This window comes from Lacerta agilis, chromosome 2, assembly GCF_009819535.1.
Source record: "Lacerta agilis isolate rLacAgi1 chromosome 2, rLacAgi1.pri, whole genome shotgun sequence".
Classification (NCBI taxonomy): domain Eukaryota; kingdom Metazoa; phylum Chordata; class Lepidosauria; order Squamata; family Lacertidae; genus Lacerta; species Lacerta agilis.
In genome coordinates, this window is record NC_046313.1 from 10,316,164 (window position 1) to 10,388,252 (window position 72,089).

The 72,089-nt window shown below is 45.8% G+C and overlaps 1 protein-coding gene across 1 annotated transcript; it reads left to right on the forward strand.

The window, feature by feature from the left end:
* The first annotated feature begins 20,723 nt into the window (after window positions 1-20,723).
* LOC117043024 (homeobox protein Hox-B1-like) lies at window positions 20,724-51,531 on the forward strand. The gene is made up of 2 exons (XM_033142647.1): window positions 20,724-21,342; window positions 51,179-51,531. The coding sequence occupies exons 1-2, from the start codon at window positions 20,724-20,726 to the stop codon at window positions 51,529-51,531; spliced, it is 972 nt and encodes a 323-aa protein (XP_032998538.1).
* The last annotated feature ends 20,558 nt before the right edge of the window (window positions 51,532-72,089 follow it).

Consider the following 72,089-nt stretch of genomic DNA (forward strand, 5'->3'; position numbering starts at 1 on the left):
AGTTATAAAATGTTAGAGTAAAATAGTACATTAGAAGTAATGTTGATGAAAGATGTATGTTTAATTGTGGTAATAAGTTAGGTAATATGAAGTAAGTTAGTTATTTGAAATGGTAATAAGAATAACACTGATTGAAATTAGTTACAAAGTTACTAAAGCAAAATTGAAACTGAACGCAGTAGAGAGAACGGGGGAAGTCCCCTATTTAAGATTTGAAATTAGAATTAAATAATAAGCTTATAATGTTCCTGTCTTTGTGCGTTAGGTATGTATAAGTTTTCTTTCTTTGTTTTTTATTTTCAGTTTGATATAGTATTTGTAGTGTTTCAATTGTATTTGTGTGATGTATTTTGTGTTTTTGTTGTTTAACGTGGAAAAGGAATAAATTTTTTTATAAAAAACAAAAACAAATCTCTCTCCCAGCTCAACCATCCGCTGAGCAACATCATTGGATACAACCGATTGTATAAAGCAGTGTCTCCATGTGGGGGATTGTAAAAGCAGCCAATTCCATTTGAACAATCCTTGCAGTCCTCTCCCATACCTAAATAGTGGGAGCAATGTGTAGAACTCCCATGTAATGGTGTCAGTTGCTTGCACCTGAAATTGTTGTTGTTGTTCAGTCGTTCAGTCGTGTCCGACTCTTCGTGACCCCATGGACCAGAGCACGCCAGGCACGCCTATCCTCCACTGCCTCTCGCAGTTTGGCCAAACTCATGCCAGTCGCTTCGAGAACACTGTCCAACCATCTCGTCCTCTGTCGTCCCCTTCTCCTTGTGCCCTCCATCTTTCCCAACATCAGGGTCTTTTCTAGGGAGTCTTCTCTTCTCATGAGGTGGCCAAAGTACTGGAGCCTCAACTTCAGGATCTGTCCTTCTAGTGAGCATTCAGGGCTGATTTCTTTGAGAATGGATAGGTTTGATCTTTTTGCAGTCCATGGGACTCTCAAGAGTCTCCTCCAGCACCATAATTCAAAAGCATCAATTCTTCGGCGATCAGCCTTCTTGATGGTCCAGCTCTCACTTCCGTTCATTACTACTGGGAAGACCATAGCACCTGAAATACTTCCCTGTAATTCCTAACATGCCCCATGTGCTCCAATAGGCATGACCACACGAGGGATGGCAGGTTAATATATGAACCAGGTATAGGTGACAGGAATCTGAAAGCGTAAAATGGCCCCACTGAAAACACTCCATTTCAGAAGGTTACTCTGTAAGCTAGACTGGACAATACTTGTCCCCAGATCCGGACAACAACAACATGATCTGAGCTTACCTATGCTGACTTTTATGCATTTAAGCCAGAGCGTTCAAACCTTTCTGATTCATCGGCATAGACCCTTACTGACATCATGATGTCAGGTGATTTGGTGCTTTGACGTCCCAAACCTGGGACGTCAAAGCACCTCACAGAAAGCAAGGCACTGCTAAAACAGACTGAGGGACCTTCAGTTTACCAGGGTTTGTAATGAATTTAACCCTTTAAAAAACATTGGGGGGGGGGGGGGTCCAAAGTGCCTCAGCCCCTAGGAGCTGGCTCCTATGCTCAGCAGTAGCTAGTTTCAGGAGTCACCTTCTGGCAGCTGCCATTTTATTTTCCCTGATTCAGAATGCTCTCTGGAATGATGCAAACCCCAGAGCATTTTGGGAGAATGACATGGCAGCCTCCAGTAGGTGGTTGCTAACAATTTTCCCACTGCCATTTCCACTGGCAGCAGCAAAATAAAGAAGGAAGGAAGGAAGGAAGGAAGGAGAAAGAAAGAAAGAAAGAAAGAAAGAAAGAAAGAAAAGAAAAGAAAAGAAAATGCATGTTATTTTCACAAACATATAATGAAATAAATTAAGTTTTTAAATAACAGAGACAAATGGAACAATGAAATAGCGGGAAATCTTGGATACCTCTACTGAATGAGCTTTCAGGCTCATTTGCAATATGCTCACTTTGATCCTGCTAGCGCGACACTTCTGATCAGAAAGATTCAACCCCGCTGTCTAGTGGGCAGGGGGGACCCTTTGCTGCTAGAAGCTATTTCCATTTTTCCTCGCTTTATTTGCTGTGTCTCCAATCTGCTAGTACACTCCGGTGACCATAAGACAGACAACTGGCCAGCCTGAGGCTCATAACACGGGAAGCAAAACAGCGAGGGCTGGAGAGAGAGAGAGAGAATGGTGGGGAGACACACGAGTCAATGTGGACCATTAAAAACGGTAACTCTATCTAATGCTTGCTTGGCTGTTAATGAGGACAGGAAGGGGTAAGAACATGTTTGTAGGAGCAGAGGAAGGATAAAAATAAAGCACTCAGAACGATGATGTCTCTCGCTCTAATCGCCCCATAAAATGGATTTAAGCAGCTTGTCAGAGACTTTCCAGTGTCTCTTTTTTATTGTTCCTGGCCATATAATTCTTTCCTTAAAGGGCCCATCACCAGATTAATTAAGCATTATGCAAAAAAGGAGGAATGGAGGGGGCAGAAGGGCTTGCTGAATGAATTCCTCCCTCGGGAAGGGTGTTGAGATACAAATTCCAAGGCAAGCAAGAAACACGAGGTTCAGAGGCAAGAGGCTGGCAGGGATTATCAACTAAATCTCAAGGAAGGATCGCACCCTACTGCCACAGGTTGCTCATGCCTCTGCCACCAGGTGGATAGGGCGGAGGAATGTGGGCACAGCTTCAGATAAAGGAGGCGGATCAGGAGGTAGAACTGGTCAGAGGACCCCCTGTCAAACACACAACACCACCATGACACCAGGTGACCATTTCCCCCACATACACGGGTCTTGAGGAGTGTTTTGCAAGTGACTGTTTGCCAGGTGTTGCCAAGCCCCTTGCTGTGTGCTTCACGATCTAATGCTTTGCAGGAGGCACAGCAGGACCTGGCAGTCATCTGAGCATGGCCGTTTCAGTCATCAGATGACAGAGTCCTCAGATGTGGGGGGGGGGTACTTAAGACAATGACAGTGGCAGAAGAGGACACCATTCCATCCCTGCAGGTGACAATATTTCACACCTCAAAGAACTACAGTGCAATTCATTCATTCATTCATTCATTCATTCATTCATTCATTCGTCTTATATGCTTTGCCATAAGATTTCAGGACTGTTCACTAGATAAAAATATAAGGTAAAAGCGCAAATAAACAGTTAAAACAAAATGAGCAATACAATAACCCCCACCTCCCACAAACACATTCAAAAGGCTACAGAATATTAATCGGCCAAGGACTTGGTTGAAGAGGAACGTTTTTGCCTAATGAAGGTGCCAGACGTACCTTCCTGGGGAGAGCATTCCACAAACGGGGAGCCACTGCAAAAAAGGCCAGCTTTCATGGAGTGCACCAGGTGGGGGAAGGCTGGTCTAAACGATGGCAATCCACATAGCCATAGGAGCACTGACTGCATAGCCACATGTACCTCCCTCTAGGGGCCAGTCCCTCTGCTACAGGGAACCAGGCAGAGGGCCTTCTTGATAGTGGCACCAAATCTATGGAACATGCTCCCATCAGATGTCAAGGAGATGAGTAATTATATAACCTTTAGAAGACATCTGATGGAAGCCCTGTATAGGGAATCTTTTTAATGTGTGACATTTTATTATATTCTCATATGTGTTGGAAGCTAATAATAATAATAATAATAATAATAATAATAATAATAATAATAATAATGCTGTCCTCTGGGTTCTTCGGCCATACCACTTCCCTTCCTCCCCATCCAGAGAGCTTACCTCACAGTGGACTAGCTCCATCTTGCTGTCAGCCCCTGGCTTCTACAATCCTGTCCTTATTTTGAAACAGTCATTTTACAGCAAAAGAGGATTTTGTTACATGTGCGGCCTCTTCCTCTCTCTCTCTCTCTCTCTCTCTCTCTCTCTCTCTCTCTCTCTCTCTCTCACACACACACACACACACACACACACACACACACACACATTCTTCCCACAGCTGAACAACTTCCCTCCAGCTCACAGGGCAATCCATCATCAGCTTGAGCTGACATGCAGAAAGTTTCTGCCCAAGGGGGATTTCCCCTCTCCGCTCAGAGTGAAAAGCATGTGAAAACAGCTGGCCCTCCTCAAACAGTCATCTCAAGGAGAGCAGGTTTATGCTTCCATGAATCCCGAAGACCGCAGATTGACAGCCCACACACCTGCCCATGCCTTTCATATTTGCATGTGCCAGAAAGAGAGAGAGGGGGAGAGAGGCTGCACTTTCTCTTCTGTAAACAAGGGCTTTATTATAGCACTGTAGCAAAGAAACCAACCGAATAGGCCACTTCCTAGGCAGAGTCCCATCAAGTGCCAAAGAATTTTGCAAATATTAACTTCAAAGCATGCATTTCCTTATGAGCCAATAATCTCCTTATGCTTACTGAAGACATGTCTATCCTGATCTCCTCCCTAGGAGCTCAGTGTATTTAGCTATTTGTTTGAAGCAGCAATTCTTTACACATTTGTTGTTGTTCAGTCGTTCAGTCGTGTCCGACTCTTCATGACCCCATGGACCAGAGCACGCCAGGCATGCCTATCCTTCACTGCCTCTCGCAGTTTGGCCAAACTCATGTTAGTAGCTTCGAGAACACTGTCCAACCATCTCATCCTCTGTCGTCCCCTTCTCCTTGTGCCCTCCATCTTTCCCAACATCAGGGCCTTTTCCAGGGAGTCTTCTCTTCTCATGAGGTGGCCAAAGTATTAGAGCCTCAGCTTCAGCATCTGTCCTTCCAGTGAGCACTCAGGGCTGATTTCCTTCAGAATGGAGAGGTTTGATCTTCTTGCAGTCCATGGGACTCTCAAGAGTCTCCTCCAGCATCATAATTCAAAAGCATTAATTCTTCGGTGATCAGCCTTCTTTATGGTCCAGCTCTCACTTCCATACATCACTACTGGGAAAACCATAGCTTTAACTATATGGACCTTTGTCGGCAAGGTGATGTCTTTGCTTTTTAAGATGCTGTCTAGGTTTGTCATTGCTTTTCTTTACACATTTACCAGGGACTAACTTGCACTCTAAAATGTCTCCACGGCACCCATCGGTTAACAATTTCACCCTCCCTGTGATCAGTGCTTTGCATTTATCTTGAAAGCAAGGTTATTGTTTCTAACGTTACAATTTTCTAAATTATAAATCAGCAGGTGCAAAGTTTATGCAAGCCTGTGACCTCTCAGGGTGCTGGAAGTAGGAGTGGCAGCAAAATGGGACCAAACTTAGAGGCTGCGTCGGACAAGGAGCCGCTCCTCGACTGTGAGGTGGTGGCCGAGGACGGGCCTCCGCCACCTCTTCCTCCGCTGCCACCTCCTCTCGCTTGGCTGTGGGAATCTCCTCAGCTGCTGCCCGTGACGGAAGCGGCTCCCAAGTGGCCTTCGCGTCACTGGTGCCCATCGCCCCACCACCACGACCACTCCCTGCGGCACAGGCGGCAGCATGGCAACCGCCTCCTGCTCCTCGGCCACTGGGCAGCAGTGAGAGAGCCGGTAGTGGGCTGTCATTTTCAGGCAGCGGAGGAGGAGGGGGCGCCCTGGATCCTCGCAAGCAAGCGCGGTTCTGGCGGTCTGGCCAGCCACGCCGCGTCCACCACATCGGCAGCATATTCTGTGGGCGACAGCTCCTGGGGCTATGAGGTGGTCTGCGCATTGGGCCCCGAGTTCTAAATTCTGGGAAAGGGAGGGGGGCGCCAGAGGGATTTTTGCACCACAGCGCCGGTTATGCTTAAGACGGCCCTGTTTCTCCCCTTTGCAATTCTGACACTCTCATATTTGGAATGCTGCTAGAAAAGAAGAAGAAGAAGAGTTTGGATTTGATATCCCGCTTTTCACTACCCAAAGGAGTCTCAAAGCGGCTAACATTCTCCTTTCCCTTCCTCCCCCACAACAAACACTCTGTGAGGTGAGTGGGGCTGAGAGACTTCAGAGAAGTGTGACTAGCCCAAGGTCACCCAGCAGCTGCATGTGGAGGAGTGGAGGCGCGAACCCGGTTCCCCAGATTCCGAGTCTACCACTCTTAACCACTACACCACACTGGCTCTCGAAAATGCGTGTGTAGCTGTGCACTGGCCATACAAGTGGCCAGAGCTCATGCGCAAGGCATCCAGAAGCTCTGCCAGAGGATGTGCATCACACATGCACTACAATCACCACTCGCCTTGGTGAGATCTGCCAAGTTTCTGCATTTATGAGAAGTTTTCCTTTGCACCACATCTCTCAGGGCTCTCCGAAAGAGACGAGAATTGCAGATAGGCAAAGCGTTTATGTCGTCTTAGAGTTAGAGCAACTTTAAATAGCATCTATCATTTTAATCTCCGCCGCCTCTTGCTTTAAAGCGGGAAGCTCAATTTGCTGCAGAACGGCGTTGAAAGGAAATGACAGAAAGCCTGAGCAATATTTATACTAATACTGCCTCCAGTTAGGCCAATTTCCCCCTTACAGAATCGTTTACAACTCACAAGATGGATAAAGCAGGGTGGGGCGGAGAAGAGAAGGCTCATTGCTGGTCTCTTATTGCATTTTCTGGCAGCATCTTTGAAGGCCTCTGTGCTCTGTCCACGCAATAAGAGCGCAGCATGTCAAACAAAGCACCATCTTCTTCCTTCTGAAGCACTGGGAGACTGAAAAACCCACCACATGCCTCTTTCTCCACTTGGCCAAATCTCAAATCAGATTGTTCTCATGCACATGCAGCAGGCAGATGTACCTTAATGGAAATTGAGGTTGGCTGGGGAAAGGGGGAAATGGTTCAGGTACAAAATAGGTTGTATGCAGTTTATAAATCACACCAGGAAATGATTTCTGTCGTTTTGAAGTCGCAAATGGAAGGGTTGCAGTCTTGAAAGACTTGTTGCTTGTCATCAGGTTTGCAAAAGAAAAAAGGTTGAGATAGCGTATAATTTAAAAAATATTTTTAGGTAGCTGCTTTGGTCTAGAAGAAAGAGAAAAAAATTCTCTGAAATTCACAGTCGGGCAGTACTGTTATTAGGACAAACTGAACCGAAGCAAAATAGCATGTAAGCTTCTGAGTTTGCCAGACTTTGAAATGTTACTCAAAGCAGGAGGTGGGTGCATGAAATGGGGGAAAGGTTATTTTAAAAAATAATAATAGGCTGGATCTTGAAGGCTCGAGACCTGCATTTAGACTTGGCCTGAATGTGGAAACAAAATAAAATAAAAAATTCCTTCCAGTAGCACCCCGACTCTGCGGTTGCAGCGCTCATCTCGCTCTATAGGCCAAGGGAGCTGGCGTTTGTCCACAGACAGCTTCCGGGTCATGTGGCCAGCATGACAAAGCCGCTTCTGGCGAACCAGAGCAGCGCACGGAAACACCGTTTACCTTCCCGCTGGAGCGGTCCCTATTTATCTACTTGCACTTTGACGTGCTTTCGAACTGCTAGGTGGGCAGGAGCTGGGACCGAGCAACGGGAGCTCACCCCGTGGCAGGGATTCGTACCGCCAACCTTCTGATCAGCAAGCCCTAGACTCTGTGGTTTAACCCACAGCGCCACCTGGGTCCCTTAGCACCTTTGTTGTTGTTCAGTCGTTCAGTCGTGTCCGACTCTTCGTGACCCCATGGACCAGAGCACGCCAGGCACGCCTATCCTTCACTGCCTCTCGCAGTTTGGCCAAACTCATGTTAGTAGCTTCGAGAACACTGTCCAACCATCTCATCCTCTGTCGTCCCCTTCTCCTTGTGCCCTCCATCTTTCCCAACATCAGGGTCTTTTCTAGGGATTCTTCTCTTCTCATGAGGTGGCCAAAGTACTGGAGCCTCAACTTCAGGATCTGTCCTTCTAGTGAGTACTCAGGGCTGATTTCTTTGAGAATGGATAGGTTTGATCTTCTTGCAGTCCACGGGACTCTCAAGAGTCTCCTCCAGCACCATAATTCAAAAGCATCAATTCTACGGCGATCAGCCTTCTTTATGGTCCAGCTCTCACTTCCGTACATTACTACTGGGAAAACCATAGCTTTAACTATACGGACTTTTGTCGGCATGGTGATGTCTTTGCTTTTTAAGATGCTGTCTAGGTTTGTCATTGCTTTTCTCCCAAGAAGCAGGCGTCTTCTGATTTCGTGACTGCTGTCACCATCTGCAGTGATCATGGAACCCAAGAAAGTGAAATCTCTCACTGCCTCCATTTCTTCCCCTTCTATTTGCCAGGAGGTGATGGGACCAGTGGCCATGATCTTAGTTTTTTTGATGTTGAGCTTCAGACCATATTTTGCGCTCTCTTCTTTCACCCTCATTAAAAGGTTCTTCAATTCTTCCTCACTTTCTGCCATCAAGGTAGTATCATCAGCATATCTGAGGTTGTTGATATTTTTTCCGGCAATCTTAATTCCGGTTGGGGATTCATCCAGTCCAGCCTTTCGCATGATGTATTCTGCATATAAGTTAAATAAGCAGGGAGACAATATACAGCCTTGAACAAACCAAGAACAAACTTAGCACCTTAGAGACCAACTAAGTTTGTTCTTGGTATGAGCTTTCGTGTGCATGCACACTTCTTCAGATATCTGAAGAAGTGTGCATGCACTATCTGAAGAAGTGTGCATGCACACGAAAGCTCATACCAAGAACAAACTTAGTTGGTCTCTAAGGTGCTACTGGAAGGGATTTTTTTAATATATATTTTGTTTTGACTATGGCAGACCAACACGGCTACCTACCTGTAACCTGAATGTGGAGACACAGATTGGAGGGCAGAGTGCTCCTGACCTGGCCAGTGGTAGAGTGGAAGAGTCACTGCTGCATCCAAAGCCCAGAGTGGCTGGGACAACCGAATCAGATGGGTGGTGTGCAAATAAAACAACAGTTCTTAAGCCCTGCCAGCTCCTGCCAGTCAGGGCAGAAGGTGGGGTAGCAGTTTTCTTAGGGGTTATTGCTGCACCCACTCCAGGTTGACACAGCATAGGGGACAGGATCAGACTCCTCTAAGCCCCTGTCCCACCCATGGAGATATTAGCCTCCCAGTTGCTTGGGCAGAAGCTGGGCTTCTACTGCAGCGGCACTCCCCTCACCAGCAATGCTTCCCTCCACAGGCAGAGGCCAGTGCAGAGGGACCCATGCTTCATCTTAACAACCTCCATGACAGCACCTGGATTGCAACCTGAGTCTCTGTTGAGTGCTTATGGGTATCACATTACAGCTAGAAATCTGGGGTGAAGAAGCAATGGCTGATCCCCATTCTTGTAAGCATTAAACTCGCCTGTTACCCAACTCTGTCTCATCATGACTTAAGAAAATTATGCAAATTCTCCTTTGTGTATTCTGAGGATGTTAATTCACCAGCTTTTCTCTGAATAACCAAATATTTTATTAATAATTATTTTGTGTGTGTGTGTATGTCGTAACATCTAAAGATGTTTAAGCCTATATATCTATCAAATGATGTGGGGTGGCCACAAGATTCACCTTATATATTGTATGTGTAGCATTAAAAGCAACTTGATCTGTTTGGGATCTACTCTGTGTCTTTTCAATTCATCTTGCTATTTGAGTCTCAATCAGGCATAGGCAAACTCGGCCCTCCAGTTGTTTTGAGACTACAATTCCCATCATCCATGACCACTGGTCCTGTTAGCTAGGGATGATGGGAGTTGTAGTCCCAAAACATCTGGAGGGCCGAGTTTACCTATGCCACCCTGAATCACATCTGTTAATCTGAAGCTCTGTTCACCCAACCCCATTTGATTATAATGGAGAATCTAAAAATAACTGTGCCTTTTCCCCCCCTTTTCACAGAAGTGAATGAAATTTGCAGGCTAAGAAACCTCTCCAACTGGATTAAGGCTGCCAGATTTCAGGCAGGGATTTTCATTCAAGGAACCTTCTAAAGTTTTTTTTTTTTCAAAAAGAAAAAAAGTACCGGAATCTAACTTTCAATTTTACTCTAGAATTGGGTGCAATTTGCAGTTTATTTGCCCATTCTAAGGGGATGAAACTGGCCAACTTTCAGAATGACAAGTGCAGTGGTTCTCTCACTTGGGCAGACCTTACCATTCAGGGATGGGTAAAATAGAAATCACTTAACTTGCCTTAGGGGTTTTTTTTTTTTTTAATGGGTGATCAGTCTATAAACTGGTGGTTTGATGGAGGTGGTCCTGAGTAACAGTAACAATAACATAGCTCTCAGTAAGCAATGCAAGTAGTAGCTTACTTCAAGGCCGATCCAGCTTAGTTGAATGTGGGCAGAGGAGCTTTTGAGGGGGGAGGAAGAAAATATGAATACATTAAATGTAGTGAAATTACAGGTACCCCAAAACTGAAGACAGAAAGGTTACATTTTGAACATGCAAACTGAAATTTGGAGGGTGGTGAAATGGAAATGAATAAAAGGCATCAAACAAGCACAAGCAAGTGTTGGTGGAAGTACTGGAAGAGAAGATGGAGGAAAATGAGAGAAACTAAATGGAACAAATAATAATAAACAGAGTAGGCATTGTCGGAAAACAAAAAATAAAAAGGAAAAAAAAAATCAACCACACAGAAAGCCCTACAAGTGAACTGAGTGGAATTACCTTACATGGAGCTCTCCTGGAAGTTTGTGAATACAACGAAGTTAACATAAACCAGAAAGAAAAGAGCGGGATGAAAACAATTCAAGTGTTGGTTTTCTATTGTTTGAAAGGAAACAGAGAATGATCGGGGGGGGGGGGTACCATTGGTCCAGAGCTCTTCCAAGGGCGCCCTGCTTTTTTGTGCACAAAAGAACGGCAGCTGCTCGAGAAGCAAACACTTCACCAAACACTCTCCCAAATTGCTGTGGTTGGAGTGCCCTCAGAAAATAATTCAATGTGATTAAAACCTAGACCTGTCAGTCAAAATGAAAGATTCTCCAACCTCTCTGCTCAGTTCTGTTCTGACTTAGGGCTTGTCTGCACACATTCTTGCCCCGCCACTTCCCCCTAAGGAAAACCTGCTCCACTTCAGCAATAAAGAGTGGATGTTCCTAAGGAAAGTGGCAGGGAAGCAGAAAACCACGAGGACCCGAGCTTTCTAGGAATCATAGAATCATAGAGTTGGAAGAGACCACAAGGGCCATCCAGTCCAACCCCCTGCCAAGCAGGAAACACCATCAAAGCATTCCTGACAGATGGCTGTCAAGCATCTGCTTAAAGACCTCCAAAGAAGGAGACTCCACCACACTCCTTGGTAGCAAATTCCACAGAAGTGTGGACAACCCTTCAAGCACAGAGCATTTCCCCAGTGGCCTTAGTTTTGCTTTTTGGAAAGAAAAAGAAACATTTAGCAGTCACCTTATTTTAAATGGCAAAATGCAATGTTTGGGGAGGCACCCCAGCCCACAGAATGATTCGGAGATTTAGAGAGCCGCTGATCTATCTCAAGACATCTTGTGAGCAGTGAAATCCAACTCAGGCATGTGAAAAACCTCACCCATATCCTTTTATCCACCTCATAATTCAGGTTGCACTCAGAGCCAAAGCAAACGATAAAATCTACGTCTAGATCTATAGATCTGAAATGGGTTGATGTGCAACTTGAGGTCTTCCACTGGTGCCTCTGGGCAAAGTGAGGTGGCAGGTGGCTCAGGTCTTTCCTACATGGTGCTTTGTAATGTGTTCAGAGGTATGGGGTCCACCAAGAAAGACCCTGGGCTCAGGCCCCCTAAGTCACCCCACTCTTAGCCATCGTCTTCTTGGTACATCAAGAAGAAGAAGAAGAAGAAGAGTTTGGATTTGATATCCCACTTTTCACTACCCGAAGGAGTCTCAAAGCAGCTAACATTCTCCTTCCCCTTCCTCCCCCACAACAAACACTCTGTGAGGTGAGTGGGGCTGAGAGACTTCAGAGAAGTGTGACTGGCCCAAGGTCACCCAGCAGCTGCATGTGGAGGAGTGGAGACACGAACCCGGTTCCCCAGACTACGAGTCTACCACTCTTAACCACTACACCACACTGGCTCTGAGTTAAAAAATACCGGTACTTCCAATTTCTCACCTCTTCCAAATTAGCTCAAATGGGTTCATTTTGTTTTGCTCCTGCTCAGGTTTCCAGGAGTCTCTAATTTGAAGGTTTATCCATTTCAGACCTTCTACCATAGCAAGGTAGGGGGCACTCTAGAAAACAACAACAGGGGAGTACCTCAGGGCTGCAGCTATGGCGGTGGGGGGCTAGCCGGGAATTTTGCCCCAGGTAAAGCCTCCAAAAGGGGTGCCATTAAGGCTCCTAGCCTGTGTGTGTACACAAGTGTGTGTGTGTGTGTGTGCACACGCGCGCGCACACACACACACACACACACACACACACACCAAACTGGGTCTTTGACCCAGGTGAAATGAAGCTTAGTTTCAGCCCTGGAGTACTTTTGCAGAATGGCTGAATGGATCGTTAGACAATGGTATTATACAGGTCTATATTCCTGTACTCACTTACCTGGGAGTAAGGCCTATTGAAGTCAATAGGACTTTTGAGTAGACATGTACATCATTGATTTGTTCTAACCTCAGCTTCACTTCTTAGAGTGTGTTTCTTAGGGTCCCAGACCACTGGCAAACAATGCAAATCTTGAAAATAAACCCATATTTATTAAAATCAGACATCTTTTATTTATAACTGGCTCTGTTGCAATTGTCCTTGCCAGCAGAAGATTAGTGGAAGATCAGTAGGTCCTGGGCTTTTTCCATAAGTGTGGCACTTTTCCTACAGAAATTGGTTCCGGTGGGGCTGTGGGCCAGGCCAGCCCAATGCAAGTTTTTGAGAAGGGAGAGGAAGACCTTTCTCATTTTCATCTGACCCATCATGGACTAAAAGCAGCATTTTTGCTGCAGTCCTGAACCCACTGAGCTGAAAGTATGCCCCATTTTAGCTCAATTGGACAAATTTCTAAGTAGATAGGTACAGTATAATGCTGCGCTGGATATCATGTTCTGGATAGATCGTGTTCAGCTAAAATTGTTTACCTGTACCTTTCTATCATTTGACTAGCTGATTGTTGGTTTTAGTTGTATATTTTACTGACATTTCATTATGGTTTTATTTTAATTCGATTATTTACATAAGCCCCTTTGGGAGTCTGCAAGAAGAAAAACTGGATAGAAGTAAATGGAATAAATACATAAATTTGCATAAAGTTTATTATTGCACACAGTGGAAATTGGGCTTTTTCTTGATGGGTTTTTTTGGGGGAGAAATGTTCCATGTTTCTAAAGCTGGAAAAATACTGTGCATACTAACTATTTATTTATTTATTTATTATTATTATTATTATTATTATTATTATTATTATTATTACCGCATTCTCAGGCCAATGGGCTCTCAACAGAGCAGTATATAATGGATAATAAAATACAATAAAGTTGATAATGATACACATACAATTCACCTTGAATAAAAGGGGGGTTAATATATAGAAATTTCAAAATAATGCAGCAAATGATTGTTTTAAGTTCTCTTTTTCCTACCCCACCCTTTACTATCTGTTGCATATTTCCACCCACAAGAAATACGGGAAGGTAACCCTTTCAGTCACTATAAAGCAAATCTCCCCTGTCCAAAAAAGGTCCAGTGAAAGCAAAATTTAAGCCATTGGGGAGGGGAAATCAATGTAGGCTTTGGCTACTTTTTAAGATTGCCTCTTCCTATTTTGATTGAAGGAGAAGTGATATAGTGGTTTCTGTTTCCAAATGAATCTTGACAATGCATGATCTTTGGGGCATCATGCTTGCAGTGGGTTAAGTCCAAAGAGTCCCTTCCTCTGACAGGAGGATTCCTCCATCTGAGAAGAAGAACATTTCGATCCAACCAGTTGTTTCCTTGTATAAAGGTCTCTGCCTTTGCTGACTGAGCCATAACGTGCACACAGCTTATATTGGACAGGGCAATGGATTGTTGGAGCCAAGCCTGGACAAAAAAAAAAAAAACACTTAAGTTTTAAGCTTCCCATACATCATTTACTACTCCTGTGGGCTGGCTGACAATATCCCCGATATTGAAAAACATCAATTTTCTGAAGCTGGTATGATCTGCTCCCACCCTCCTTTTAATAAACATTGAGTTAAATGTTTAAATGCATGGCAAAATATTGTGCAACCTTCCCAGTTGAACAGAGGCAGCTCCTCTTTCGATGCTATGTATGTACTTAATTATTTATATTCTAGAAAACCAAGATTGCTACCCAAAGTGGCATATTGTAATGGACTGGCTGGATGCGGAGGCATCAGTTGGGAACCCCCGAGGGGAAGAAGGCTCAGAGCCAAGGAATTGGTGGTGGGAAGACGATAAGTGGTCAGATGGAGAAGAGGGAGCAGACTGGGTGGAGGAGGTGTCGGAAGCAGAAGAGGCAACAGGGTTTAGTGAGCAGGGAGAGTCTATGGCAGAGAGCAGTCCAGAATCAGAGGCAGAAGCGGAGGCTGGAGAGGAGGGGGGCCAAAAGGGAGACATCAGGCAGGTTGCTGAAGAAGGGCAGAGTTGCTGAAGAAGAACCAGCTCCCCCCACCCACTGATCCCCCAGGACCAAAAGAGGTATGAAAAGGGCAAAGCAGAGACAGGCACATCCATGGAGTCTCAGATTGCTTGGGAAACTCCTGGGAAAGTTGGAGGCTTAGGCAACTGTGGGAAGGTGGGGGCCTTCAGTCACCACAACTGCATCATTGGTGGCAAGATCTACTAGGAAGAGTTGCTGTGCTCACTAGGCCTGGCCTCCTGAGCTGTTTGCTTCTTTGAATAAAAAGTTAATTTCACTGATGCCATGTGAGTTATTACTGACCTGTTTGAGGCACCCACCCCTGACACATATAGTGAAAACCCACACAGAAGTAGAATAGAATGAGGGGTGTTGGGTGTGGGTGTTTCAGACAGGGTGGGAGGCTCCTTAAGATATATATATAAATATAAAACAGCTGGTACCCTGCTAGGAATATATGTAAAATGTGGATCCCCATCGTGTACCATTCCCCTCCCTCCATTCCATGCCTGGCAAATAATAAGTCACATTCCAGTCTGTAAGGGACATGTTTTTATTTTTATTTTTTAGGCTCCAACTCTATTCCCACTTACCTGGAGAAAGAACCTTTTCCAGCTGAGGGCCACATACCTAGGGGCCGTATTCGAGTGGTGGGCGGAGCCAGAGGCAAAAGTAGGTGCAGCAAAATTTTACCTTTGTGCAGTAGACTAGTTTCTACATACACTCACATACCTACCCCTCCATCCAGACAAGCAAGAGACATCATCAGAATCCAAGAACACATTCCAGCCAGGCAAAAACACTTGAAGTGTGTGGCAATGTCGAAGGTATATGTCTGGTCTGGAGGAAGAGGGTATAGTTTGGGGAGAGGGCCAAGAACCATAGAATCATAGAACTGTTGAGCTGGAAGGGACCCTGAGGACCATCTAGTCCAACCCCTTGCAATGCAGGAATATGCATGGGGATTAAACCTGCAACCTTAGCATTAGGAGCACCATGCTCTAACCAACTGAGCTATCCATGCCAGGTGTAAAGACTGCAATGTATCTCACCTTTCCAGGTACTGTATAACCCTCACAGGGCAGGTTGCAGCAATAAATAAACAGAAAACACTGAACAGTATAAACATTGCAAACAAATCAGTGAAGCAACAAGCAAAACTTTTTTAAAAAAAAACAACAACAACAACCCTTCATTTGCATCAGTAGAGGGGGAAAGGATCCATGGTGAAGCCTGATAAGCTCTGGGTCTAAGAATAGATCTATGTCATATTGCCTCCTGTCTTTAGGCAGAAGAATGATGCCACAAGTTGCTTTCTGTGGCTTTAGCCCAACGCCATAATCCAGTGGCTGCATGTGTGCGAGAGCGCAGGTGTGTTGGCAAAAGACAAGCCCATCATCTCTGATTGTATTTGCAGAAGGCAAAAGACTGAAGCACGTGTTGACTTAATTTTTTTGTTGATATATTTGCCACCAGGTCTCTCTCTCTCTCTCTCTCTGACATCTATGGCAGGCAATCCAGGTCCCATCTGCATTCAGGTTTCAGCTGACAGGCAACGAGGAAGAAATGCTGCCGAATGAATTAGAGAGGCAGAATTCTGTAAGTATTAATCAAGCTCTCCTCCCTCCCTCCTCACCACCCCGCCCCGTAATACACAGTTTAGCTCTGCAAGAAATAAACAGATGGGAAACAGGATACCTCACTAACCCAGCTGAGGGGGAGGCAGAATTCAAACCTAATGGATTTCAACAGCAGAATATTCCCCCTCTCCAATAAAACCAATGCTAGGATGTGGGGTTTCAGAAAATGATCAGACTTCCTAGTTATAAGGAAACATCTAAAAGTGAGAGCAGACTTTAAGAGCTTGGTATGAACTCCTTATTCAAGGACATCCGAAAGGGCCATGTAGAGTCAGAGATAAAACTTTTCAAGGATTAAGATATCAAACGTTTACCGATCTGCTCATTCCCAGGGAATCCAATCTTACAGGCAGAGGCATGAAGGCTGAGATGCAACTCAGTGGCAGAGTAGTGATTAGAGCCCACATTTCATAAGCCAAATCTGCCACTAGTTGATACCTAAACATTTCTACAAATAAGAGGAAGACTATGCTGTATGATATGGGATGCAGGTGGCGCTGTGGTCTAAACCCAGAGCCTAGGGCTTGCTGATCAGAAGGTTGGCGGTTCAAATCCCTGTGACGGGGTGAGCTCCCGTTGTTCAGTCCCTGCTCCTGCCCACCTAGCAGTTCAAAAGCACGCCAAAGTGCAAGTAGATAAATAGGTACCACTCTGGCGGGAAGGTAAACGGTGTTTCCGTGCACTGCTCTGGTTCGCCAGAAGCAGCTTAGTCATGCTGGCTACATGACGCGGAAGGTGTACGCCGGCTCCCTCGGCCAGTAAAGCGAGATGAGCACCGCAACCCCAGAGTCGTCCGCAACTGGACTTAACAGTCAGGGGTCCCTTTACCTATGCTGTATGATAACAATTGAGAAGCTCACACTGGATTCTGGAGCAGGAAAGAGCATGCAACAGATGTGCTGGTGGCTTGCAGTGGTGTGGAGGCAGACCAATCCATGGGGGTTGGTCCACAAAGAAAGCTCATTCAGAGAATGGACTTTTCATGTGAAATACCCACTGTGGAAGCACAGAGCACATGTGTTTACATCACATGGTTTCTCATCACAACTGTGTGTGTGATCAACTTCCATGGAACCTCCTAGGTAAATCAGTGGTAAATCCTGTCTTTGATGGCGCATTCGCAGGTCATCAATTTAAGGTACAGGTAAGGAGCAATTAGCATCCTCACGTGAACTAGCCCACGGAAGCAATTTCCAGTGCTTTCCACATGGTGCTCAAATCTTTATAAAGTCAGGGTGCATCCTCACAAGCATGCGCATCATTGGATGACTGCAACTAGCCATGACAGGGATTCTGCATCACCTTCAATAAAAATCCCTTTTCACTGGAGGAAATTCATGTATGAAACAGTGATGTGTACATAATAGCCTGAGAGAAAATGTCATGAAAATGATGTATAGATGGTATTTAACACCGGTTAAGTTGGCAAAAATGCATCATGGACAATGTAACAAATACTAGAAGCGTAAGCAAGTAGAAGGGACATTTTTTCATATGTGGTGGACATGCCCGAAAGTAAAAGACTTCTGGGAGAAGATATATAATGAATTGAAAAAGGTGTTGAAAAACACATTTAGTAAAAAAAACCAGAAGCCTTTTTACTGGGTATCCTAAACTATGAAATCCCAAGAGAAGATAGAACAGTCTTTATGTATGCCACAACAACAGCAAGAATCTTACTAGCAAAAAAACTGGAAGACAGAAGAAATACCAACGATAGAAGAATGGCAGATGAAAATGATGGACTATATGGAGCTTGCTGAACTGACCGGGAAACTCCGAGACCAGAGGGACGATGCGGTGGAGAAAGATTGGAACAAATTTAAAGTATATTTAAAGAATTATGCTAAGATTAGTTAGTATTTAAAACAAGCAGGAAGAAACAGATAGGCAGCAGATATGGAAGTTAGACAAGATGTAGTTATAGATGAAGTAATGTTAAGGCGATTAAAAAAAGAGAAAGTGGATTTTTATATTAATATGAGAATATAAAAAGGTAAAGAAATTACTAAAGATGATTTACAAGGGAAGCAGACAGAGAGGGCGTGAGGAAGTCAATGTACAATGTTATAAAAGAGGGTTAGATAGATCTAAATAAGTGTTTTTATTGATCTTTTTTGTTTTGTATTTTGTTGTAATTTTTTTTGTTGTATGTGTTGTTTGTTTGTGCTTTGTTAAAAATCAATTTAAAAAAATGGGGGGGGGGGGAAACAGTGATATGTACATGGATGTGCCCTGTGAAACATTCATTTTTCTTCTTCAGTGGATGGAAGCTTCTTTAATGAATGGTGGTGCTTTATAGCAGGTTCTGAGATGGGGAAGTTAAACGTTTATGTATTCCTGAAACTCAAGTGTATTTCTGTGTGTAAGAATTCCTTTCAATTGTGAAGAACTTCCCTGTGGCAAAACTGCAAGTCTGGTTCACATGTACAGCACTAGATTACTTACTTGATGTCCTTGTAGCTGAATATGTGAACAGCAGTGTATTTTAGGGGATATAAAACCTCTGCACTGTTCCATCTGTGGTGGCTTTTAAACTTTTCACATATGTAGGGTGTCACTTGATATTGCAGTCATCACATGATCAAAGGTGCCACACACGCACTCACCACTACATAAGTTTCGCCAGACCTTCCAGCAATTCTCCTCCCCCCCCCCCCCGCTTCTCCCATAATCGTGCCAATAAAGAAAAGCTGTACATGAGTTGGTTTTAAGCAAGCGTGCTATCTGTTCATTTAATATTAACAAATTGAAATGAATTATTTTAATGCCAATTAACTTGTAACTGTCCCTTATTAATAGTGATTTAGATGAATACTTCTTGGAAGTAAGAATGGTAGGCTCTAGGAAACGTGCCTGGAATACAGAACACATGGACAGCCAGTTTTTATTTTTAAGGGACGATGAGATGTTATTACTGTTTTATATCCGCTCTATATGGTTCTGCAGCTCAAAGATTCCTATCTAACCAATAACATTATTACATTCAAAATATTGGGGGTGGGCCCTACCTGCTATTGCCCCCCCCATCATTCATCAGATGAATTTAACTGTACATTAGAAGTAGGCATTTAAATATACTTCTCCCGTCCCCTATCCTCTGTTGCATTTTCTATGCTCCATGGATTCCCTCTCAAAATACAGGCAGTCGCTTTAATTTCAATTAGAACTATCCTACCCAATCAACTTACAGGAGAATCTGCCAATGTAAAACAACAACAACAACAACAACAACAACACCCCTCCAAGAGACAGGTTACATTTGCGAATATTTTATTTTATTTTTTCGTAACCTTCATTTGCAATTGTAATAGATCCGGGTGGGTGTTGTTGTTGTTGTTTTCCTTTTTATGCTTTTGAATTATGGTGCTGGAGGAGACTCTTGAGAGTCCCATGGACTGCAAGAAGATCAAACCTATCCATTCTCAAAGAAATCAGCCCTGAGTGCTCACTAGAAGGACAGATCCTGAAGTTGAGGCTCCAGTACTTTGGCCACCTCATGAGAAGAGAAGACTCCCTGGAAAAGACCCTGATGTTGGGAAAGATGGAGGGCACAAGGAGAAGGGGACGACAGAGGATGAGATGGTTGGACAGTGTTCTCGAAACTACTAACATGAGTTTGGCCAAACTGCGAGAGGCAGTGAAGGATAGGCGTGCCTGGCGTGCTCTGGTCCATGGGGTCACGAAGAGTCGGACACGACTGAACGACTGAACAACAACAGGCCCTCCACATGCAAGCTTTATTTGCAGGAAAAGTCGTGGCCGTGTTTCGCAGTGTCTCCGTCTCCCTCTTCCCCACCCCACTTTTGAGAGATGTCACAAAGTTTGCGGTCCTCTCGCTTACTTCAGCTCCTCCTCGCACCCTACCCCCCCCACCTCCACCTCCACGCGCGCACATGCAGGCACAGCTACCCAACCCTGCGCATCTATTTTCATTGCAAAAAGTAATTGCAAACTTCATCAGCTAAATTAAGATGAAACGGTGTATTATGGCTGGGTACTTAATGGCACCGAGATTCACTTTCGGAAGGAGGGGGAGAGTGTGGGGACTTAGAGGGGAGGAGGAGGAGGAGGGGAGGAGATGCTCCTTTAGGAGACAACCCGCTCTGAAGGTGCAACAGACGGAATAAAAGTGGACTCACCTTTAGCTTCCAGCAGGATATTCCAGCAGGATGGGGATGGGGAGGAGATATGAGTGCGTCCATTTCTCGCAGCCCAGAGAGAGATCAGTTGCAGAAGCGCCACCACTCCTCTCTCTCTCTCTCTCTCTCTCTCTCTCTCTCTCTCTCTCTCTCTCTCTCTCTCTCTCATATCCCTCTTGTGTGTTTGCCCAGAGAGAGACTGAAAGTTACAAATTGCTGCCATTAGCTCATCAAACAGTGCCTCCCCCCACCCCTTTAGTGAACCTTGGCCATTGGCCAAGCGCCCGTCACGTGGCTCTCAATGTATCGAATTTCAGCTGGCTTTCTTGTCTCAGCCAACATTCTCTGCGCCCCCCCCACGCAAATCTCCGCGCGCAGGGCTTCTAGCCCCCCACCCCACCCCACCCCGCCTCCTTGGGAAGTGCGCGGTGAGGGTGGGGGTTAGGGTAGGGAAATGTCCAATTTGACATGGTGAAAGCAGGTCCAAAGGTGGGGGGACGCCGAGCAGGGAAGCCCATTGAGGCAGGATGACGGATCGCCCCTTCCTAGAGCTGGTGTGTGGGGCAGGGGGCAGTGGGCAGTTCACGGGGACACTCTCTGGAAGGCAGCGACTGCCGGAGAGGCAGCGCTGCTGCTGCTGCTGCTCTGGGGACAGAGGCGAGGAGATGGGGTGGGATTTCCCAGGGAGACCTTCTCCTCCCCACTCCCCAACCAGCCAGCCCCAGCACTCCTCTCGCATGCCTCGCCCATCCCATGATTACCTCTGGGCTGGGCCCAGCCCTCCCGTCGTAGGTAGATCCGGAGTGACTAGTTCTCCCCCTTCCAGCTGCAATCCGAACTCCCTCGGTGCCCCCTACCCACCTAGCTATGGGGACAGAGACTTCCCCGCTTCTCCTCCTTCTTCTTTTTCCTCCTCTGCCTCGGTGTACCCAACTTGTTTCCCAGAAGGACATCCCTTCGGGGCTCGGCTGATGGACCCCCAGTACTCAGGTAGCCAAGAGGAAACCCTCTTGGCTCAGCCCGTCACCTCGGGAGACTCTTGGAGAGCCCAAGATGAGGGAAGGGGTCCGCCTCTGGAGGTTGGCGGAGAGATGGAAACTTTTGAATGGATGAAAGTTCAGAGGAATCCGCCCCGAAGAAGAACAGGTGAGTTGTTGGCGAGCAGGCCCCGCTTGGATCTAATTGGATGAGTAGCTGGCGCGCGCGCAACATCACCGGATACTCCAGGTACCTCAAATTGGTAATAGAAAGTCATCTATCACGCGCGGAGATGTCTGTATCCATTGGGCGTCTGATTTCTAAGCAGCTCACGTTTGGCGATTGTAATAACTTATTCTCACGGCTAATGCGAAGGCGATTTAGCATTCTCGGAGCATAAGGATTTGAGGCAGAGCCAGAAAGAGGGAGAGAAAAAACAATCCTTAAATCAAAAATAAACAGCGTTTTGTTGTGATTTTTGTTATATGTTCGTTTTGGCTTTAAACGGGGGTCTTAGGTCTCTCTTTGAAAGGATAACGCGAGGGGTAATTTTCCTTCAAGTTACCTACTCAGAGAGAATGGGTGGCCTCAAGCAAGCATTTGGTTAGGAATCGACAGTCTGGCGATCATGGAAACGCTGGCAATTTATTTCAAAATATTTCAAAACTATTGTTTCAAAATAATATTTGTGTTTCGGGTTTTTTAAATGTCCAGTTTTTGTTCTGAATGTGATAGGTGTAAAATAAAACTAAAAAATACATCTACCAAAGTAGAGGCGGAAACTTTGTAACCACCTTTCAAACGTGCTTTTGCCATTATATAGGATTAAAATCTGATAGCAGCAAACCTACAGACTGAAGTATCGGCAGCGCACCATGGATACTAATGGGTTTCGACTGCAGCTAAAGTTACCGGGTAAACTTCCTGGTAAACTCCCCCCCCCCCAAAGGAGTTACTCCCAAATAAATATGTTTAAGATATCGGAAACCCAGCCAGATGGGCGGAGTACAAATAATAAATTGTTGTTTTTGTTTTATTATTATTATTATTATTATTATTATTATTATTATTATTATTATTATTATTACCCTCCTTCCGACAGACGAAATCCTGGGAGGAGGAACCATTCAGATATTACCAGAAACGATCAATTTCTCTCTCCTAACCCCCCCCCCTTTTTTTTTTACCCAGCTTGGCCCAGTTCAATCTGTCAGTGCTACACCATCCACGCCTGGCAAACTTTAACCACCCTAACACAAATACATTTAAAAATAGGTGATATTGTCCCTTGGCGAGGAGATGCGAGTTCTAGGTTCTTTTGACACGGCCGTTGCCAGCACATCTTAACACGCACGTGACCTCTTGATGCATGTGTGAATTTTGTGTATAGTGCTTGTTTGTTGCCAAATAGCAGGCTAGTCCTCGTGGATTTTGGGGGCGTGGGGAGAAATTTCTGAAAGTCTGCTGAACTTCCAAACAACAGGTTGGGATCCGAAGCAACATCTTTCACGGTCTATGTCGGATCCGCGCGCCCCTTTCTTTCTGTGGGATCACCAGGGCCTGAAAGTTTCTAAAGTCAAGCCGAGTTACAACGTGCTGAATGGAAATTTCTTTATTTAATATAGCTGTTGTTCCCAACGGGATTCTGGAGAGCTGAGCGTTGATGTTGCTGTTTTGTGACTTGGGCTTGTTTGTTTGTTCCTCGCCCAGTTTGTCCTTTCTGCGGTTATTTTTGTCTTTGGGGTGAGTGAGTAATAGAATTTGTACACACACTCAGACATTTCCTCTGGGAGGGAGAAGAGAAGAAAAGATGTCCCCAAAATGAAACAGAACCACCGTAGCCAGTCTCGTCCCTTCGGAGGCGGTAGGCTCGGGAGTAGGGCTCTCCCAGTCTCAAACCGGGATCAGTTGTTAAGCCCTTGAACGGGAAAAGGCTGCAAGATTAAGGAATCATTAACCAAACTGGACAATGTACGACATCCCCCACCCATCAAAGCGGGCGCCCGCCCGCATTCCGACCTGGGAGACCAAACTTCCTCCAACTCCAAAGCGGAGAGCAATTGGATACTTTGATAGGCGCGCGCGTCTTGGTCGTAGACCCCTTTCGCCATAAACGGCGCGCGTAAAGGGAGCCCCGGAAGCCACCCAGAAAGATTTTGGTGTGCGAACTTCTTAATGATGTATATCATGTATACAGTACACACAAACACAAAGAGAGGAGAGAGAGAGAGAGAATGGAAACATTTCTTTTCCGAACTACTATACTTTCTTTCGTTTCGCCTTGTGAAATTTATTCTGGAGGATTCCTTGTGCTCCTGAATATAATTTCGATCCGAAAAGATCCGACTCTTCCTCTTCTTTTTCTCCTCCCGCGGGGCAATAAGAATAATTGTTGCTTAGCGATTGGCGGTGGGGTTTACTTGTTTACTTCCTTGTATTATAGGGTGTTTTTTTTAATGTCTACATTAGGAATATTTATTTATTGTTTCCAAAACCATTACGAGGACATACAGACAAAAAAACACCACTTTCTATAGCTCTTGGGGGGGGGGGGGGTTGAGGCTAAAAAAAAGGAGAGAAGGAATACAAAGTAATTCATTGGAAGGCATCTGATTTGTGTCGAAATTTTCCAAAGCTGGTTTACACTGTGAAGTCCGAAGTTCCTCCAAGTTTTTGGGAAAGCGGGGGAGGTCGCCACGGTCCTTCGCCTTTCAGATCGGTCAGCCTTCGAGATGCGTTCTCTATTCGGGGCTTCCTATATCCCTGATAGTAGAGAGATCTCGGCGGGGGGGGGGGGGATGTTGTCTTAATCTTTTGTGGATCTTGGGGGAAAAGGGGTAAAAGGCGGATCTAGACGGATCCTCATGAATTCTATGATTTTTTCATTCAAATGAAAAAAAAAACACCATGATACTGTAGACACATCTCAGTCTATATGTAGCATCAAAAAAATCATGCACCCACTGTTTTGTGGGGCCACAATGGTGCAAAAACCTGTTTAAAAAACACGGATCCTCATGGATCCTCATGATTTCTGCATTGGGACACCCCAAACTCACCGTCAAATCACATATCATGTCCAGGGGCACAGCCTGCACCACAAAAATCTGGGATCCATGGCTTCCTCCTCGCGACAATATGGCGCAAAAACTTGGTTTTGAAGCACGGATCCTCACGGATCCGCACCCTTTTTGCATTGGGGCCACCCCTAACTAACCGTCAAATCACACATAATGTCCAGGGGCACAGCCTGCACCACAAAAAACACGGGTCCACCGCTTCCTGGCGACACCACGGGCCCAAAAACGGGGTCTGAAGCACGGATCCTCACGGATCCGCACCCTTTTTGCACTGCGCCACATCAAACTCACCGGCAAATCACGCATCATAGCCAGGGGCACAGCTTGCACCACAAAAAACACGGATCCAACGCTTCCTGGCGACACCACGGCCCAAAAACGGGGTTCTGCACCACAAAAACATAGATCCGAGGCATGGATCCACATGAATTCATATGATTTTTATATTGAAACAAAATAAAACCACCATGATACTCTACACCAAATACTAATCTATAGGCAGGACCAAAAAAATCACGTTTCCACTATTCCGTGAGGCCGCAATGGCGCAAAAACATGGTTCTGAAGCGCGGATCCTCACGGATCCACACCCTTTTTTGCACTGGGCCACATCAAACTCAACGGCAAATGACACAACATAGCCAGGGCACAGCCTGCACCACAAAAAACACGGGTCCAACCGCTTCCTGGCGACACCACGGCCCAAAAACGGGGTTCTGCACCACAAAAAATATAGATCCGAGGCATGGATCCACATGAATTCATATGATTTTTATATTGAAACAAAATAAAACCACCATGATACTCTACACCAAATACTAATCTATAGGCAGGACCAAAAAAATCACGTTTCCACTATTCCGTGAGGCTGCAATGGCGCCAAAAACATGGTTCTGAAGTGCGGATCCTCACGAATCCGCACCCTTTTGCACTGCGCCACATCAAACTCACCGGCAAATCACACATCATAGCCAGGGGCACAGCCTGCACCACAAAAACACGGGTCCACCGCTTCCTGGCCGCACCACGGCCCAAAACGGGGTTCTGAAGCGCGGATCCTCACGAATCCGCACCCTTTTGCACTGCGCCACATCAAACTCACCGGCAAATCACACATCAAAGCCAGGGCACAGCCTGCACCACAAAAAACACGGGTCCACCGCTTCCTGGCGACACCACGGCCCAAAAACGGGTTCAGAAGCGCGGATCCTCACGAATCCGCACCCTTTTGGCACTGCGCCACATCAAACTCACCGGCAAATCACACATCATAGCCAGAGGCACAGCCTGCACCACAAAAAACACGGGTCCACCGCTTTCTGGCGACACCACGGCCCAAAAACGGGGTTCTGAAGCGCGGATCCTCACGAATCCGCACCCCTTTTGCACTGCGCCACATCAAACTCACCGGCAAGTCACACAACATAGCCAGGGGCACAGCCTGCACCACAAAAAACACGGGTCCACCGCTTCCTGGCGACACCACGGCCAAAAAAACGGGGTTCTGAAGCGCGGATCCTCACGAATCCGCACCCTTTTGCACTGCGCCACATCAAACTCAACGGCAAGTCACACATCATAGCCAGGGGCACAGCCTGCACCACAAAAAACACGGGTCCACCGCTTCCTGGCCGCACCACGGCCCAAAAACGGGGTTCTGCACCACAAAAATATAGATCCGAGGCATGGATCCACATGAATTCATATGATTTTTATATTGAAACAAAATAAAACCACCATGATACTCTACACCAAATACTAATCTATAGGCAGGACCAAAAAAAATCACGTTTCCACTATTCCGTGAGGCTGCAATGGCGCAAAAACATGGTTCTGAAGTGCGGATCCTCACGAATCCGCACCCTTTTGCACTGCGCCACATCAAACTCACCAGCAAATCACACATCATAGCCAGGGGCACAGCCTGCACCACAAAAAACACGGGTCCACCGCTTCCTGGCCGCACCACGGCCCAAAAACGGGGTTCAGAAGCGCGGATCCTCACGAATCCGCACCCTTTTGGCACTGCGCCACATCAAACTCACCGGCAAATCACACATCAAAGCCAGGGGCACAGCCTGCACCACAAAAAACACGGGTCCACCGCTTCCTGGCGACACCACGGCCCAGAAACGGGGTTCAGAAGCGCGGATCCTCACGAATCCGCACCCTTTTGGCACTGCGCCACATCAAACTCACCGGCAAATCACACATCATAGCCAGAGGCACAGCCTGCACCACAAAAAACACAGGTCCACCGCTTCCTGGCGACACCACGGCCCAAAAACGGGGTTCTGAAGCGCGGATCCTCACGAATCCGCACCCTTTTGCACTGCGCCACATCAAACTCACCGGCAAGTCACACAACATAGCCAGGGGCACAGCCTGCACCACAAAAAACACGGGTCCACCGCTTCCTGGCGACACCACGGCCAAAAAACGGGGTTCTGAAGCGCGGATCCTCACGAATCCGCACCCTTTTGCACTGCGCCACATCAAACCCAACGGCATGTCACACATCATAGCCAGGGGCACAGCCTGCACCACAAAAAACACGGGTCCACCGCTTCCTGGCCGCACCACGGCCCAAAAACGGGGTTCTGAAGAGCGGATCCTCACGAATCCGCACCCTTTTGCACTGCGCCACATCAAACTCACCGGCAATCACACATCAAAGCCAGGGGCACAGCCTGCACCACAAAAAACACGGGTCCACCGCTTCCTGGCGACACCACGGCCAAAAAACGGGGTTCTGAAGCGCGGATCCTCACAAATCCGCACCCTTTTGCACTGCGCCACATCAAACTCAACGGCAAGTCACACATCATAGCCAGGGGCACAGCCTGCACCACAAAAAACACGGGTCCACCGCTTCCTGGCCGCACCACGGCCCAAAAACGGGGTTCAGAAGCGCGGATCCTCACGAATCCGCACCCTTTTGGCACTGCGCCACATCAACTCACCGGCAAATCACACATCAAAGCCAGGGGCACAGCCTGCACCACAAAAAACACGGGTCCACCGCTTCCTGGCGACACCACGGCCCAGAAACGGGGTTCAGAAGCGCGGATCCTCACGAATCCGCACCCTCTTGGCACTGCGCCACATCAAACTCACCGGCAAATCACACATCATAGCCAGAGGCACAGCCTGCACCACAAAAACACGGGTCCACCGCTTCCTGGCGACACCACGGCCCAAAAAACGGGGTTCTGAAGCGCGGATCCTCACGAATCCGCACCCCTTTTGCACTGCGCCACATCAAACTCACCGGCAAGTCACACAACATAGCCAGGGGCACAGCCTGCACCACAAAAAACACGGGTCCACCGCTTCCTGGCGACACCACGGCCAAAAACGGGGTTCTGAAGCGCGGATCCTCACGAATCCGCACCCTTTTGCACTGCGCCACATCAAACTCAACGGCAAGTCACACATCATAGCCAGGGGCACAGCCTGCACCACAAAAAACACGGGTCCACCGCTTCCTGGCCGCACCACGGCCCAAAAACGGGGTTCTGAAGAGCGGATCCTCACGAATCCGCACCCTTTTGGCACTGCACCACATCAAACTCACCGGAAAGTCACACATCATAGCCAGGGACACAGCCTGCACCACAAAAAACACGGGTCCACCGCTTCCTGGCGACACCACGGCCCAAAAACGGGGTTCTGAAGCGCGGATCCTCACGAATCCGCACCCTTTTGCACTGCGCCACATCAAACTCACCGGCAAGTCACACATCATAGCCAGGGGCACAGCCTGCACCACAAAAAACACGGGTCCACCGCTTCCTGGCCGCACCACGGCCCAAAAACGGGGTTCTGAAGCGCGGATCCTCACGAATCCGCACCCTTTTGCACTGCGCCACATCAGACTCACCGGCAAATCACACATCATAGCCAGAGGCACAGCCTGCACCACAAAAACACGGATCCACCGTTTCGTGGTGATACCACGGCCCCAAAACCTGGTTCTGAAGCACGGATCCTCATTGATCTGCACCCTTTTTGTTTTGGGCCACCCAGAAGTCACCGGAAAATCACACATCATAGCCCGGGGCACAACCTGCACCACAAATATCATGTTGCACCACATTAAACACAAAAATACCCTCTCCTGCACTGTTAATGTGACCACTGGAACGTTTTTATTAGAGCCAAGAGGAGAATGTACGACTATATATTGTACCAAGATATGGTTCGTCTTCAAGAACAGATCAAATTCATGCTGAAGTATTAAAGAAGAAGAGAAATATGAATCTGCTTGTTGTTGTTGTTGTTGTTGTTGTTGTTGTTCAGTCGTTCAGTCGTGTCCGACTCTTCGTGACCCCATGGACCAGGCCACGCCAGGCACGCCTATCCTTCACTGCCTCTCGCAGTTTGGCCCAACTCATGTTAGTCGCTTCGAGAACACTGTCCAACCATCTCGTCCTCTGTCGTCCCCTTCTCCTTGATCTTTCGCAACATCAGGGTCTCTTCCAGGGAGTCTTCTCTTCTCATGAGGTGGCCAAAGTACTGGAGCCTCAACTTCAGGATCTGTCCTTCCAGTGAGCACTCAGGGCTGATTTCTTTAAGAATGGATAGGTTTGATCTTCTTGCAGTCCATGGGACTCTCAAGAGTCTCCTCCAGCACCATAATTCAAAAGCATCAATTCTTCGGCGATCAGCCTTCTTGATGGTCCAGCTCTCACTTCCGTACATTACTACTGGGAAAACCATAGCTTTAGCTATACGGACCTTTGTCGGCAAGGTGATGTCTCTGCTTTTTAAGATGCTGTCTAGGTTTGTCATTGCTTTTCTTCCAAGAAGCAGGCGTCTTCTAATTTCGTGACTGCTGTCACCATCTGCAGTGATCATGGAACCCAAGAAAGTGAAATCTCTCACTGCCTCCATTTCTTCCCCTTCTATTTGCCAGGAGGTGATGGGACCAGTGGCCATGATCTTAGTTTTTTTGATGTTGAGCTTCAGACCATATTTTGCGCTCTCTTCTTTCACCCTCATTAAAAGGTTCTTTAATTCCTCCTCACTTTCTGCCATCAAGGTAGTATCATCAGCATATCTGAGGTTGTTGATATTTTTTCCGGCAATCTTCATTCCGGTTTGGGATTCATCCAGCCCAACCTTTCGCATGATGAATTCTGCATATAAGTTAAATAAGCAGGGAGACAATATACAGCCTTGTCGTACTCCTTTCCCAATTTTGAACCAATCAGTTATTCCATATCCAGTTCTAACTGTAGCTTCTTGTCCCACATAGAGATTTCTCAGGAGACAGATGAGGTGATCCGGCACTCCCATTTCTTTAAGCACTTGCCATAGTTTGCTGTGGTCGACACAGTCAAATGCTTTTGCGTAGTCAATGAAGCAGAAGTAAATGTTTTTCTGGAACTCTCTAGCTTTCTCCATAATCCAGCGCATGTTTGCAATTTGGTCTCTGGTTCCTCTGCCCCTTCAAAATCCATCTTGCACTTCTGGGAGTTCTCGGTCCACGTACTGCTTAAGCCTGCCTTGTAGAATTTTAAAATTTAAGCCTGCCTTGTAGAATTTTAAAATTGTAAAATTCTACAATGAATCTGCTTGCTTACTCTCAACTTATATCCAGATTCAAGAAAGACAGTTCAATCACTGAAAAGACAAAATTTGAGTCCATCATAATAGAGGTCTACCTTTTGGGTAAAATTTATAAACTATTGGACTTCCGGTGAGCGCCATTACCGATCGGCAGGGTTCCTTCCCAGTCTGGGGGGTGCCGACGTTGCCAGGCTTCTGGGGTACCGTTACTGCGATACGGCCCGTTTAAACTGCAGATTGAGAGTTCTGCAGACTTGGAGATTCGGCTGATGCCCTTTGCGCCTCCTTTGCCCCCCGGTAAGCTCTAATAAGAGCTGCCGAGAGCGGGTGAGGTGGTAGGCGCGGGCGCTTGAATCAACCGCTTGCCTGACATTGTGAAGCAGCGTTGCCGGCGGATTAAGAGCGCCTCATCCTTCCTTAAATTGGATTGAAAGTTTTGGACTCTGTAAGTAAGGAGCATTCATTATTTGAAAATTTTAGAAGATTTGGATCGGAGGGAGACGTAAAAAGGAAGTCCGTCTCCCCCTGCTTGCGATAGGACTGTTTGTAACGGGACTTAATGTACAGCCGAGAACTTTTTGAAGTTTATAAAAAGTTTAAAGTTTGGGAAAAGCAAGCCCCCTGAGGGGTAAAACCCAGTGGGGGGGCAAGAAAGTGGGACTTAAGAGTGGTTTTTGAAGGCGAAATTGAAAGAGGAAGCCCCACGCGCCCTCTGGAATACGGAAGCCGGGTCAGTCTGTGGGCAGCCATTGTGATGCAAGAACTGAGTATACTGTTGGATACATTGTTTCCGACTTGAATTTACTGCTGCTTTGAAACCTGTGGAAGCCCTGGGAGGACTTTGAAGGGTTAGAAGGAGCAGAAAGCCACTTTGAAACACTTTGGATTTGTACAAAAACTTTTGGTAACTCTTTTGACTTTGCCTGAAAGTGAAACAAAATAGAAAATTCTTTCCAGTAGCACCTTAGAGACCAACTGAGTTTGTTCTTGGTATGAGCTTTCGTGTGCATGCACACTTCTTCAGATACCAAGCTCATACCAAGAACAATCTCAGTCGGTCTCTAAGGTGCTACTGGAAAGAATTTTCTATTTTGTTTCGACTATGGCAGACCAGCACGGCTACCCACCTGTAACTGAAAGTGAAACAGTACGACTTCTGTGGTTATCTATTGGGATTACAGACTGAACAGCAAGGGTCCCTCTAGTGGCCATAAAAAATAGTGCTTTTGACAGTTTAAAGTGATTTTTGGAGTTCTCAGAGCCTAGGAAACCATCTGCAGCTGGGTGACCTTGAGAATGGATGATGATAAAACAACACCAGCACAGACAGTGAAAAGAAGGGATCAAAGAAAAGGCTCTGTGAAATCTTTTGAGGAGCAAATTTAGCACAGCTGGCAGTATTGACAGCAAGTGTGAATGCTAACACAGAACAATTGAAGCAAAATTCTCAGGAGGTGCGTCAGAATACACAGACACTTGACAGATTGGGTAAGGAGGTGGGTTCTATGAAAACAGAAATAAAGCAAACTAAGGAACAACTTACAGAAGTGCAAGTACAAGTCAATACTATCAAAAATGTCAAATTAAAGGCAGTGGATCAACAGCAGGAGGAATTGCAGATTCGGATGGCTATGCTGGAGTTGAAGGAGAGACAGACTAATTTGAGGATCAGATCGCTACCAGAACTGGAAAAAGAGGACTTTAAAACTTTTTAAATTGAAGAGCTGGCAGAATTTTGGGATCTGGATGAGGAGGAGCTGAATAAAACGGTGGTGAGAGCATTCAGATTTGGTGGGAAAAGTAAGAAAAGGAAAACTGTAAATGACTGTATGATCGAATTTAGAACCAAGGAAGATAGAGATAAAATATTGGAACTCCATTACGCAACGAATTTGGTGATTGGCAACCAGCAATTTATACTTTTTAAAGACATCCCTCAACTCCTCCTTGACCTGAGGAAGAGATATACTGACGTGACCACAGTTTTGAAGAAAAAGGAATCTTTTTCCGGTGGGAGTTTCCATAAGGCCTTTCCTTCAAGTATAAAGATTGAAAGATAAGAATAAGATCAGTGGAGGAGAAACAAAAGTTTCTGGATACATATTCAGAGGAATTTGACGCAGGAAAAGAACAAGAAGCACTTCTGGGAAGGTTGGGACTACCGTCATCAAGACCACCAGCTAGACCTGAACAGGACGACGACAAAGAGCTATTGGGAGCAACAGCACCGATACCTGACAAAGAGTAAAAATGGCGCTAAGGTTTTTGACGTGGAATGTAAGAGGTCTTAACTCAAAGGCCAAGAGGAACCAGGTAAATCATATATTGATTAAACAAAATTTGGATGTAATCTGTTTGCAAGAGACTCATGTTGTGAGAATCCACAGAAGAGTATTACAGAACAAAAAGCTGGGACAGGACTTTATTTCATCAGACAAAGTTAAAAAAAGAGTGGTGATATACGCAAAGGAAAAGTACAATCCAAAATTACTTTTCAAGGACAATGAGGGAAGATACGTGGCAATAGAAATAAACATGCAAGGAGAAAAATTCTTAATTCTGGGAATCTACGCACCGAATGATGCTAAAGTGGACTTTTTTAAAAGAATCCATGATACTCTATTGGACTATTTGGATTACAAAATTATCTGCATGGGAGATTTGAATGGTGTGGTCTCCACATTAATGGATTGGTCACAAAGAACCAAGTTTTCGAATGAAGGAAGACTACCAAAATCATTTTTTGAGATGACAGATAACTTGGACTTAATCGACCCATGGAGACTGCACAATCCTCTGGAAAGAGAGGCAACTTTCTTTTCAGAGGCGGTGTTGGCTTGGAGCAGACCCGATTATATATGGATTACAAAGGATTTGGCACCAAGAATCACTAAGGTACAGATAGACCCAAAATTCGGTTCAATTGGAATTAAAATTGACTTTGCAAGGTTCATTCAGATGGAGGATGAATGATTCGCTTCTAAGAAATGATAAAATTATTGAGAAGGCCCAAAGAACCCTAAAAGACTATTTTGAAATCAATTTAAATATGAATTGGAAAAGAGGGTGATTTGGGACGTGAGCAAAGCCGTAATGAGAGGTTTTTCTGATTCAGCAAAATGCGATCAGAAGGAAAGAACAAATGAAAAGAAAGAAAGAATCTTGGCAAAAATTAAAGAGAAAGAAGAAAAATTGAGGAGTAAACCAAAAGACCAGCAGATACAAAAAGAAATCAAAGCGCTAAAAGTTCAATTTTCAAATTTGATAAATTTGGAATAGAGTGGAAAATTAAATGGCTGAGACAGAGAACCTTTGAGTTGGCGATAAATGCGGAAAGTTATTGGCTTGGCAATTGAAGAAGCGTCAGAAACAGAACACTATTACAAGTCTAAATTATGAAGGAAAAAGCATCGAGGATCCTAAGGATATTAGGAAATGTTTTCAAAAATTCTATAAGCAATTATATAAGAAAGAAAAACAGGATAGTGATTTGATCCAACAGTTTTTGGAGAAAAATGGAATGCGTAAGATACCAGAGGAAAAGAAAACTATGCTCAATCACCCCATCACAAAGCAAGAGATAGAAGAAGCAATAAAGGATATGCAGTTGGATAAGGCTCCAGGACCGGATGGACTTACAGCAAAATACTATAAAGTTTTAAAAGATTGGATGATACAACCAATGATGGAGGTTTGCAATGAAATAATACAGGGGAAGAAGGCACCTGAGTCTTGGAAGGAAGCTTATATTACTCTGATACCAAAGCCGGACACAGAAAAAACACAAGTTAAAAATTACCGACCAATCTCCTTATTGAATGTAGACTACAAAATATTTGCAAGTATTTTGGCCAAGGGACTGAGAGGAGTGTTGAAGGAGTACATCCACAATGATCAAGCAGGCTTTTTGCCAGAAAGGCACCTCAATGGAAATATAAAGAATATAGTGGATGTGCTGGAAAGGTTAGAAAAGAGAAGCAATACAAGAGCTATTTTGATGTTTGTAGATGCGGAAAAGGCCTTTGACAACATATCTTGGAACTTTATGAAACAAAACTTTTATAAAATGGAGATGGGAGGTAATTTTTATGAACGGAATAAATGCAATATATCAAGAGCAGAAAGCAAAAATCATTGTTAACAGTGTGGTTTCAGAGGAAATAAGGATTGAGAAGGGAACAAGACAAGGGTGCCCCCTATCCCCATTACTTTTCTTTACGGTCCTGGAAGTCCTTTTAAATATGATCAGGCAGAATGAGAATATTAAAGGAATAAGAGTGGGAGAAAGAGAATACAAAGTTTGCCGATGATCTGGTCCTAACCCTACAGGATCCTGAAAATAGTGCAGTGTGTGCACTGGAAACAATTCAACAGTTCGGGCAGGTCGCAGGCTTCAAGTTAAACAAAACCAAGACTAAAGTTTTAACCAAAAATATGAGTAAACAAGAGATTATGAGATTGGAATCACAAACAGGGCTTAGCTTTGTGAAGAAAGTAAAATATCTGGGTGTTAATATGACTGCTAATAACATAAACCTTTATAAAGACAATTATGAGAAAGTCTGGAAAGAGATAAAGAGAGATTTAGAAATATGGACTAGATTGAAATTGTCATTATTAGGAAGGATTTCTGTGATAAAAATGAATATTCTGCCAAAAATGCTATTTTTGTTTCAGTCGTTGCCAATTATTGATAAGATGGAATGTTTTAAAAGATGGCAAAAAGATTTAACGAAATTTATCTGGCAGGGAAAGAAACCCAGGGTTAAATATAAGATTTTAATAGATGCAAAGAACAGAGGGGGATTTTCCCTGCCAGACTTAAGAACTTATTATGAAGCAGCTGCTTTTTGTTGGTTGAAAGAATGGTTTACATTAGATAATGCTGATGTATTAGATTTGGAAGGTCACGACAATGTTTTTGGTTGGCATGCATATTTATGGTATGATAAATGCAAAGTAAATAGTGGATTTAAGAAACATATAATTAGAAATTCTCTGTTTAAAATTTGGATGAAATATAAGGTTTTCTTAGAAAGCAAAACACCCAGATGGTTATCACCCTTAGAAGCTAAAGCACATAAAAGAGCAAATTTGGACCGACAATGGCCGAAATATAAAGACATTTTGATACAAGAAGGTCAGAATTTTATATTAAAAACTTATGAACAACTGAAAGAACAAGTCACAAATTGGTTACAATATCATCAGATCAATGAAACATTTAAAGCAGATAAGAAAGTTGGTTTTCAGATAGAAAAATCCAAGTTGGAGACGGAATTAATAGAGCCGAAAAGGAAAAATCTTTCCAGAATGTATAATCTGTTATTGGGGTGGCATACACAAGATGAGTTGGTAAAATCGGCAATGGTTGAATGGGCAAAAGACCTGGGGCACAACATCATGATGGAAGATTGGGAGAGGTTGTGGAGTCAAAATATCAAATTCACAGTGTGCAGTTTATTAAGAGAGAACTTTATGAAGATGATTTACAGGTGGTATCTGACACCTGTTAAATTGGCAAAAATTTACCGTGGTTTAAGTAACAAGTGTTGGAGATGTAAGCAATCAGAAGGAACTTTTTTTCATATGTGGTGGTTGTGCCCTAAGGTGAAAGACTTTTGGGAAAAGGTATATAATGAACTGAAAAAAATTCTTAAATATACCTTTAAGAAAAAACCAGAGGCCTTTTTATTAGGCATTTTAGGTAAAGACATTTTGAAATGCGATAGAAATTTATGCCACAACAGCAGCGAGAGTATTAATAGCCAAGAACTGGAAGTTGGAGGAATTGCCTACTATTGAACAATGGCAGATGAAGATGTTGGAGTACATGGAGCCTGTAGAAATGACCGGGAGAATCCGTAACCAGAGAGACGACGTGGTGGAGAAGGAATGGGGAAAATTTAAAATGTATCTAAAAAAGTATTGTAAGATTCAAAATTAGATTTTTGTTTGAAGGAAAAGGATAGGCTGTCAAATATATAATGTGAATTAACAATACGAATTTTAGGAGAGTATAGAGTATAGAAATAGATCTGGAAATTGTTTTGCATTTACTAGTATGTATAGAATATGTGATAAATTTAAATTGGGAAGTTACGTGAAATATTTTTTAAGGGACGCAAATAAGGGGAAACAGGAGGAAGTCCATGTAAAGATGTGAGGAAAGTGGAGCTTTTTTAATACGAAAGTTTGTTTTTTGTTTTTATTTTTTGATAGATGTTTTGTATTGTAGTTTTAGTTTGTTTGTGTATTTTTTTGTATCTATTTTGTTGTTGTTTGTGGCGACGTCACGGCGCATGCGCTATGGAGCACCGTCTGCTCTTTGGCCGCCACACGCTTTTCTTCTCCCTTCCTAAAAAACGAAAAAAGAAAGGGAAGCAGCCGCTTGTGCTGCTTTCCTTTCCTTTTTCTTCTTCTTCAGGATTTTCTTGGCGCTGGCCCATTGCTGAGTGCGACGCACAGCGCATGCGTGCCGCGCCATAGTGGCGCTGGTGGGCGGGTCCCAGGCAGGCCGCGGGGTGGAGCGGCCCCGCTCCGCGGCTTGCTTGCAAAAAAAGAAAACAATGCCCAACCTGAAAAATACGGAGCAGATGATTCAGCAGGGGAAACACAGCCCAGAATAAGTAAGGAGGTAGTACAGGAATACTTGGCTAGTTTAGATGTATTCAAGTCTCCAGGGCCAGATGAACTACATCCAAGAGTATTAATAGAACTGGCAGAGGTGATTTCAGAACCACTGGCAGTAATCTTTGAGAATTCCTGGAGAACAGGCGAAGTCCCAGCAGACTGGAGGAGGGCAAATGTTGTCCCGATTTTCAGAAAGGGGGAAAGAGAGGACCCAAAAAATGACTGCCCAGTCAGCCTGACATCAATACCAGGAAAGATTCTAGAGCAGATCATTAAGCAAATGGTCTGTGAGCACCTAGAAAGGAACGCTGTGAACACTAAAAGTCAGCATGGGTTTCTGAAAAATAAGTCATGTCAGACTCACCTGATCTCATTTTTTGACAGAATTACAAGCCTGGTAGATGAAGGGAACACTGAGGATGTAGCCTATCTTGATTTCAGCAAGGTCTTTGACAAGGTGCCCCATGATATTCTTGTAAAGAAGCTGGTAAAATGTGGGCTAGACAATGCTACCATTCAGTGGATTTGTAACTGGCTGGCTGACCGAACCCAAAGGGTGCTCATGAATGGCTCCTCTTCATCCTGGAGAGAAGTGACTAGTGGGGTGCCACAGGGTTCTGTCTTGGGCCCAGTCTATTCAACATCTTTATCAATGACTTGGATGATGGGCTTGAGGGCATCCTGATCAAGTTTGCAGATGACACCAAATTGGGAGGGGTGGCTAATACCCCAGAGGACAGGATCACACTTCAAAATGACCTTAACAGATTAGAGAACTGGGCCAAAGCAAACAAGATGAATTTCAACAGGGAAAAATGTAAAGTACTACACTCGGGGGGGGGGGATGATAGGTACAAATACAGGATGGGTGACACCTGGCTTGAGAGCAGTACATGTGAAAAGAATCTAGGAGTCTTGGTAGACCATAAACTTGACATGAGTCAACCGTGTGATGCAGAAGCCAAAAAAGCCAATGCAATTCTGGGCTGCATCAATAGGAGTATAGCATCTAGATCAAGGGAAGTAATAGTACCATTGTATTCTGCTCTGGTCAGACCTCACCTGGAGTACTGTGTCCAGTTCTGGGCACCACAGTTCAAGAAGGATACTGACAAGCTGGAACGTGTTCAGAGGAGGGCAACCAAAATGGTCAAAGGCTTGGAAACGATGCCTTATGAGGAACGGCTTAGGGAGCTGGCCTAGAGAAGAGAAGGTTAAGGGGTGATGTGATAGCCATGTTCAAATATATAAAAGGATGTCACATAGAGGAGGGAGAAAGGCTGTTTTCTGCTGCTCCAGAGAAGCAGACACGGGGCAATGGATTCAAAGTGCAAGAAAGAAGATTCCACCTAAACATTAGGAAGAACTTCCTGACAGTAAGAGCTGTTCGACAGTGGAATTCGCTGCCAAGGAGTGTGGTGGAGTCTCCTTCTTTGGAGGTCTTTAAGCAGAGGCTTGACAGCCATCTGTCAGGAATGCTTTGATGGTGTATCCTGCTTGGCAGGGGGTTGGACTGGATGGCCCTTGTCGTCTCTTCCAACCAGGGGCGTAGAGACGGGCGGCGGGGGGCGGTCTGCCCCAGATTCCAGGGGAGGGCAGGGGTGACACTTGGGCCAGCCCCGCCCCGCCGGTGGCCCAGAGAAAGCCGCAGAGTGAAGCCACTCTGCCCTGCGGCCCATCCGGGGTCCACCCGTCACTGCCGCTATGGGGCTGCCCTGCGAGATCGGCGGCTTGTGGGGCTCCCCCACCCGTGCTGCTACAGCACGGACGGGGGAGCTCCAGGAGCCAGCACTCGCTTAGCGGGTCGCCCCTGGAGCAGCAGCGCCGGCTGAGATGGACTGCGCATGCCCGGATTTTTAAAGCAGCATAGACAGGGAAGCCCCAGGAGCCAGCGTTCGCTCGGCGGGTCCTGACGCATGCATCATGATGTCATGACGTCATGGCGTCATGATGTCCCGCCCCCAGGGGGTGCCTCCACGGCAATGCCGCCCCTGGATGCTACGGCTCTGCTTCCAACTCTGATTCTATGATTCTATGAATGTCAGCTTGCTGAGTTATTTTGTACCATTGTGATTCAATGTTATATTTGTGCTCAACAAGGGAAACCCACACGACCTGAAGGTGCTGCTGTGCAATGCTAGGACAATGATTCATAAGACCACTGCCATCCCTGACTTGATTGTGGATGGAGGACTTCACCTGGCATGTGTAACAGAGATTTGGTTGGATGAAGCAGATGGGCCTGTCTTAGCATCTGGTTGTCCACCAGGTTTCTGTTATGCACAGCAACCCAGGTCATGTGGGTGGGGAGGGGGTGTTGCAGTGATTTTTAGGAAGTCACTAGCTTGCATCAGGTGTCCTACCTGAAATACCCAGTTCTCTGAGTGCATGTTCTGGAAGTTGGGCAATAGGGGCAGTACAGGATTCCTTTTGGTGTACCGACCTCCCCGCTGCACCAAGGATTCCCTGCCCGAGCTGCTTCAGGTCAGGTCGTGGCGGATGTTCTCCTGGAGACACCTAGTTTGGTGGTCCTAGGGGATTTTAACATCCATGCCGACACGACCTTACAAGGGGCTGCTCGGGACTTCGTGGAAAGCATGGCCTCCATGGAGCTGTCCCTGAATAAGTTTGGCCCAACTCATAGTCACGGACATGCCTTAGATCTGGTGCTCACCTCTATGGATGCTGGTGATCTGACATTAAGTAAAAGCAAAACAAAAGAAGTGCCATGGTCGGATCACTTCCTGGTGCAACTGGACTTCTCCGCAACCCTTCCCCTCTGCAGGGAGGTGGGACCGATTTGGATGGTCCGCCCCTGTCACTTAATGGGTCCAAATGGTTTCCAGAGAGTGGTAGGGGATGCTTTATCCCATGTTGAGGGCTTTTCATCTGATTTCCTGGTGGCTCGCTGGAATGCGGAGTTAACCAGGGCTATCGACTGTCTGGTTCTGAGGCGCCCTCTCCGATTGCATGGAGCCCAGACAGCCCCATGGTGTTCTCCAGAGCTGAGGGTGAGGAAACGGTCGCTGAGACAGCTAGAGCGCCGGTGGCAGAAAACTCATTCTGAATTGGACCGGACACTGGTTAGAGCTCAACGTCAAGCCTACCAAGTGGCGATAGCGACGGTGAAGAAGACTTTCATGCCTCCATTAAGTTTTAAATTTATTTTTCTGTCGAAACAGTGTGTTGGTAATAACAAGGTTGTGCGCTGCACATATCATCAAAAGTAAAATTTCGTTCTGGTTGCTGTTGCCAACTCCTTCTTTCCCAATAGTCCCAGGCCACAGATCGAAATCTCGCCCAACTCTTGCATTAAAATCACCCAGGAGGATAATTTTATCTTCCTTAGGTGTCTCTGATAGGATGGTATCCAGCTGAGAGTAAAAAATTTATTTCATGTCTTCATCAGCATCCAGTGTTGGTGCATGAGCGCTTATAATAGTAGCCTGTTGGTTTTTGGTGAGCTTTATTTGAAGGGTTGAGAGTCGCTCATTAATACCGGTAGGGACTTCTGACAGGAGCTTCACAAGGTCGTTTTTGATAACGAAGCCTATCCCATGTATTCAATGTTCTTGTTCAGATAGACCTTTCCAGAAGAATGTGTAGCCTCCTTTTTCTTCCTTCAGCTGTTTCTCGCCTGCTCTTCGAATCTCTTGAAGCGCTGCAATATTGATGTTAAAACGCTGCAGCTCTCTTGCAATGATGGCAGTTCTGTATTCAGGACGCTCGTTATCTGTATTATCTGACAAAGTCCGTATGTTCCATGTTCCAAAGTTGGATTGTCTTTTACGACCACTGGGTGGTGACCTCACTGGGTGCAGTAATCCAGACAGGGAAAAGGGGAAGCAGACTATGTTTAGGCCACCTTTCCTAGCCCCTCCCCCTTTTCGGGGTGAGCAGAGTGGATCCTAAAAGGGCTGCTCAGTCATGGATACAGCTGCAGAGCTGCTCAACTGCCTCGTTCCTTGAGTCAGAACAACTGAATCTGTATCTACCACCCATGTGCCAGTTCATGACTAGGGGCTTCCAGATTTCATGATCCTGCCCCCGTTACCATTTGCCAATCACCATGGGACTTTGGGGGTTTGGGTTGGGTTTTTGGAAGATGCCTGTGCGTGAATTTGTTTTAGGTGTGTAGATCAGTGCACAATGACCAACGCAGTGTCTTTGCAGTAGGGCTCTGTTCCAATGGCATGAGTAGTCATGACAAACTGGTAGATCTTATCTGCTGCAGCCTTCATCTGCCTTCACAGCCATTGTAACATACCGCTTGTTTACATCCGCCTATTCTGCCGTTGAGGACTTCTTGGATCATTCTTTGTCTAGCTCCTTCCCTTTGACCTTACCGCCTTGGGAGGCCCTGCTTCGCTCACAAGGGCCATAGGAATGTGCAAGCCCGCTCACCACTGTAAGGTGATAACCCAGCAAGTGAGATAACTGAGATACATTGCGCTGAGCCCTGGTCTCATTAGACAAAGCGTTCCACCAAAAAGGCTCTGGCTCTGGTTGGGACAGCTGGATATGTTTTGGGCCAGGGACCACCAGTAGGTTGCTGTTAGATAAGCATCACCCTCTTTGGGGGATGTATTGGAAGATAATTCCCACAGATAAGAAAGGTGACAGACTGTTTAGGCTTTAAAGGTTAGCACCAAAACCTTGAACCTGATTTGATACTCCACCTGGAGCCAATCCAGCTGATGAACCACCAACTGAATGTGGGCTCTCCACAAAGTCCGAGTAAGAACTCATGCACCTGCATTTTAGACCATTTGGAGTTTCTAGAGTAGTCTCAAGAGTAGCCCTGCGTATCTATCTATCTATCTGTCTCTCTGTCTATCATCTGTCTATCTATCTATCTATCTATCTATCTATCTATCACATTTATACTCCGCCCACCCCAGCTCAGGCGTAGAGCAAGTTAAAGTAGTCTAGACTGCAGGTGACTGCTTCATGGATCACCATGGCTAGGTTGGAAAGAGACAGGTACAGTACCAATTGCCTAACCTGTAAAGATTTTAAAATGCCAGTTTGGCTACATTTGTGACCAGTGCCTCCATAGAGACAAAAGCATCCAGGATCACACCCAGACTCCTGATGGCGGGTAAAGGTGACTATTGTGCATCATCAAGAGCTGGGAGCTGGCAAACCGAACCAAAATCATTCCGGCCAAGCCATTGGACCCCCATCTTTAATGGATTGAGATTCAGCCGACTCCATTTCCTGCATCCCAGCACACAGACCTAAATATTGGCCATTATATCCAGGGCAGCATCTGGCCAGGACCACGAAGCAGTAGATCCATGCTTTTTGTGGTCAGATCTGTGGTTATGTACAAGATATTTGAATTAAGGGTGAATTTGGGGTCCCAGAATGCAAAAACCATGAGGATTCGCGCTTGAAAACAACATTTTTGGTCCACGGTGTCGCCAGGATGTTGTGGATCCGTGTTTTCTGTGGTGCAGGCTGTGCCCCTGGATATGATATGTGATGTGACAATGAGTTAGGGGTGGCCCAATACAAAAAGGGTGCGGATCCATGAGGACCCGCGCTTCAGAACCCGTTTTTTGGGCCGTGGTGTCGCCAGGAAGCGGTGGACCCGTGTCTTTTGTGGTGCAGGCTGTGCTCCTGGCTATGATGTGTGATTTGCCGGTGAGTTTGATAGGCGCAGTGCAAAAAGGGTGCGGATTCATGAGGATCCACGCTTCAGAACCCCGTTTTTGGGCCGTGGTGTCGCCAGGAAGCGGTGGACCCGTGTCTTTTGTGGTGCAGGCTGTGCCCCTGGCTTTGATGTGTGATTTGCCGGTGAGTTTGATGTGGCGCAGTGCAAAAAGGGTGAGGATTCATGAGGATCCGCGCTTCAGAACCCTGTTTTTGGGCCGTGGTGTCGCCAGGAAGCGGTGGACCCGTGTCTTTTGTGGTGCAGGCTGTGCCCCTGGCTTTGATGTGTGATTTGCCGGTGAGTTTGATGTGGCGCAGTGCAAAAAGGGTGAGGATTCGTGAGGACCCGCGCTTCAGAACCCTGTTTTTGGGCCGTGGTGTCGCCAGGAAGCGGTGGACCCGTGTTTTTTGTGGTGCAGGCTGTGCCCCTGACTATGATGTGTGATTTGCCGGTGAGTTTGATGTGGTGCAGTGCAAAAAGGGTGAGGATTCGTGAGGATCCGCGCTTCAGAACCCCGTTTTTGGGCCGTGGTGTCGCCAGAAAGCGGTGGACCCGTGTTTTTTGTGGTGCAGGCTGTGTCCCTGGCTTTGACGTGTGATTTGCCGGTGAGTTTGATGTCGCACAGTGCAAAAAGGGTGAGGATTCGTAAGGATCCGCGCTTCTGAACCCCGTTTTTGGGCCGTGGTGTTGCCAGGAAGCGGTGGACCCGTGTTTTTTGTGGTGCAGGCTGTGCCCCTGGCTATGATGTGTGATTTGCCGGTGAGTTTGATGTGGCGCAGTGCAAAAAGGGTGAGGATTCGTGAGGATCCGATCTTCAGAACTCTGTTTTTGGGCCGTGGTGTCGCCAGAAAGCGGTGGACCCGTGTTTTTTGTGGTGCAGGCTGTGCCCCTGGCTTTGATGTGTGATTTGCCGGTGAGTTTGATGTGGCGCAGTGCAAAAAGGGTGCGGATCCATGAGGATCCGCGCTTCAGAACCCCGTTTTTGGGCCGTGGTGTCGCCAGGAAGCGGTGGATCCATGATGTTTCTGGTGCACGCTGTGCCCCTGGCTATGATGTGTGATTTGCCGCTGAGTTTGATGTGGCGCAGTGCAAAAAGGGTGCGGATCCGTGAGGATCCGTGCTTCAGAACCCCGTTTTTGGGCCGTGGTGTCGCCAGGAAGCGGTGGATCCATGATGTTTGTGGTGCAGGCTGTGCCCCTGGCTTTGATGTGTGATTTGCCGGTGAGTTTGATGTGGCGCAGTGCAAAAAGGGTGAGGATTCATGAGGATCCGCGCTTCAGAACCCTGTTTTTGGGCCGTGGTGTCGCCAGGAAGCGGTGGACCCGTGTCTTTTGTGGTGCAGGCTGTGCCCCTGGCTTTGATGTGTGATTTGCCGGTGAGTTTGATGTGGCGCAGTGCAAAAAGGGTGAGGATTCGTGAGGATCCGCGCTTCAGAACCCTGTTTTTGGGCCGTGGTGTCGCCAGGAAGCGGTGGACCCGTGTTTTTTGTGGTGCAGGCTGTGCCCCTGACTATGATGTGTGATTTGCCGGTGAGTTTGATGTGGTGCAGTGCAAAAAGGGTGAGGATTCGTGAGGATCCGCGCTTCAGAACCCCGTTTTTGGGCCGTGGTGTCGCCAGAAAGCGGTGGACCCGTGTTTTTTGTGGTGCAGGCTGTGTCCCTGGCTTTGACGTGTGATTTGCCGGTGAGTTTGATGTCGCACAGTGCAAAAAGGGTGAGGATTCGTAAGGATCCGCGCTTCTGAACCCCGTTTTTGGGCCGTGGTGTCGCCAGGAAGCGGTGGACCCGTGTTTTTTGTGGTGCAGGCTGTGCCCCTGGCTATGATGTGTGATTTGCCGGTGAGTTTGATGTGGCGCAGTGCAAAAAGGGTGAGGATTCGTGAGGATCCGCGCTTCAGAACCCTGTTTTTGGGCCGTGGTGTCGCCAGAAAGCGGTGGACCCGTGTTTTTTGTGGTGCAGGCTGTGCCCCTGGCTTTGATGTGTGATTTGCCGGTGAGTTTGATGTGGCGCAGTGCAAAAAGGGTGCGGATCCATGAGGATCCGCGCTTCAGAACCCCGTTTTTGGGCCGTGGTGTCGCCAGGAAGCGGTGGATCCATGATGTTTGTGGTGCACGCTGTGCCCCTGGCTATGATGTGTGATTTGCCGCTGAGTTTGATGTGGCGCAGTGCAAAAAGGGTGCGGATCCGTGAGGATCCGTGCTTCAGAACCCCGTTTTTGGGCCGTGGTGTCGCCAGGAAGCGGTGGATCCATGATGTTTGTGGTGCAGGCTGTGCCCCTGGCTAAGATGTGTGATTTGCCGGTGAGTTTGATGTGGCGCAGTGCAGAAAGGGTGAGGATCCGTGAGGATCCGCGCTTCAGAACCATGTTTTTGCGCCATTGCGGCCTCACGGAATAGTGGAAACGTGATTTTTTTGGTGCTGCCTATAGATTAATATTTGGTCTAGAGTATCATGGTGGTTTTGTTTTGTTTCAATATAAAAATCATATGAATTCATGTGGATCCATGCCTCGGATCTATGTTTTTTGTGGTGCAGAACCCCGTTTTTGGGCCGTGGTGTCGCCAGGAAGCGGTGGACCCGTGTTTTTTGTGGTGCAGGCTGTGCCCCTTGCTATGATGTATGATTTGCCGGTGAATTTGGTGTGGCCCAGTGCAAAAAGGGTGAGGATCCGTGAGGATCCACGCTTCAGAACCACGTTTTTGATCCACGGTGTTGCCAGGATGCCGTGGATCCGTGTTTTTTGTGGTGCAGCCTGTGCCCCTGGACATTATGTGTGATTTGACGGTGAGTTTGGGGTGGCCCAATGCAAAAAGGGTGCGGATCCGTGAGGATCCGTGCTTCAAAACCAAGTTTTTGCGCCATATTGTCGCGAGGAAGTCATGGATCCCAGATTTTTGTGGTGGAGGCTGTGCCCCTGGACATGATATGTGATTTGACGGTGAGTTTGGGGTGTCCCAATGCAGAAATCATGAGGATCCATGAGGATCCGTGTTTTTTAAACATGTTTTTGCACCATTGTGGCCCCACAAAACAGTGGATGCATGATTTTTTTGATGCTACATATAGACTGAGATGTGGTCTACAGTATCATGGTGGTTTTTTTTTCATTTGAATGAAAAAATCATATGAATTCATGAGGATCCGTCTAGATCCGCCTTTTACCCTGGACCGATCTTGGGGTGGGTGGGTAGGAGGAGAATCTCTGTTTCCAAGCAGAGGACGACTTCTCCACTTTCAAGGAACTGGTGGTCCCCCGTGTCTGTATAATACGCTTTTAATATCATTACACACACACACACACACACACACGCATGCATGCACACCAACAAACGCACACCTTTTGTTTGTTGTTGCCTTTAACAATATGAACACTTTCCCCATTGTTTATCATGGAAACGGGGGAAGGGAAACAAAGAGAATTGAAAAGGGTGGAGGGGGTATAATTTTTAATATAGGCTGAGACCTGATTAAAACTGGCATATCTTTATGGTGCCAGCGGGTTTATTTGTGTTTAATATGTCTCTTTTTTAAAAAAATAAATAAATTATGCATTCGCTTGGAAACCAGGTCACGCTAAGGAGATTCTTTTCTTCCTCTTATTTTTCTGTAGGTGGAAAAAACAAATAATAAAAATGGCAGGTTGTTGTTGTTGTTGTTTTTTAAGCTTATGTTTTGCAAGGATAGGAAAGTTTGAGAAATGTCTGCGATGGAAGTGGGGGGAATTAAATACAGGCGCTCGAGATACCAACATATTTGGAAGAAGCCGAATTCGCGTTCTGTATCTGCAATTTAGAAAGCTGTATAAGACAAAACGGGGCGGGGCGAGGCCAGGGAAAAGGACGTTTCGTTTCGTTTCAAAGCGAAGGCCATTTTCTTCTAAAAATAATCCAGATCTTTAAACATTGCCCTCTGCTCTGGCCCGCCACATCTATCAAAACTCTGTTCCCTTTCAAGTGAGTTCGTTCTTTCAAACCTTGGTTAACGGTTGTGTTGGCTCCTTCGGCCCTAGGCAGCTGAAGTTTAGCTCACATCCATTCCACACCTCCTCCCACAAGAGGAAAAGGCAAATACGGTTTTGTTGTTTTTGAAAAAAACAGTCCTCCAAGTTGAAGAGACGCTTCCTTGGCTTTAGAACCGGGGTGAGTTATGGTTATGGCACTGAGGGAGTTAATAGCTCCTGTTAGGGCAGCGATTCTGGTGTGTAGGAAGCGAGACAGGTAGCAAACACCGTTCAACTCTTGGGGGGTGGGAATGCCCACACACCATCCTGCCCAATTCCTTCGCTCAAGACCACCCTTCCAAACCTTCCAGATAGTATGGACTAAAAATCCCATTAAACTCAGCCACCGCTGCCAGTGGTCAGAGATTATGGGAAGTGTAGTTTGGCAACATCTTGGGGGCACCGAGTTGGGGAAGGCAGCCCTGGAACAGTCCTCCTCCCCTTCCTTCCTTCATTACATTTCTTTTTTAAAAAATATTTTTATTTTTATTTTCTTTACATTACATCCAACAAAAATTCCAAACTCCACAAATCCAAACAAATCCAAATCCAAACTCCACAAAAATTCCAAACTCCACAAATCAATACATTACAACCACATATCCCATTTAACCCCCCCTCCCATCTACCCCCTCAGCTTCCCCTCCCCCATGCGTGATCTTATACCTACAATTTTAAGTTTCTGTTACATTTCCAGTTGCGTTAACTTTCAGTAAGTTTTTAATAAATCTATCAATATTTGGATTATTTTCTTACCTTCCATTTCCCGTGTGCTTCTCACCTCTCATTCTACCACAATTTCAAATTCTGAGCAGTATTCCCCCATGTATTCTTTGAGTCCTTCCCATTCTTTAATTAAGTCTTGGTTTGAGCGGCCTCTAATCCTTCATTACATTTCTATAGCACCTTTCATTTGAGGATCACAGGGTGGTTTACAGCATAAAAGCACAAATAACAAATAAAACAATGCCCCCAACACACAGTTTAGAAGTCCACAGGTTGTTTAATTAGCCAAAGGCCTGGGAGAAGAGAAAAATTTTCGTCTGGTGCCTAAAAATGTATGTACGTAATGAAGGTGCCAGGCAATCCACCCTAGGGAGAGCACTCCCCAGATAAGGCCATTCTTGTGTTGCCACCCTCAGGAGCTTTTGAAGAGGCACATGAAGAAGGGGTCAGATGATGATCGCAGGGTCCAGGTCAATTGAGATGGGGAGAGCCAATCCTGGAGGTATTGAAGTGTTATGGTATTGAAGTATCCAAGTGTTCTTTGTCCATGGAGTTTTCTTGGCAGGGATACTGGAGTGGCTTGCCAGTTCCTTCTCCAGAAGTTGAGGCTCCAGTACTTTGGCCACCTCATGAGAAGAGAAGACTCCCTGGAAAAGACCCTGATGTTGGGAAAGATGGAGGGCATAAGGAGAAGGGGACGACAGAGGATGAGATGGTTGGACAGTGTTCTCGAAGCTACTAACATGAGTTTGGCCAAACTGTGAGAGGCAGTGAAGGATAGGCGTGCCTGGCGTGCTTTGGTTCATGGGGTCACGAAGAGTCGGACATGACTGAACGACTGAACAACAACAACAACAACAATCCATGTGTTCTAACACAAGATGGTTTTATTTATTTGTTTATTAAAGATATATATACCTGCCTTCCATCCAGAAAGATCCTGTTGTGTTCCTCTGAAGATGTGCTTTTCTTGCCACCGTGCATTGGTTGCTTCTCTTTTAGAGTGCATCATTTTGGCATCTTCAGTGGAGACTAGTCCATTAGAGCTCAGTCTACTCTCATCCAGCCCCCACCAGCATGCCTGCTTGCCTTCTTACTTACCTTCCTCCTCCTGGAATTCAGCAGGGAGGACAACTCTAAAATTAGTTGCGTTGTCATTGGCTACCCGTCATTGGCTCTGGTTCCACTACTGTTGGGCTCCCCACCTTCTATCCCACCAGTGTCCCAACAGGGACCAGTCAACCCCTTCTCTCCCCCCACAGCATTTAATTCTTTGAGACACTCTCCAGGAAGTTACAGGTGGGTAGCCGTGTTGGTCTGCCATAGTCAAAACAAAATAAAAAATTCTTTCCAGTAGCACCTTAGAGACCAACTAAGTTTGTTCTTGGTATGAGCTTTCGTGTGCACACGAAAGCTCATACCAAGAACAAACTTAGTTGGTCTCTAAGGTGCTACTGGAAAGAATTTTTTATTTTCTCCAGGAAGTATGAGACATAGGAAAAAACCGAGACAGTGTCAACAGGAAGAATGAGAGTGACTTCATGATGAAAGAAGGATGAATGGGGAAGCTTTGGTCCTTCATATGCTCTTGGTCTCCAGCTCCCATCTGCTCCCGCCAGCATGGCTGATGGCTATCAGGGGTGCCAACTTAAATAAAATATTGTGGGGGCCCAGGTAAGCCCTGCGCCACATAATCGATCACATGACACAGTGCGCACACACCCATTTGAATGGGAATGCCCATCAACTTTGAGCGACGCCAGCTCCCTCCAATATTTTATTGTGGTAGCCAGAGCCTCCACGGCCCCTACCGTGTTTCTCCTAAAATAAGACACCGTCTTATATTTTTTTTCGCCCAACAAAACACAGTATGGCTTATTTTCAGGGGATGTCTTATTTTAACCGCGTCGCATCGGTACGCTGCATAGCCACGCCTCTCCAGGCTGTTTTAATGGGAGGTGTTGTTGTTGTTCAGTCGTTCAGTCGTGTCCGACTCTTCGTGACCCCATGGACCAGAGCACGCCAGGCACGCCTATCCTTCACTGCCTCTCGCAGTTTGGCCAAACTCATGCTAGTAGCTTCAAGAACACTGTCCAACCATCTCATCCTCTGTCGTCCCCTTCTCCTTGTGCCCTCCATCTTTCCCAACATCAGGGTCTTTTCTAGGGATTCTTCTCTTCTCATGAGGTGGCCAAAGTACTGGAGCCTCAACTTCAGGATCTGTCCTTCTAGTGAGCACTCAGGGCTGATTTCTTTGAGAATGGATAGGTTTGATCTTCTTGCAGTCCATGGGACTCTCAAGAGTCTCCTCCAGCACCATAATTCAAAAGCATCAATTCTACGGCGATCAGCCTTCTTGATGGTCCAGCTCTCACTTCCGTACATTACTACTGGGAAAACCATAGCTTTAACTATACGGACCTTTGTCGGCAAGGTGATGTCTTTGCTTTTTAAGATGCTGTCTAGGTTTGTCATTGCTTTTCTCCCAAGAAGCAGGCGTCTTCTAATTTCGTGACTGCTGTCACCATCTGCAGTGATCATGGAACCCAAGAAAGTAAAATCTCTCACTGCCTCCATTTCTTCCCCTTCTATTTGCCAGGAGGTGATGGGACCAGTGGCCATGATCTTAGTTTTCTTGATGTTGAGCTTCAGACCATATTTTGCGCTCTCTTCTTTCACCCTCATTAAAAGGTTCTTTAATTCTTCCTCACTTTAATGGGAGGTACCACGTCACTATGGCTTATTTTCGGGGTATGGCTTATTTTTGGGGAACGGCTTATATTTCACAAATGCATAGAAATCCTGCTATGGCTTATTTTATGGCTATGTCTTATTTTAGGAGAAACAGGGTAGGAGTTGGCTCCAATGATGGCCAGGTATGATGGGAGTTTAAGTCTAGCAACCTCCAGAGAACCACAGCTTCCCCACCCCTGGTAGAAAACTTAACACATTACATTTTCCTAAGGTTTCTTAAGAGCATCCTGAAATGTGCAAAGTAATATATATGTAAATATGCTACCAATACATGTTGGCAAATGCCTCAGTGAACCGCAATCAGCTGTAGCTTCCAGGTGAATGCACAGTGGAAAACTTGGGTTTGCTGCTGTGGTTGTGTGTAAAATCAGACACAGAAAGAGGAGAGAGTAGTATCAGAATTGGGGGATGGGACTTGAATATCCAAGCTAGCATCCCTTCTTATCCCAGATTTCTAATCTTCTCCTAAGGCTTGTGTATACAGTACTAGAAGCCTAGACAACACTTGATTTCTAATTTCCTGAACAGATTCTAGTCATTTCCCTGAAATGTGTGGTGTTTGCAGTGATGTGACGTTTCAATCTGTGCAGCTTGATCTGCAGTGGCTCATTCGCTCATGCAAATTGTTGCTAGATGCATGAAGTGATGGGCATGTGTAGAATGGACTCCAACCGAGGTTTTAGGCCAGGGGAAAAGGCACAGCTGCTTGACCCAGTCCTGAATGAGCGGTGGCTGGCATTGGCTGTGGAAGCCTATGCTATGGATTGCCTGTTGGGAGAGGAGGGTAGGTATGAACCAAACCACAGAGCCTGTCTTGGAGGAAAAATGGCTGAGCACCATGTGCATAATGGGTTTTCCTGGTTAGCTTTGGAGATGCACCAGGAATTTGTTCAAGAGAGTACTGCTTCCGCAACCCCACCCTGCTACTCCTTTGAACACCTCCAGTTATGACCTCAAGGCACAGCCAGTCCAGGCCTGCCCATATAGCAAGTTGCCCCAACATTGAAAATGTTGCAAGCTTTCTGCACTGCAGATTCTTCAGATGCTCAGGGCAAAAGCTATTTTAAAACCGGATCTTATCATACAACCAGACTGCTTAGTATCTGGTCAAACTGGCTCCTAAATTTGTTTAATGTCATTTAATTTAGACATATAATTAAGTTACCTTTATCTGGTTTTTTTTTTAAGTTCTCTTGATCTTATCTATTCTTAATTATGATAGTTCTATGCACTCTTGTGTGTTTCTCTTTTTAATGATGCTGGGTTTATGCATATTTGTCTTTCATTTGACTGTGGGTTTTAGCTGTGTTTTCTTTCCCGTTTTATTTGCATGCTGCATGGAGAGCTTTTTTTCATAAAGTGGTTTAGAAATATTCTAAATAAAGGTGCGGGGGGAGGAATCAAGCCATAGTGGGTTTTTTTTGGAGTAGAAAATGGAGTGGGGCAAATAATAGCAGCAATAATAATAAACAAAATGATCATAAGCTATTGAAACGAAGTGGTCTACTCTGAGTAAAACTTAGTTGAATACCTCTCAGGAACAGTACCCTGAGTGATGATTCCTTCTTTTCATCCTTAGTGAAGTTACAGGATACCACAGCAGACAGCACAACTCCCCACTCCTCTCCCAGAACCAGCTTCACCACCAAGCAGCTGACAGAGCTGGAGAAGGAGTTCCACTTCAACAAATACCTGAGCCGAGCCCGCCGGGTGGAAATTGCCTCGGCCTTATTTCTCAATGAATCCCAAGTGAAGATCTGGTTCCAGAACCGCAGGATGAAGCAGAAGAAAAGAGAGAGAGAAGTCCTACTGGGGGGAACTGCTGCTGGCCACAGTGGGCGAGGCTCTTCCTCTTCCGACAAATCAGATCTTGCCTCTCCAGCATCCTCCCCTAGCAGGAGCAATGAGGGCACCATCACTCCACCTCTTTGACTGGGAAAGAAAAGAAAGAGGCATTCGTTGAGCCTCTTGGCATTCTTGTGTCAGTCCCAAAGTCCCCTCCAAGGGATGTAAGGGATCTTTGCAGAAAGGATAGGGAAGGACATCAGTGTTCCCCTGTGATCACAAATATGACAACAACAAAAAAAGCACATTGGGCTGTCAGGTGAAATTCAGTAGGGATGTGTGCGTATCAGTCTGTTTTTTACTGGACCGGCCTGGTGAAAATCCAAAATAATTTCTAGAATCATAGAAACATAGAGTTGGAAGAGACCACAAGGGCCATCCAGTCCAACCCCCTGCCAAGCAGGAAACGCCATCAAAGCATTCCTGACAGATGGCTGTCAAGCCTCTGCTTAAAGACCTCCAAAGAAGGAGACTCCACCACACTCCTTGGTAGCAAATTCCACTGCCGAACAGCTCTCACTGTCAGGAAGTTCTTCCTAATGTTTAGGTGGAATCTTCTTTCTTGTAGTTTGAATCCATTGCCCCGTGTCCGCTTCTCTGGAGCAGCAGAAAGCAACCTTTCACCCTCCTCTATATGACATCCTTTTATATATTTGAACATGGCTATCATATCACCCCTTAACCTTCTCTTCTCCAGGCTAAACATACCCAGCTCCCTAAGCCGTTCCTCATAAGGCATCGTTTCCAGGCCTTTGACCATTTTGGTTGCCCTCTTCTGGACACGTTCCAGCTTGTCAGTATCCTTCTTGAACTGTGGTGCCCAGAACTGGACACAGTTCTGGACACAGTTCTTATATACTCTGACGTTCAGATGAATGGAAGAGTTCTTTTGCAGAGAGTTGTGCCAACGTGCAGTTACACAAGAAACCCAGGAAATGCATTAACAAGGCATTTTCAGGCACAGAAGTTCTGGGCATACACAACAGCACACTTCTGTCTCTATTTTTTTAAATTACCTTCTCTTTTCAGGTCGTTTACCCTCCACATTCCTGTTACCTAGCAGCGCAACCCTACGTAATCAGAAGAAGTAGGTACCATCTCAGTTTGATGGGACTTACTTCCACGTCACTTATATGGGACTTACATCTGAGCAGATAGGCATAGAGTTGCACTAGCACACAGAATGATATTTTAAGGGAGCGGATTCTTCATTATCAGCTCTGATTTAGGTACCTAGATAGCCAGTGTCATCTTGTGTCTTTTATACAGTTTCATATCTAATACTCTATGCAGTTTGATTACGCTTCTTACCAAATTTCTGTTGCTCGCTGGACTTTAATTGGAGGATAGAATACTCTTCCTTGGAGGCAATTGGAGGCATGGGCTTCATTAGTCTGTTTCCATTAATGTTTAGTATCATATTTACAGGTGAAACTCGAAAAATTAGAATATCGTGGAAAAGTCCATTTATTTAAGCAATTGTTTTCATTAGCTACTGGAGTTTAATATATGAGATAGACTCATGACATGCAAAGCGAGATATGTCAAGCCTTTGTTTGTTATAATTGTGATGATTATGGCGTGCAGCTGATGAGAACCCCAAAGTTGAAATTGTTAATTTGGGGTTATCAGCTGTACCCCATAATCACCACAATTATAACAAATAAAGGCTTGACATAGCTCGCTTTGCATGTCATGAGTCTATCTCATATATTAGTTTCAGCTTTTAAGCTGAATTAGTGAAAGAAATGAAGCTTTCCACAATATTCCAGTTTTTCGAGTTTCACCTGTATTGATAAATATTCTAGCACCACACCATGGAACGTTTAGGATACCTCTTCATGGGAACTTCTCCAGTCAGGGGTGCCAACTTGAATAAGATATTCTAGCAGGGGACATGTAAGCCCCACCCCACATAATTGATTTGCCAGGTGTTGTACATGCACACTATTTGAATGACAATGCCCACCAACTTGGGGGGCGGGCCCCTCAAATATTTTATTGCCCCCTCCCAAAGGGACCTTGGTCCCTGGGAGTTGGCTCCTGTGTCTCCATCAAGTGGATGACACAGTGTTGACTCTGTTAGTCTTATCGTGTGCATTTTCACTGAGGCGAAGCTTAAGGGACCAATTGGTGGAGTTTTATAACAGGGTCCCTAAGTTGCCTCATGGGGTTAACCCAGAAGCAAAACACTTTGGGGGGACTTTTCTTGCTGTGGTATTGGTTTACTAATGTTAATTCAGATAGACCCATCCCCAAGACCTCTCTGACCCACCAGTATGTCCCCCCCATTTGTGAACCACCAAGATAGACCTACCTATAAACAGGAGGGTATTCAATAGATGGGAGGGACGCGGGTGGTGCTGTGGTCTAAACCACTGAGCCTCTTGGGCTTGCCGATCAGAAGGTCGGCGGTTCGAATCTCCTCGATGGGGTAAGCTCCCGTTGCTCGGTCCCAGCTCTGCTAACCTAGCAGTTCAAAAGCATGTCAAAGTGCAAGTAGATAAATAGGTACCGCTCTGGTGGGAAGGTAAATGGAGTTTCTGTGTGTTGCTTTGGTTCACCAGAAATCGGCTTAGTCATGCTGGCCACATGACCCGGAAGCTGTCTGTGGACAAACGCCGGCTCCCTCTGCCTATAGAGCAAGATGAGCATGCAACCCCAGAGTTGTCCGCGACTGGACCTAATGGTCAGGGGTACCTTTACCTTTTTATTCAATAGATAAATGGCAAAGTCCCCTGCTTGTGGTTCCTTTGACAAGGCAGTGACAGCTGGTTGACATCAAAGCTGTTTGCCCATATCAGGGCAAGAATTTCTCCCAATTAGCCTAGTATAAAACAAATTCCTCATTAAACAGAGACGAAAAGAAACATTCACAGACTGTTTGCAAAATACAACAGTGATGGTAATTGTGCTATAAATAGCGCTGGCAGAACAAGGAGCAGTCATTGCCTTAGGAATGAGGAGTGTGTAGCGGCAAAGATTTTGAAAAGATAGTTTCGCAAGTGAGCTCTGGTTTAATTTGCCTTAATATGGAATATCGTTCAGGCTGCAATCCTAGCATGGCATGTATGAGTGGAAGTGAGTTTCATGCAAAGGTCTTGCATTGCCACGATCTTCCTCACAGTATGCACCCCATGGCAGAGAGGACATCTGTCCTCCTTCACTATCAAGCAGCCAGCAAGCTTGCAGAGGCGTAGGATTGTGTTGCTTTTGAAGTCCACATTTTTTTAAAAAAAATTAAAGTAATCTTTATTGGTTTTATTTACACACATTAAAAAAATATTCACAGTCTCATCAATACAAATAAAAAAGAAGGAATAGTAGAAGAAAACAAAGAAAAAGAAAAACATGAGAAAAAAAAGGTTAAAATTGGTTTACATAACCACACATCTCACATACATGCGCTCCCCTGCTAGAACCTCCAAACAAGCTCAAGGTCCACATTTTTTTAATTCTTTGTTTCAGCCATAAATGGTTAACAGTCTCCAACAAAAACGATCAAATTACAGATGTCACAATTCTCACAAACATGGTCTCAGAGGCCATTCCTGTACTGGGGAACAATGGCCATTTCATTAGCTTAAAGTAAGGACTGGATTCGGAAGAAGGGGAAGAAGCAAGATGTTCTTCAGACTCAGCTGGGAAAGAAAAGGGATGGGTATATTCTGATCAGTGCACACAATCCATGCTGCTCTTCAGAGCAAACCGTCTTCAATATTTTCCAAATCTGGGACCCATCTTTAACCCAAACATGCATTTGGGGATCTATTTCTTATGGCTTTTTTGGCCATCTATTTCTATGTTGTCACTGTTGCTCTTGCAACTCAGCTTAGATCAGTCCACATGCCACAATAGTGGGTGTCGACCCACCAGTTGAACAATGCTCTAGAGAAAACAAAACAATAATAAAAAAATTCCTTCCAGTAGCACCTTAGAGACCAACTAAGTTTGTTCTTGGTATGAGTTTTAATGTGCAAAGTGTGCAAAAGAACAAACTTAGTTGGTCTCTAAGGTGCTACTGGAAGGAATTATTATTATTATTATTATTATTATTATTATTATTATTATTATTATTATTATTTTGTTTTGACTATGGCAGACCAACACAGCTACCTACCTGTAAATGCTTTAGAGAGTAAAGGTAGCCAGTGTGGACTATAACTCCCCTCAGCCCTGGTCATTGGCCATGCTTGCTGATGCTGATGGGAGCCTTCCTATGCTCAGAACAAAATTTGGGCCTTATCCCTACAATCTTAGAGCAGAAAAACACAGGTTGTCCACCGAGAAGGGCAGGGTGTGTGTGGAGCTCTGCATTTCCATAAGCTTATAAAAGTTAATAAAGCTATTACAAAATATCTACCTCTAAATTTGCCTGGACTATCAGAAGGATGACACGGGTTTATTATGTATTTATTATCTGTGTGCACTGTTGGCGTTTGGCGTTTGATTCATGCAAGCAAATAAAGTGAGGGGGAGATACCAGATGGAGAAATTAAAATCTTGCTTTGATCAGTACTCTGCATGCTTGGCTTATTGCACTTTTTCCTCCACATTTCCTCTGAGGAGTTCAGAGCTGCTTATGAACAGTTCCTAGATGGGTTTTACAGGGTATGTAAGACAGTTGCTTAGCCTTAGCAAGAGAACTGCATCATGCGACTTCAGACAATTAAAATACATTTGAAGCACAATCTTTCTCTCAAAGAATTATGGGCACCAGGGCCGGTCCACCCATGAGGCAGACTGAGGCAACTGCTTTGGGTGGCAGAAACCCAAGAGGTGGAACCCCTGAGGGAAAATCCAGAAATATGGCAACCCATATCGGAAGTCTAGTTTTTTTTTTTTTTTTTGCAAACTTCGGCTCAGCTTCAAGTTTCACTTTTTGAATTATGGCAACCCTAGCCGCCACGCACCCAGGTAAGAGTGGCTTCAGCAGTGGGGCAAGGCCTTCCCATGTTGCCTTAGGTGGTGCTACAGGGCAGACCACCTCTGCTTGACATTGTAGTTTATACCCCACAGAGTTACAATGCTCAACAACCCTTATCAAACTACAGTGCCCAGAATTCTTTGAGGGTGGGGAGATGTGTTTTAAATGTAGAGTGTGCACGCAGCTGAGAAGATAAAATATTGGATGTTGATATTGTTTTGTAGGCCACGTGTGCTAGGAGGAATATGATCATGGAAACTGTAATCCATAAAACATTCACTCATTAAAAACTCCCTTGATGCAAAAAAAGTATTCAAGAGAAAGTGGTTTGTGAGCTGCAGCCTTTATAAATGTTGTTCTTCTGCTGATATCAGCGAACGAGGCAGCAACAGATTTTTTTTGGGGGGGGGAACCCTCTATTTATCTATTTCATACTCTCAAAAAACAAGTCCTCATTTGAGGAAAGATTGACACAGCTGTTCAAATTTTATTGGTTTTGTCAGCAACAGAAAACAAACAAGGGACCAAGGGAAACAAACAAGAACGCCAACCCATACCTGAATCTGAAATGAATATTGCAGATGAAATCATGTTGCTGAAAGTTTGCTTACCTTGTTCCAGGGTTCAGACTTTCGGAGAATTTGGATCTGGGGAACAGAGACCACTGGGTATCAGGGATCGAGGAGAAAATCACTTCTGTTCACATTTTACTTAGAAACCATCCAAGATGCATTTCTCAAAACAATAAGTGAACCGAAACACAGCCATTCATGGAAACTGGCACGTCTCTGAATTTCACAATGCAGTTCTGCAACCATTGTGTACAAAAATGTGCATGTTAGGGAAAACCTTGCCTCAAAATGCATAGAACACAAAAAGCACTATATTAGGGGAAATCAGTTTATTAAGCAGAAATTCATATAAAAATGTGTGTGTTCGAAGAAAAATGCACTAAAATGTCAAACAATTCTTGTGAGGACCTTCTTTAAAAAGAAACTGACAGGCTGATGTGAAAATGTGAAGAACTGGCCTTAGGACTGAAAAAATGAGAAACTAGGAAGAATCAAAATTGGCAGTTTCACCCATCGCTATTGGCTAAGATCCCCATGTGATTTAGAACACTGCGTCATCAGCGTTCTAAAGTACAGGAGGAAACTCTATCAGTAGAGGAGAGCACACACACACACACACACACACACACACACACAGGTTCAGAAGATGCCCAACTCAGCAAGGTCAATAAAGGAAAGGTGATGTTCCAGAAGGAGACTGGCTTGTCAGCATGTTCTCACCCTTCCTTGTTCACCTGAGCGAACACCTGAAGAGGGCTCCTGTTGTTCTTGCACAGAGGTTCATAGTAGACATCAGTTGATGGTGGCAGTGATGAGGTTTTTTTTTTCCATTTCATGTAGCACTGAAGCCTGCACCGTTGGTTCATATTCCTCAACAAACCTTGCAACCTGTATGACAGGTCAGTTTTTATTTCCCTTACATTATACAAATGGAGGGGGGCAGGGATGAAGCTGAGAGGAGAGTGGCTTGGCTAAGACCACCTTGCGAGTTCCTAACTTAGCTGAGATTTGAACTGGCAGCATCTGAGCCATGGTGCCACATCAACTTTCACCTAAGGCTGTTGTGATGGTGAATAGCCTCTAACATTTCTCTGATGAAAATAGGAATGTCCTATTCAACAACAACAACAACAACAACAACAATTTTATTATTTATACACCGCCCATCTGACTGGGTTGCCCCAGCTACTCTGGACTGCTTATATATAAAAACATAATAAAACATGAAACATAAAAAACTTCCCTATACTGGGCTGCCTTCAGGTGTCTTCTAAAGGTGGTATAGTTAGTTATCTCCTTGGCTTGGGGTGTGTGTGTCACATAACTCTATACCAGGCATAGGCAAACTCAGCCCTCCAGATGTTTTGGGACTACAATTCCCATCATCCCTGACCACTGGTCTTGTTAGCTAGGGATCATGGGAGCTGTAGTCCCAAAACTTCTGGAGGGCTGAGTTTGCCTATGCTTGGTTTGCCTATGCCTCCTCTATACCCTCCAACATTTCTCCCTGAAAGTAGGGACATCCTAAGGAAAAGCGGGACACTCTGGGATCAAATCAGAAACCGGGACGGCTTCTGTAAATCGGGGACTGTCCCTGGAAAATAGGGACACTTGGAGGGTCTGATGGTGCGTGCTCGCATATGCATGTGCGCGCACACAAACCAAAAGTACAGTGGTGCCCCGCTAGACGAATGCCTCGCTAAACGAAAAACTCACTAGACGAAGGCATTCGTCTAGTGGAAGGCAGCCCTGCAAGACGAAAAAGTCTATGGGGCTGCCCTGCAAGACGAAATTTTTTCGTCTTTTTTTTTTTCATCTAGCGAAAGCGCGGCTTGCATTGCCGCTTCGCTAGACGAAAAACCCGCTAGACGAAAATTTTCGCAGGACGAATTATTTTCGTCTAGCGGGGCACCACTGTACTCACATAGCTTAGAGCAAGAGCTGTAAGTTTAAATAAAAACAATAGCTGCTTTTGCGACCCAGCGCCATGACCAAACTGTTTCTTTTGCAGTTCAAGATGCACTTTAGCAAGCGGACAGAGGGCTAGTGCAACCTGGAATGAGCAGTAAAAGACTACAGCGTGTACCACTGTATTGTGACTGGTTTGTTGTTGTTGTGTGTTTTTTTTTTTAAAAAAAGTCACAGCACCCACTTTCATTGGAAGATTTCCCCTCTTCCTGATATCATTTAGACAGGCTTCCTTACAAAATCACAACTGCCTTACAGAAAATCCATACAGGCCCACTCTTCCTTTCACCTCTGACCTTTTGACCTCCGTCTTGCCTCGGGGCAGCGGTGACCCGGTCACTGCCTAACCCTGAGTCAATAAGTCTACCTTCATTAGCATAAAACATGAATCTAGTGGCAGTTTGACAAATTATAACTTCAAGCTAAAGATCTGCCAACTGGCTAACTCCTGTAACGACTATTTATCATTGGAAATGGTAAATCATAGGAATTCAGATGACTTAATTATTCAGATTAAAAAAAGAGAGAGCAAACGCAAGAAAGGGGGGGGGAAAGGAGGGTGGGAGAATCCCTCAGTTTCTGCAGGATATCTAAGTATGAAAGCCTCTCGAGGGGGAGAAACCACCCTCCTCTGTCCCTTCGGATCAATTCCCTGCTCCTTTGTCTGCTCTTTCTTTTTATCCTCACTTCTCTCATTTTTCTTTTCCTTTGTCACTCTTTCTCCCAATCTCTTGCTCTTTTTTGTGTCCTTCTTTCTTAACCTTCATCTTTGTGTCTCATTCTCTCGCTGTCCCGTTCCCCCCTCCTCTATTTATCATTTAAGCTTTTCTGTTCTTTTTCCTGCCTCCATTCCTCTCTCTCTCTCTCTCTCTCCTCTTACTATTTCCACATTTAGTTCTTCTTCTTCTTCTTCTTCTTCTTCTTCCTCTTCCTCTCCTTCCCCCATTCATCCCCACAGCCCTTCTATACTGCTGCATTCCGCAACATGTCATGGACGCAATAACAGTGCAATAGACCAGGGCCGGATTTAGTTTTGATGAGGCCCTAAGCTACTGAAGGTAATGAGGCCCTTTATATGTCCAGCTGTCTTTTGTCAACAACAAATTGTCACTGCTTTTTGTGTTCAATATGTGCTATATGGTAATTTATGGACCTAATAGGTATCTAAAGCCGTTTGCACATGTTGCCATGCAACCGGTCCATGCAGAGTGTAGGCACCCTATATATAGAAATGAGCAAACCAGTGATATTTTAGGGAGCAGGCAAGCAGGCGGGACCCATTAATTACATCATAGGAGCCTACACAACACAAAACACTGTTGCTGTATGTAGGTTTTATTTTATTTGTTTATTTTATCTTATATTTTGGAAATGTACATCCAGGGGTTTTTTCCCTTTAAATTTTTTGGGGGTCCCCAAGAGAGTGGGGCACTAAGCTATAGCTTGTTTAACTTATACGTAAATCTGGCACTGCAATAGACTTTGACACAGGTGAGCAGGACAGAGTAATACATACCCTCCAACAATTCTCCGATGGAAATAGGGACATCCTATTTAATAATTATAATTAGACTTAAAATACTTTTATAATTTATACCCCACACATCTTACTGGGTTGCCCCAGCCACTCCGGGCAGCTTCCATCACATATAAAAACATAATAAAACATTTTTAAAACCTTCCCTACCCAGGATTGCCTTCAGATGGCGCAGGGTCTCATAGCCCCATACCCTACAACATTTCTCCAAGGAAAATAGGGGACGTCCTAAGGAAAAGCGGGACATTCCAGGATCAAATCAGAAACCGGATGGCTACTCTAAATCAGGTGTTAAGTTGTGGGTGGACACAGCAGACGACACAGTGATTTCCAAACAGCTCTTGTTTATTCTCAGGCTGGAACAGAAGTGAGCTGAAGGCCTCAGCAGCCTGCTTATATAGAACTCAGCTACAAAGCAACAGTAACAACTTTCTGTAGTTAACCAATCCCTGAACGTCACTTTACAATCCCTCCTTTGCATATGCGGACCTGAGTGAAAACTGCAGCAGAATGAACTATATACACACACCCCTAGTGGCCTAGGGTGAGAACTTCAATACATAACATCAGGGACATCCCTGGAAAATAGGGACACTTGGAGGGTCTCTAGGTGGGTGTGTTTTGGGGGGGAAGCAGCCTTGTTGACCAAATAGAAACAGTGCCAGGTCAAATTTGACCCACAGACCCACAGGTTCACAAACGTTGCTTTTGAACACTCAAGAGTCAGCTGGGAAGGGAAGCGCCAGGACTTGTGGTGCTATTGCATTTCTTCAAGAAGAAGGGATTACCCAGTACGATTTCTGTACAACCGTTCTTCAAACACGTATTCCAGGAATGGGGAACCTTTGGCTGCCCAAGGGCCTCCATTTCATTCTTGACAATCCTTCCCGGGGCCACATATAGAGTATTAGTGGTAGGTGAGGTCCAACGATAACATGGGCAGAGCAACAGAAGTGACGCTTTGTACGGTATGTTATAAAAGTCAAACGTTTCTACAAACACACACCACATAACTCTCTATCCTCCTTTTAGCTAAGCAATAAGCTTTCATACCCTCCTACATTTCTCCAATGAAAATAGGGACACCCAGTGCTATTCTTCTAGAAAAAGAGGTGCAGGAACTCACTATGAACGCCATCCTTTTTCTCTATAATGGCAATGGCATCCACCTGAGAGGTGCTGGAACTGAGTTCTGGCGAGTTCCCGATGAAAAAAAGCCTTGGGGACATCCTATTCCATACCCTCCAATATTTTTCCAATGAAAACAGGGACGTCCTAAGGAAAAGCGGGACATTCCAGGATCAAATCAGAAACTAGGACGGCTTCTGTAAATCTGAGACGGTCCCTGGGAAATAGGGGCACTTGGAGAGTCTGAGCTTTCTCACAGTTCGAGGACACATTCCAGACAGGTGAAAGCATTCAATAATGGTGTGGCCAAGGTAGAGTGGGTATGCCTTGGCAGCAGGTCTGGGGGACAAGTAGAAAGACCCCAAGAGCCGCATTTGGGCCCCAACCTCAGGTCCCTCACTCCTCACTTAGGTTTCTTCTCACTTCCCTACATCTCATTTTCCTCTTATTATTTCTGCATTCACTTTTGAAGCCTATAAAGCACATTGCCTCATTAAAACAAGCCAACACCAAATTGCTCTCATTTTCTCCACGTTAATTGAAGTAAAATGAACTCCTCTCCCAATGAGCTCTCAATCCTCTTTGTCTCCAAAGACGTCCACCCACCCTATTTCATGCTCCTTATTTTCTTACACATCCCAGTAGGATGGTCTCTTCCTACTCTCTTCACACTCTCCCTGCTGCTTCCTCTCCCTCAATGAATGGCACAGCAGTGTGTACAAAAGAAAGACCGGCAGCCATGTTTAAAGCAGAAAATGGAGGTGCCTCCCCCAGAGGAGGTAGCTTGTCCTTTATCGAACACCACCTTTCCTTTCTGTTGAAATCTCTCCTCTTCCCTGAAGTTTTCATCCCCAGGCCCAACATCCTGGGACAGCTGACCAGACACTGTCTCCCCAACAGGGCTCAACAATGTTGGGACGCGGGTGACACTGTGGTCTAAACCACCGAACCTCTTGGGCTTGCTGATCAGAAGTGTTGCAGTGGCAATGAAATGACGTGACGACAGGATGGTATCAACGGGAAGGCAACCCCGAGCCACACCCGAGGGCTCCCTTTTATCTCACACACAGGTTAATGATTAGTTCCACAGGAATAACTTCGGGGACCAAATAAGGAAACATATAGCCCAATGGTGCATACCATATAAGGAAATGCTCCTACACAGGGTACTTTGGTAACACCCCAAAACTTCCCACATGACATCTCCATTGCGTACGTGCTCATCCTCCATGCCTCTCCCTCAATGCACCCCTCCCGTGCTCATCTTGTGACTTTTCCAGTACTTTCCCACCATTCCTTTGTTCTGCTGTCCCGCTGAACTGTGTATCCCTATCCTGACGTTCCAGGGTCAGCGTGGTTTGCCAGCGCTGTATTTCCAACCTTTGCAGAATCGACGTGGTTTGCCAGCGCCAATCCGACCATAATCCCTACACAGAAGGTTGGCAGTGTGAATCCCCGTGGCGGGGTGAGCTCCCGTCGCTCCGTCCCAGCTCCTGCCAACCTAGCAGTTGGAAAGCACACCGGTGCAAGTAGATAAATAGGTGCCACTGCGATGGGAAGGTAAACCGTGTTTCTGTGCACTCTGGTTTCCATCACAGTGTTCCGTTGCGCCAGAAGCGGTTTAGTCATGCTGGCCACATGATCCGGAAAGTTGTCTGTGGACAAACGCCAGCTCCCTCGGCCTGAAAGCGAGATGAGCGCTGCAACTCCATAGTCTCCTTTGACTAAACTTAACTGTCCAGGGGTCCTTTACCTTTACCTTCAACAATGTTTACTGGGCTGAGTGCTGCACATTCCTCCAGGCAGTAGCAGACTCACCTGACATCCCAATTGCTGTGTAATTGGAGGAGGTGGGAGGTGACTGGGGTTGCTGCAGGGCAGATGCACTGGTGGAGCCAATCTGGCACTACTGCTGGTATATTTACATTGCATCGACCTCCCTACCACCTCTTCTCTGTCCCCTTCCCAGTAAGCAGCAGCGATGCAGCTGTCAGGAGGTCAGGGGGAGAAGCCCACCCCAGCCCACCACCTGCAACTGCCTCCAGATTTGGGCTCATCCAACTGAAGTAGCAGGCAGCTGCAAGTCATCAGCCATTTTAAATTTCCCACAATGCCCTGTAGTGGTGCTATGCTGGGCATTGTGGGTATTGGAAGTAGAGGCAAGCCACAGATCACAGCAGTGCCTGACAATGCCACTGGAATTCCTACTGGGTTAGAGACGACAATATGGGGAGGGTCATGGGAGGCATTAAAGAGCACTTTGCCAGAGGTCCTCTGAAACTTGGAGCCATGTGAAAGATACTCGGAGTCCAGTGTGACTTTCATGCTCTTTATTCAGCTCATAGTAGTGAGGAATGCAGTTTCCCCAAAACGTTTGCTTTATATACACTATTTACACAATGGGCCCCATGTGATTGGCTAATTCCGGGATACTCCGTATGCCAATCGGAATGCGGATTCATTTCCACCTGGAGCTGGATTGGGTGGCTCCTGCGGACCAATCAGACTGCTGCAATCTCAATCCTATTGTTCTGGGACCAATCAGACTGCTGCAATCTCAATCCTATTGTTCTGGGACCAGTCAGACTGGTGCATTTTGGATCCTATTCAACTCAGTACATAACACCATGCCTGGTCATCCCCAAGCAAAACAAAGGCCAAGTCTGCATCTTAAGTCTTACAGTCATTTACATTGTAAGCTACTTGGGGCAGAAATCTTGTTTTAAAAACTCACTGTTCCCTCTTGTTTTGTTGTTGCTTACATTATTCCATAGTATGCGGGTGGTGCTGTGGTCTAAACCACAGAGCCTAGGGCTTGCCGATCAGAAGGTCAGCGGTTCGAATCCCTGTGACGGGGTGAGCTCCCGCTGCTCAGTCCCTGCTCCTGCCAACCTAGCAATTCGAAAGCACGTCAAAGTGCAAGTAGATAAATAGGTACCGCTCCGGCGGGAAGGTAAATGGCGTTTCCGTGCGCTGCTCTGGTTCGCCAGAAGCGGCTTAGTCATGCTGGCCACATGACCCGGAAGCTTACGCCGGCTCCCTCGGCCAGTAACACAAGATGAGCGCCGCAACCCCAGAGTCGGACACGACTGGACCTAATGATCAGGGGTCCCTTTACCTTTACCTTATTCCATAAAGCACCAGCAGCAATGTTAGGATATTAATAGATAAACGTCTGTTTGTTTCTATAAAGCAAGTCCATTTAATGTTCAGCAGAGTGAACGCAGCAAGCTACCCTGCTGTTTGAGCTTTTCGTCAGTCACCCCCAGGACCCCACCACACACACACACACACACACACACACCACTCAACATTTCATAAGCCAGGGATTTCAGGTCCTGATTATATTTTATTGCTTCCAACACTAAGGGAAAGGTGGAAGAAAAGTTTACACTGAGGGAGGCTCCAGCACACGTTGAAAAACATATATTGCTATAAGATTTATGATGGAGAGTTCTTCCTATAAATCAACTTGTGCGCCCCCCCTCCCTTTTGGGGGGGGCTGTGTAGAAATTTAAACACATGCATCTGATTATCTTTACTTTTAGAAGAGGGGTAAAGAAAAAGGGCTGGCACTCTTAAGACAAAGAGGGTATGGAATGTAATTGTATTGTGAGTGTGTGTGTGTGTGTGTGTGTGTGTGTGAGAGAGAGAGAGAGAGAGAGAGAGAGAGTGTTGTAGTAGCCACTAACTGGAACACATTAATAGTCATTACCACTGCTGCCCATACAAAACTGAAAGCTAATCTTTATCTTTATCTCAGTAGCCATCCATCATCTACCTACCTATCCACCTACCTGCCGCTCTATTTGCATACATATTTGCAAGGTGCCTGGGATTCTGCACAAATAATCCCAAAATTCTGAGACTGGACTCTGTTATAAACAGGCTTGTGTGCCCATTTATCCAGCTATCTTCTTTTGTTCAGTAGAAGTTGGCTTCTCATACAGATTTTTTTAGTTCTCTTTTTAGGAGCAATAAGGTCAGAGTGAGTCTCCCCAAATATTGAGGGATAAAAGCAGAAGAAGTGGAGCATGAACTAGGGTTGGCAAGAATTGTAGAGAGGCTGTGAATCAAATGTCACAATTCTTCAGGTTTTCTCTTGATTCATGAGGACTAGAAACCCCCCTGTCTATTAGAGTCTAGAATTCAAGACTCCTGGTTTGTGGTGGAATGCGGGGTGCAGGGAGAGGGGAAGTTTTATCCTGATTTTGCCTCCCAGGATATTGGAGGATATGGCGATGATATCAACTGGGGTCAAACCATCACCTCCTTTGAAGCAAGGGCACGTGTGCTTTTGGGATACAGTCATTCATGTGCGGAATTGAGGACCTGGGCAGAAATACAGGTGCTCTCAAGGAATGCTCCCTCATATGACTTGAAGTACAAACCAGGCAGGAGGGTGGGAAATGGCAGTCGGTTGCTTGTACCATCCCAACACTGCAACTGACGGAAGGCCTTCCCATGGACAAGGCACTAGATCAGGGTTTCCCAAACTTGGGTCTCCAGCTATTTTGGAACTACAATTCCCATCATCCCTGACCACCGGTCCTGCTAGCTCAGGATGGTGGGAGTTGTAGTCCACAAACAGCTGGAGACCCAAGTTTGGAAACTCCTGCACTATCCCCCAGTCTATCCTTTGGGTTTCCATACTCTGTTGCTAGCTTATTTTATTTAACAGAATTTATATACCACTTAGTCACTCAACTGTGATGCCGGCTCACCATGATCTCTCTGTGCGCCTCACAGGGTTGTTGCAAGGCTGAGTTGCATGTGTGACTATGTTTCACATTCTGAGCATCCTGGGATAAAACTGTAGCGAATAAACCCGCTTGATAAAACTGTAGCGAATAAATAAACCTACATAAAGCTGAGGGTTGCAATGAGTGGTGTGCAAACTCTGGCTATCTGAAAATCACCTTGAGTCTCTAAAGTCCTTGATTTCTTTAACGAGCACAGCATTGTTATTATTAATCATTTATATAGCACTTTAAAATGCAAATGGCTTTGCAATTATTGTTATATCGTTCTCTTCACAATGGGGATCTTAGGGAAGCGGACCAGGTTTGTATACTTGAGTTTGGTCAAGCTCTGGAGTCTTTGTTAAGGGAGGAGAGAATGGAGTAAGGATTTGTGTGTTACGTAGGCATCTAAATAGATTAGAGGCGTAACTTATCGTTGGGTGCATGTCTATCACCACCACCAGCCAGCCCATGTGATCTAAGCAGATCCAGCTGCAGCTTCATTGCACGTCAATTCTCAGGGCAAATCTAGATCAGGGATCTTCAACCTTTTCAGACCCAGGGTGCACTTTTTACCCAAGCGTGCATTTGGGGACCCATTTCTGAATTGCTTACCCTATATCTGCATGGTGGTGGTCCTCCGGTTGCTGGAGGAGACTCTTGAGAGTCCCATGGACTGCAAAAAGATCAAACTTATCCATCCTTATGAAATCAGCCCTGAGTGCTCACTGGAAGGACAGATCCTGAAGTTGAGGCTCCAGTACTTTGGCCACCTCATGAGAAGAGAAGACTCCCTGGAAAAGACCCTGGTGTTAGGAAGGATGGAGGGCACAAGGAGAAGGGGACGACAGAGGATGAGATGGTTGGACAGTGTTCTCGAAGCTACTAACATGAGTTTGGCCAAACTGCGAGAGGCAGTGAAGGATAGGCGTGCCTGGCGTGCTCTGATCCATGGGGTCACGAAGAGTCGGACAAATTTAGTTGTGGGCATTAATTAGAGCGGGCTTGCTCGGCTCTGTGTAGGACTAATGCTACATCCAATCCCTAATATTTGTATTATATTGGGGGGGGGGAGAGAGAGAGAGAGAGAGAGAGAGAGAGAGAGAGAGAGAGAGAGAAATGTCCTACAAGGGATGACAAACCTAGACAGCATCTTAAAAAGCAGAGACATCACCTTGCCGACAAAGGTCTGTATAGTTAAAGCTATGGTTTTCCCAGTAGTAATGTACGGAAGTGAGAGCTGGACCATCAAGAAGGCTGATCGCCGAAGAATTGATGCTTTTGAATTATGGTGCTGGAGGAGACTCTTGAGAGTCCCATGGACTGCAAGAAGATCAAACCTATTCATTCTCAAAGAAATCAGCCCTGAGTGCTCACTAGAAGGACAGATCCTGAAGTTGAGGCTCTAGTACTTTGTCCACCTCATGAGAAGAGAAGACTCCCTAGAAAAGACCCTGATGTTGGGAAAGATGGAGGGCACAAGGAGAAGGGGACGACAGAGGATGAGATGGTTGGACAGTGTTCTCGAAGCGACTAGCATGAGTTTGGCCAAATTGCGAGAGGCAGTGAAGGATAGGGGTCATGAAGAATCGGACACGACTGAACGACTGAACAACAACAAAGTCCTCCAGTTGCGACCCACCTTGGATCAGGCCACAATCCATTAGTGCGTCCCAACCCACCAGTTGAAGATCAGTGATCTAGGGAGTGGGCAGCTCGTGCTCTGCAGATGATCTGGAATAGTGTCAGCAGCAGCACAGAGATTTGGTCTAGTCAAACGGTTCATCATATAGTAAACCTAGACTGTACTCTAATTTCAGGATTTAGAGTGCAAGGATTCTATAAGGGTTACCCGTGTTTCTCCGAAAATAAGACACCGTCTTATATTTATTTTCCCTCAAAAACTCCCACTATGGCTTATTTTCAGGGGATGTCTTATTTTTAATTACCACAGATTTATAAACGGACCAAGTGAGAGCCATGAGAAGTACTAAATGTGGGTGCAGGCTGCCAAGACTGCACAGCTTATGTATGTTCTTTGCTAAACTTTTTTTCTTCTTTTAACACAAAGGAAATTCAAATAAAATGGCAAGTATTTTTTTTTTGGGGGGGGGAGGAGTAATTTAGTCCCAATCCCAATAGTTTAACCTCTTGGGTTCTCTGCTGGGTCCCGCTGGCTCGGGGCTCCACGTGGCGCTGCTAGGCGTCCCTCTCACAGCTGCAGCAGCAGCCGGTTGTTGGTGCCATGCCGGCAGACCTTGGCCGAGCCAAGCGGAGGCGAGGCCGCTGGCTCGGGGTGCTCCACACAGCGCTGCCGGGTGTTCCACTCAGCGCTGCAGGAGCAGCCGGTTCCGGGCGCCGAGCTGGCAGACAGAGGCAAGGCCAGGCAGAGGGGAGGCCACTGGCTCATGGCGCTCCGCGCAGCGCTGCCGAGTGTTATGCTCGGCGCTGCAGCAGCAGCCGGTTTCAGGCGCCGAGCTGGCAGGCGGAGGCCAGGCTGCTGGCTCGGAGCACTCCGCGCGGCGCTGCTGAACGTCCCTTGCAGTGCTGCAGCAGCAGCAGCTGGTTCTGGGCGCCGAGCTGGCAGGCGGAGGCCAGGCCAGGCAGAGGCGAGGCTGCTGGGTGTTCCGCTCGGTGCGGCGCTGCGGTAAAGAAGATGGGCAGCAGCTGGAGGGCGGCTCCTCCAGCAGGAAGGAGGCTTTAAGGTGCGGGCAGCCTCGCCTCTTCCTTGGCGCCCTCCAGAACTGCGCCCAGCACTACGGCTTATTTTCGGGGTATGTCTTACATTTCGTAAATGCTTGAAAATCCTGCCATGGCTTATTTTATAGGGACGTCTTATTTTATGAGAAACAGGGTACAGAATACTTGCTTCATGTGTATGCTAAACACCCGGTGTTGGATATACCCTTAATTCAGCAATGATTAGTTTTGGGACAGTGCAATTTGTGAGTAACTTGTGCTACCTCTGCTGGTGTGTGCACATATATTCCTGCACAGCAAACCTCCATGGAACCCAGAGCTGATATTTTTAAATAGCTAGATTCATTTCTCTCTCTTTTTAATACTAAGGAGCCGGAGCGACTCTTTGGAACAGTTCTATTATTCATGTGCATTATGAGCAGGGGAGAGGATCTATAAATAGCACATTACAATCCCCCACTGAGGTCAGGCACATGGTCTCCACCAGAATTTCAAGGTGAAGAAGAACAAGGTTCTGCTCTTTCAGACAAACAAACAAAAGCTGTCTCTGTGGAACGAGTTCCCATGAAAAACGCGAGTGGTCAGCTCTCGGATTAACGAATTCAAATATTCTCATCTCAGCCACAAAAATCACAATTGTGGGCTCTGGCAAGCTACTGCTCTCTCAGCCTTGGGTCCATGATGCACTAGCAGGTAACAATAACGGCCTACCTTACATGGCTGTTGTGAGGACTGCAGCAATAGTACATGGGCAGAGCTTTGAAATATAAAAAAGTAATAGAAAATAATTGGTACTGTTGCGCAGCATTAAGAAGCAGAGAGCGGGCAAACTGCAGAGATGTATTAAAAGAACCAAGAGCTCCAAGGTGGGCAAGGAGACAAACACAGGGTACTTCAGCTCACTTCTCTCTCACATTGCTAATGTAGAGGCTGGGGGAGACATTTGCAGGGGAATGCTGGTGGCTGAGGGAGGACACTTGCTGTCCAATTCTTCCTCTGCTTGCTTATTTTGCCTTGCAAACACCCCTCTCTTTCCAGGCCGTTTCCCACCTGCTTTTCCTTAGCAATGTTCTGAGCTCAGACATAAATCCAGCTGGCCCGATGCTGAATCCCACACCGAAGTGCCACAGGACTGGTGGCATGAGGTGCAATGGGAAGTCATGGGTTCCTCAGAGCAAAGGTGCCCATGAGAGTCCTCCTGGCTCTTGCCCTACAAGTTATGGAAGGTTATAGTGTTGTTCCAATTCTACAGAGGCATCATTGAAACTGTTCTCTGTAATTCTATAACAGATTGGTACGGTACAGCCTCCAAGAGAGACAAGAAAAGGCTCCAACGAGCTGTAAGAATTGCAGAAAGGGTAATTGGTGTTAGCTTGCCTTCAATAGAGACAATTTATGCTACCCGAGTTAGGAAGAGAGCAGAGAGAATTGTAGCAGATCCTTTACATCCCGGTCATCATCTGCTTGATTTACTTCCATCTGGACGTCGCTACAGGAGTTCATATACAAAATCGGCCAGGCACAAGAATAGTTTTTTTCCCTTGTGCCATTAAATTGTTAAATTCATAGTTGTATAGCTGAAGGGGGGGGGGGTAAATTATGGGTGGGGTTTCCTTCTTTGTATTGTGAGAGGAACAGTGTCTGTATGTTTACATTGCAATGTAGCTGAAACAAATTCCAAGTATGTAAATAGTGTATATAAAGCAAACGTTTTGGGGAAACTGCATTCCTCACTACTATGAGCTGAATAAAGAGCATGAAAGTCACACTGGACTCCTAGTATGTTTCACTGAGAATAAAGAGAATCACTGTGTTGTCTGCTATGTCCACCCACTACTTAATAGTTATTCTGGGGGTGCATGTTCCTCAGTTCTCTCCTGAGCTCCAGCAGCAAGCATTGGGTCTGGCACCTTAGCTGGAAACTCTTGGTCACTGATGGGCTTGGGGTCATCATGACACAGATGAGCATGGTGTGGCCAAAATGGCCTCATGGTCTAAATGGGATGGCCTGGAAGGTCTCATTAGCCCTGGTGAGCTGGAGGTTCCCCAACCCTGCAAGAGATGAGCTGCATGTTTCAAAGCTAAGCTTCAGAGCAACAGGCTACCTTTGCACATGTGGATGGAGATGGATCTGGGCTGCCTAGGTGGTCTCCCATTTGATATTTACTGGAATCAAACCACTTGTCCACCCACATTGCATCTCCATGCTGAGCTGGCGAACAGCTCGGATTTGATAAAGATTTATATGACGTGGTCTAATTTCCAGTTCCTTTCTTCTGCCATGGGACGGATGGTTTGAAATGTCAAAGTCTCTCGCTAAGAGCATCTTTTTAAAAGGAAAAGGATATGTGTCAGGGTCAGATTTGTACGGCATGTTCTTTTGCTGTTGCAAATAACATCACGGCTCCGGTACATCGTGAAAGAGAGTTGGCCTGCATATTCATGGGGGTGGGAGAGAAGTATATGTGTATGTGTGTGTGTGTGTGCTTGTTTGGAGAGAGAGAGAAAAGTGCTTCGGTTCAGCAGATTGCAAGGTGGGGGATCAATAGAAAGAGACAGTTGGAGACATGCTTCTATCACCCCATAATGCTAGCTCAGCACTCTCTCCACTCTTCTTGCTGGGCTGGTGAGAAAAGCGGGCCACATCCAGCAGCTCCTCGCAGTTTACCAATTCAAACAGGTCTCTAATCCATCCGAGGGAGGGCAAACAGCCCCTGAGTCATGCCAAGGATTAACCACACAAATATCTCTAATGTATTCAAATGCACTTCCCGATACCACAGGAATAACCAGGGGGTTACTCATTAGTGGTGGTGATGCTACTGAGAATAGTAATGGGTTCATTTTAAGAATTTTTTTAAAAAAAGAAGAAGAAGAAAGCTGGGCCTCCATTCTCTCTCTCTCTCTCTCTCTCTCTCTCTCTCTCTCTCTTTCTTTCTTTCTTTCTTTCTTTCTTTCTTTCTTTCTTCTTTCCAGAAAGGCAACATTCACAGCTTAGAAGCAGCTCACCCAAACAAGAAAGCTGGAGAAAGAGGGAGGGAGAGGGAGAGAGAAAGAGATATTTTTATTGT

Bases quoted from the DNA above. Each gene is read 5' to 3' on its own strand.
- LOC117043024 (XM_033142647.1), top strand. From the start codon at position 20,724: ATGACGGATCGCCCCTTCCTAGAGCTGGTGTGTGGGGCAGGGGGCAGT. The intron at 21,343-51,178 runs GTGAGTTGTTGG...TTTCATCCTTAG, and splicing joins TCCGCCCCGAAGAAGAACAG to TGAAGTTACAGGATACCACA.